This window comes from Helianthus annuus, chromosome 9, assembly GCF_002127325.2.
Source record: "Helianthus annuus cultivar XRQ/B chromosome 9, HanXRQr2.0-SUNRISE, whole genome shotgun sequence".
NCBI classification, from domain to species: domain Eukaryota; kingdom Viridiplantae; phylum Streptophyta; class Magnoliopsida; order Asterales; family Asteraceae; genus Helianthus; species Helianthus annuus.
Window position 1 is genome coordinate 174,794,691 of NC_035441.2, and position 72,089 is coordinate 174,866,779.

Here is a 72,089-nt window from a genome sequence, read left to right on the forward strand (position 1 = left end):
AGAAGCAAAAAGACAACTAATTCTAGCATAAATACAAGAAAAGGAACAAAAGTAGACTGCCCGGACCCTCAACGGCACCTCCCAAGGCAAAGGAGAAGAAACATAGTCTGAACACGCCCCGTGTCCAGCGAACACGGGGGCGTGCCCAGGAAGCAGCAGAAAAGACAAACCAGTAGAAGCTTCCATCGCCCACCACGGGGCCGTGTCCAGCGGGCACGGGGGCGTGGTGAAAGTACAGCAGGCGCATTAATTGTAATTCGCAATTACAATTAATGAGGAGAGAGAGTGTCAGACGGGCACGGGGCCGTGTCCAGCGGACACGGGGCCATGTCCAGCCTTCTGTTCAGCCTATAAATAGAGGAGCTTGGCTTCATTCTCTCTCATCCCTTGGCACACCACCTCTCTCACACCTCATCCACCACCCACCACCACCATAACACCATCATCCACCACCATCATCCATTGTCCATCGTAGAGTGTGTGAGTCGTCTCGGGATCCAAGATTGATCGTAAGAGTTCTTGACAATCAAGGCCATGTTTGCCTAAGTCTCTTACATCACTTGGTGAAGACAAGTGTTTAGTATAATACTTTTTATTTTTAATCTTTTGCACTTTTTATTTGGTTTTGTATTAATGACTTTAATAACTAGTTACTTATGTTGAAGGTGATCTTTCCTTATCGTTTGTCCGTGGTGTCTTGGCATTATTTTACTGTCTATATAAAATAAAAGATTTTCACCATTCATATCTCCACGGTCTATATGGAGGTATGTTGGCTACATGGTCGGGGGTTAAGGGAACGGTTTGGTAAGGGTCTTGCCCTTGTTCAGCGTTTAGAGGTCCTGCTTGGGACTTGGGTCAAATTTAGTAGGATCTCCTTCAATGCCCATAGGTATTGGATGGCGGGGATCCAAACTCTTTGACCCCCTCATAAGTTAACTACTATTAATACTATAACCCGGCTATTTAGGACTGTATCCCTGCTGACTCAGACTACTTAGCCGAGGGTAACGTCACCGCCAAAAGTGGGGCCTACCACAATTTGCATTAATAACTTAATTCATTATCTTTCAATAATCCGACCCTTTAGGATTGTATCCTTGCTGACTCAAACTACTGGGTTGAGGGTAACGTCGCCTTCAAAAGAGGGGCCTACTACAATAACTAAGATAATCTCTTAAACAAGTGCAAAAGTGCGAAAATAATCAAAGGTTATACTAATACACGTGTCGGATCCAAGTGATTCATCTTGTCTATCTGTTTTTATTTTATTTTTATTTTCAGCATTTAGTTAGTTTTTATTTTTCTTAGTTTAAAACATTTTTCTAACCTTTTTGATTTGATTAGACGTTGAGGATAAACCGGTACTAAAAGCTCTTGTGTCCTTGGACGACCTCGGTATCTTACCAACACTATACTACGTCCACGATGGGTGCACTTGCCCATATGTGTGTTTAGTGTTAGTGAATATCGTGTTTTATAAATTTAAAACTTGGCTAAAAGTGTAAAAAGGGCTTAAATACTCATCAAAATAATATTACACCTAACGCACATCAAGTTTTTGGCGCCGCTGCCGGGGACACAAGGATTTTAAGAAAGCTTAAAATCGACGGCCTAATCAGTTTTTCAAAAACCTTTTTAAAACGCGCGCATTTTTCTGCATTTTAGTTTAGTTTTGCATTTACAGTAGCCTGAACACGGAGCCGTGCTCACTGAACACGCCCCCGTGCTGCATATTTTTAGTTAAATACCCAGATACAGAGTCTGACCACGGGGTCGTGCTCACTGAACACGCCCCCGTGCTCAACGTGACCAGTAACTTTAATTAAAACGCCCAGATACAGACCCTGAACACGGGGCCGTGTTCACCCAACACGGGGCCGTGTCCAGTTTCTGTTTCCGTCTTATTTTTGTTTTCTGGTCCCGAGACTCAGTTGTGGTCTGTTGAGTGATTCTTATGGATCAATACTCAAGAGGTTACAACTACACCTATGATGAGGATGATTATAGGGGTAATTATTGCACTAATTGTCGTAACGCACACTCGATTCAATATAATAACTCATATCAACCATCCAATTCATACAACCATTATGAGGAGCCCAGGTACGAGCCATCAACTTCATACACATCCTATGAAGACCAAAGGTATGAACCTACTTCCTCATACTCATATTTTGATGAACCAAGGTATGAGCCTTCATAGTCATACTTTGAAGATTCAAGATATGAGCCACCACCTTCATACTCTTATTATGAGGAACCATGGCGTGAACAACCCACCTCATATGAGTACTATGAAGAACAAAGTTTCGACCCTTATCCATCATATACTTATAATGAAGAACAATGGTGTGAACCATCTACTTCATATGAGAATTATGAGGAACCAAGGATCGAACAACCGGATTCAAGCTTTGAGGATCCAAATTCTTTTTCTCTCACCGAAGTAACTAATAGGATATTGGAAAAACTTAAAACTATCGAACGTTATATAAAAGAATCTCGCGCAAGGGAAGAGGAATCCCGCGCAAGAGAAGAGCTAAAAAATGATAATAACGTAGAGGTAGTTGAAAGTGTAGAAATGGAAGAACAAGAAAGTGAAAAACCGACACATGAGTTAAACAACGAAAATGGTGAGTCCGATAATGTTAAAATTCAAGAAGAGTCTAATTTTGAAGAAATTAATCTCTTGTCACCTACTTTCGAAAATCATTGTTTAATAACCTCTCATGCCAAGTTTTTAAAAGAGTTAAACACTAGTGCTAAAATCAAAGACTTAGTAAGTGTTAAGTTAACTAATGATCAAACCTCGCTAATAAAAGAAGATCCTTTTGAAATTAACATTACACCGGTTCCATGTTTCTTTCAAAATTCATTTATTAGTATCACCATTGATAAAGATCTTTGTGTTAACATAATGCCTAACTACATTTTTGAAAAATTAAGTGTTAGTGATTTTACTCCACTTCAAATACCCATTTTTCTATCCGATCGGAAAGTAATGAAATCAATCGGTGTAGTTGAAGATGTTTTGGTTCAAACAAATCAAATGGTAATCCCAACCGACTTCGTCATCCTAGATGACGCCCCCTTAGTCTTGGGAAAACCTTTTGTACAAACTCATAAAGCTTTGAAAAACCGGAAATTCAACAATCTACCTCTTCAATTAGGGGCATTCAAAAGGGGCATAGATCTTGAGCGTTCAATGAAATATCCTTTTGGTAACAATGACCCCCTAATTGAAGATGAAGCTGAACCACCCGATACAACCAACGAAGAAGACCACTTTGTCGAGGAAGAGATAGCCATAGAACAAACCTTTAAGATTCTTGATCTAGATGAGCCACAAAATAAGGTGTCTTCCAAAGACCCACCCGTTGAGCTCAAAGAACTTCCTAAAGGTTTGGAATATGCTTTTCTAGGCAAGGATGGTAGTTTACCTGTAATTATTTCATCTAAATTAAGTAACATAGAGAAAGAAAAATTAATTAGCCTACTTAAAAAACACAAAAACGCGATCGCTTGGAAGCTTGTAGATATTAAAGGAATAAGCCCTTCCATGTGCACGCACAAAATTTTAATGAATGTTGACTACAAAACGGTGATTCAACCACAACGAAGACTGAACCCCAATGTTCAAGAAGTGGTTAAGAATGAAGTCATCAAACTACTCGACGCCGGACTAATCTACCCTATCTTCGATAGCCCGTGGGTAAGTCCCGTTCAAGTAGTCCCAAAGAAAGGAGGTATGACGGTAATAACTAACGAGAAAAATGAATTAATACCAACGAGAACCGTCACAGGATGGAGAGTTTGTATAGATTATAGGCGATTAAATGAAGCGACAAGGAAAGACCACTTTCCTTTGCCCTTCATTGATCAAATGTTAGAAAGATTATCCGGTCATAAATTTTATTGTTTCTTAGATGGTTTTTCAGGTTACTTTCAGATACCGATAGCACCAGAAGACCAAGAGAAAACAACTTTCACATGTCCCTACGGAACTTTTGCATATCGACGCATGCCATTCGGTCTATGTAATGCGCCTGCAACATTCCAACGTTGTATGGTCGCCATTTTCCATGATATGATCGAAAAGACAATGGAAGTTTTCATGGATGACTTTTCCATCTTTGGAGACTCATATGACCAATGCCTCGATAATCTTGAACGAATGCTATCCCGATGTGAGGAAACTAACCTCGCCCTTAACTGGGAAAAATGCCATTTCATGGTAACAGAGGGAATAGTACTCGGTCACAAAATCTCAAGCGAAGGAATGGAAGTTGATCGAGCAAAAATAGAGACTATTTCTCGATTACCTCCTCCATCCTCCGTGCGAGCAATCAGAAGTTTCCTAGGACATGCCGGATTTTATAGAAGGTTTATCAAAGACTTTTCAAAAATTTCAAGGCCTCTAACAAAATTACTTGAAAAAGATGCACCCTTCATCTTTGACAAGGAATGCAATCAAGCATTTCTAACCCTCAAGGAAATGCTAGTCAATGCACCTATCATGATAGCGCCAGATTGGAAATTTCCTTTTGAAATCATGTGTGATGCAAGTGACTTTGCTGTTGGAGCAGTCTTGGGACAAAGAAAAGAAAAGCATTTCCACCCAATTTATTATGCTAGTAAAACTCTTAATGACGCACAAGAAAATTATACAACTACAGAAAAAGAATTACTAGCAGTGGTATTTGCTTTTGATAAATTTCGTTCTTATCTTGTTCTTTCTAAAACAGTAGTCTATACAGACCATGCAGCCATCAGGTACCTCTTCAAGAAGCAAGACGCAAAACCCCGTTTGATCAGATGGATTCTACTCCTCCAAGAATTCGACATCGAAATCAAGGACAAAAGAGGAGCAGAAAACACTGCTGCAGATCATCTCTCGCGCTTAGAAGACCCAGCTTTGGAGACAACCAGAGACGAGCAAATCAACGAGAAATTTCCCACGGAATCCTTGGAAATGATGGAAAGTAGACAAGAACCATGGTATGCCGACTACGCTAATTTCTTAGCTAGCGGTATAGTCACCAAAGGATGGCCACATCATCAAAGAAAGAAATTCTTTGCTGATGTAAAGCATTACTTTTGGGAAGACCCCTATCTTTTCAAAATGTGTGCCGACCAGCTCATCCGAAGGTGTGTCCATGGTAATGAAGCACGAAGAATTCTCCGTCATTGTCATGAAGGTCCATACGGAGGACATCATGGTGCCACAAGTACCGCACGAAAGGTATTTGATTCAGGATTTTACTGGCCGACCATTTACAAGGATGCACAAAACCTTGTAAAGACATATGATGCCTGCCAGAGATCAGGTAATATTTCTTCCAAAAACGAAATGCCTCAAAATGGCATTCTCGTCTGTGAAATCTTTGATGTGTGGGGACTCGATTTCATGGGACCTTTCCCACCTTCAAAGGGAAACAAATATATACTTGTGGCAGTCGATTACTTGTCTAAATGGGCGGAGGCCGAGGCTCTTCCAACAAATGATGGAAGAGTAGTGGTAAAATTTTTGAAAAAACTGTTTTCTCGCTTCGGGACACCAAAGGCTTTAATAAGTGATAGAGGTACCCATTTTTGCAATCATCAACTCGAAAAAATATTAACAAGGTATGGGGTCTATCACCGGGTCTCAACAGCATATCACCCTCAAACAAATGGGCAAGCCGAAGTGACTAATCGAGGTTTAAAACGAATACTTGAAAAAACCGTAGGAATAAATAAAAAAAAAGAATGGGCCGATAAATTAGACGACGCTTTATGGGCTTTTCAAACTGCTTATAAAACCACTATAGGCACAACCCCATATAAACTCGTCTATGGAAAAAGTTGTCATTTGCCAGTAGAAATAGCTCACAAAGCCTACTGGGCAATAAAAAACGTAAACTTAGATTTGGAAAATGCCGGTAAAAATCGATTTTGTCAAATAAATGAATTAGACGAGCTAAGGAATTATGCATATTCTAACTCCGAAATTTATAAAGAAAGAATGAAAAATTTACATGATAAATATATTAAATCTAATGAATTTCGGGTTGGAGATCAAGTTCTATTGTTTAATTCACGACTTCGATTATTTCCTGGTAAGCTAAAATCTAGGTGGTCAGGACCTTTTTCAGTCACCCATGTTTTTCCGCACGGTGCAGTAGAAATTAAAACTCGAAATGGGACACCATTTAAAGTCAATGGCCAACGGCTGAAACTCTACCGAGGATCCATTGAGGATGAGGAAGAGGAGATCTTACTTCAAACGGTTAACGAATAAACTCATACCAGACATGTTACAGGTAAGTGTACGTTTAAAAGCCGGTAAATCTTCTAACCATTTTTTTTCGGAAATAAGGGGCATGCACACGAGCACATATAAAAAAATTAAAAAAAAAAAAAAAAAACTTTGCCCGGCACGGGGCCGTGTCCGCTGAACACGGGGCCGTGTCGAGGCGACTGTCGGGATAAAACCCTCTTTTCCTATCAGTTACACCATTCCACACGCCCCGTTTAGCCGAAAACTCTCTGGTTTGAGGCGATTTTCTGCAGTTTTTCAACGTCACCACCGAATCTAACAACGTAAAGGTATGATTCTATCCTCCTTAGTAGTTAGATTAGTTACTTGCATGTAGTTAAAACATAAAAAATTGAGAAAAATCTAGGGTTCTTCATGTTCATCCGGATCGAACTCAAAATTTTTGATGAAATGTGTTAGTAGTAGTTTAGATTAGAGTAGTAGAAAGTAAATAAGCATGTATTGTTGAAAGATTTGTCCGATTTCCAACTAAAACCCCAAACCCTTGTTCTTGAACCGAAAAACACGAAATTGAAAGGGTAAACGGTTTGTTTTGGGAAAAATGACACTTAGGGTTTCATTTTCGGGGGAAACCGCTACTATTGGGCTAAAAATTTTCAGGTTTTCGAAACCGGGACGAAAAATGGAATTTTTGGGTTACAGACGCCTGGACACGGGGCCGTGTCCGCTGAACACGGGGCCGTGTCCAGCCCACTGTTTGCAGTTTCACTCTGATTTTCCTTGTTTCGTACTAACTTTTGATGTATTCTTTTCAGATGTCGAAATTCACGAGGTTTAACGCAAATGAACTGGACACTAGGGCACGATACGAGGTTCTACAAACAAGACCGGAAGAGTACCCAAGGCGGGCGTGTACTGATTTGCTAACCATGGTGAATCAACTTGACCGCTTCAACAACATTGTGAGGGGTCCACTGCATGTCGCATTGACCACCCGACTACGGTCGGTACATCAATGCACGATGGAGTTCTACAGCACTTTCATTTTCAACTCGAGACGCGAACCGTTTGACCATGAGGCGGTCGAATTTCGATGTGGAGGGACCACGTTTAGAACTTCCATGGCACAGTTTGGAGCCATCATTGGGTTATATAGTGAAGAGGAAGCGGGGAATGAAGAGAATACTGGGGGATTACGAGACTTGGATGCAACTGAACGCCAAGCCGCATGGGCTCAAATAGGTGAAGGAATCTACAACCCGAGCAGCACCAAAAGCACCAAACTGAGGGACCCATTATACCGCTACATCCACAGGCTCCTCACGTACTCGCTGAACCAACGCCACGACAGTAGTGGCGTTGTTGGGTTGAAAGATTTGGTCGTCCTTCACTGCATCCACAACCAGAAGCCTCTCGATGTTCCGTACCTCCTACTGCGAAACATGCACCTAAACCGCCTTGCTCATGCTCCTACACCGATCTTCTTCGGAGGATGGGTGTACCGTCTTTTCAAGCACTTCACGAATATCCCAAGGTCCTTCGAAAGGAGTCCATGGTCGGGACGGGTCGATTACCACATTTGCCGAGCCATGAACTTGCTTTATGAAGCGGAGGATGGGACGGTGAGCTTTCAGAGGACGCAAGGCTATGCATGGAACCCGCAGGAGGCTCTAGTTCTTCATGCACCACCTCCCCATTTTCAGTACTGTAACACCCGTTCTTATAATTCAAGGTTTAACGTATATTTTACGAAAACAATCATGTAATTAAGATTACATTTACATTGGAAATATGGGTTTATTAAAACTTTTCGCAAATCAAAAGTTATTTGACATAACGTAATCAGATTCGTCATTTAAAATTTATGACGAGGCCAAGTGCGGAAGCGTGTGTCTTTATCGTGTCCGGTTCTTCACTGAGCTTGATCGTCTTCCGGCATCCATAAGTACCTACATTTCAATAACATAAAATGCTTTAGTCATACAGGACTTAATACGTGTCTAAACGAGTCCGAGAAACATATGATAACAAAACAAAATTTCCAACCTGACCTCCACCGTAAATTACGGTGGCACCGTAATTTACGGTGGCCACTGTTTTTACATGCCCCTACCGTAAACCAGTAGGGGGCCACCGTAAGGCTTTTCATCTCCACCGTAAATTACGGTGGCTCCGTAATTTACGGTGGACCCTGCATCCAGTTTTCCAAATATAAATGCATACACGCTCATCGCATCCCATAAACATTCTATAATAAGTTTAGAATACGATTCGGGACTCCTTTTAGGTTACGGGACTGTTTTGGACAATTCTGCACATTTTACTGAACTGGCAGCTGATGCACGGCCATGCACCCAACCGCACGGCCATGCACCCAGCCGCACGCCCATGCGCCCAACCGCACGGCCATGCAGTTCCTACAACGTTGGGGGCACTGGCAGTGCACAAGCCAGTGCATTGATTTACTCGGAAACGCACGACCGTGCGGCCAAGCGCACGACCATGCACGGCGCCCAGATCAGCTAACATTTATAAATGCTAAAACTCGCATAACTTGCTCGTTTTGCATCCGTTTTACCCGATTCTTTTTCCTATGCGATCGTAATTTAATTCTCCATCACATGGAGTAAAAATCCAATATTTGGACTACCAAAATTTGGGACCTTTAAGTCTTCGGCTTATTACCCTTTATACCAAATTTTGACCCGGTTACGCATTTTATCAAATAAACGTATTTATTTGATTCCTATACTTCATACACTTCATCAATAATTGTGATATACCATATTGGGTTCTAATCATAGGTTTATTATACAAATTAAACCCATTTTCACTAGCATGCTTATTTTGACCCGTTAAGGATATTTTAAGCACCTTTAAGCTAAATTTCGCTTTCATTCTAATCTAGCGTTGTAACCTATATCTCTTACCTAGTACTCTTCCATCACAACTAAATGTGTGTTGGATTTAAAGTAGATATCTATGTGTTCCGAATTTATACCTCTTGAAATATCATTTTACGGCAAAGACTCATATGGAGTCTTTTGGCCCAAGATATTCTTCTTTCCCTACCCGTACTCGTTCCAAACTTTTGTTTAATCATAAGAATCTTTTCCAAACAACCTCTATGAGTTGTTTGTTCAATTTAGCCTACAAGGGCGTTTTGGTCGATTTTGATCCTTCTTTTACAATGAAGGGCTTTCACCAATTATTCGACCAAATTAGTACTTTTACATACATCATAAATGAGCGTACCTGGCTCGGGTCAACAAATAGACCCGATCTTGATACCTTGCTTTATATTCGCTAATTAAAAACAATGCGAATATCCATTGGATATCTATTCCTGTAAGCATATAACTTGACAAAAGAATCATTAGTCTATATAGTCAAAAGGTGTTGTCTACACCTTTTGACCCGTTTGGCCGAATTGACCATTTATCTTTGCGAAATGATATTTATTATCATCTACTCTACATGACTTTTCCCGTTTTAACACCGTACGGAAATTTTAAATATAAACCGTGTATTTCTTTTGTCATATTATGACCAATTTATCGATTTACTTCTTTTTAACCATTATTATGGTTTCTATCATCTTTGATTTTTCTTGTTCCGTTCGACTACACGACGGAACATCATATTTCAATTGTTTAGGTATTTCATTCATAATTTATATGATAATAAAACATTCCACAAGTTAAGACTAGTGTAAGCTATACTTACTTTGCATCCGAATTACGCTTTTCCGCCATTCTTGCTTCGTTTGACCCGCTTCCTTTCCAAGCCTCCACCTAGCTTGTCAAGCGTCAAACTATCATCATAATTCGTAAGACGGTTATATTAGTCATCATTAATTATGACTATTCCATCTTACATATTTTCTATCACAATTACCATTCGATCTTATTAATGGTCGGTTTGACTATTTAAAAGTCAAATCACCAATTAACACATATGATTGCATTATCAAGTTCTCAAGACTCAATTAGGCACATTATCAACACTTAGTTCTCATTTAGGCATTTTAACAAACACCTAATGTGCATGATTTTACACATTTACTAACTAGTTCCTAACTAGTTATTTTTACCATGATTAACATCAAAATTCACCATTATCACTTATGATAAATTACTCAAACTTGCAAATTGTTCAAGTATCTTATCCCTACTAGCAACTATGATGTTTTTAAACATGTGTACATCATCATCTTCACTATATAATGAAAACCCACTTGTCTAAAAGTGGTAAATCACCAAATTACTCAAATCCTAGCAAATTTTACTTCCAATTTCTACTTAGGGTTTGTTCCTAAGCAATCATACTTCATTAATTTGGCCATAGCCTCTATGATTCTTGCATAATTCACATCATGCAAATTTAACAAATTTTCACAACTTCATAAATGTTAGAAATTCGACATACCTTACGATCCCCTTGACTTGGTGATCGTTTCTATGTATTCAAATCCGAGTTTGGCCTTCAATTGATCCTCCAATTTGAAGATTATGTTGAAGAGCTAGGGTTTGCTCCATGGGAGCCTTCCTGGTCGTACGCACACACACACACACTCTTAGTGTGTGTGTTGTGTTTTATTATTTGTTTTAATTAAAACAAGTTTCTCCACTTGGCAACTTTAGTCCCCCATGATTTATTTGGTTTACTTTTAACTAGATCACTACCTAATTGTTCTTAACATTATCCCCACTAATTAACTAAGTTAGATATTCCAAGTTAACTTAGTGGGTTCGGGGAACTTATGACTAGGCTTATTTTAAGTCCCGTTAACTCAGGGCTCTTATAAACTCAATTCCTTGAAACTTTGATTAGCTTGTATTTAATATTTAGGATTTCTTATTTAAATCCAAATATTTACCGAGTTATTTTTACTACTAACTGTACTTTACCCGTCTTTTAGTATTAACGGAGTTTGATTACCAAACCCGTTTTCGGGGTGTTACAAGTACCCACCCCAAGGCGATCCGGGTCAATCCTCCTCTCAAGGAGGCGGTTTTCCTAACTTTCAAAGTTTACATGATCTTTTGCAGGAAAACCTTATGTGCACCAGGAACACCTACAATCTCGCCAACAACACATACCACCGGGTTGGAGCTATCGAGCGCAACGTTAACGTTATACAAGATGATATCGGTAGCATCCGGGAGTACATGGCAAGGCACGGGGGTGGAGGTGATGGTAGTGATGAAGACATGGAGTAGGAGGCTTGAAGGAACAAGGGGCTAGTTGGTGATGAGCCCACAGGTTTAAGTGCCCTTCTATCTATCAAACAATTCATGGCCTGCGTGCCATTTGTCGAACAATTTACTTTCTCTAACTATTTTTTATCTTTGTTTTATTTTTACTTTATGTTTGGATGATGCTTGACGATGGTAATTTAGGATGGTTTGTGCTTGTTTGGTTGGTATTTAGTGTTTAAACAGGTGCAATGCGAGGGTTAGAGTGCTAAACATTAGCACTTGCAGCCCTATGATGGAGAAACCGGGAGACAAAACCTATTTTTCAGGCTAACAGACTGTCCACACGGGGACGTGTCCAGCCGACACGCCCCCGTGTTCATCTCCCAGATCTGCTGTTTGGCTACTGACCTGCAATTTTTTGCCAGACACGAGGCCGTGTCCAGCCGACACGCCCCCGTGTTCATCTTCTGTAAGTTTTCGTTACTGCCAGTTCACCACGGGGCCGTGTCCAATGGACACGGGGCCGTGTCCAGACTGCCAGTGACATAAACCTTTGTTTTTAAACGCACTTTTACACAACCAAAAACTTTATTTTTGGACACATTGAGGACAATGTGTAATTTAAGTGTGGGGGGGATGCTAAAACCTTGAAATTTTGCAAAATCCTAAACACAAGCCTTACACAAAACTCTATTGGAACCGCTAAACACCCCAGATTTTTTCAAAAACTTTTTCATTTTTTTTATTTACTTGTCTTAGTTTAAGTTGGGAATAACAAGTTCTAAAAAGGTTATATTTTTACAAGTTTACAACCGATAGCGTCGTGATAAAAAGAACCAACATAAGAAAATTATGAAACGGCATGACAAGCTTAGTTAAAAATTCGATTATATATACTTGATCACATTAAAAACCCATTCCCACAAAAGTGAGTTTTGAGCCTTTATTGAGCATAAAAATACACATATTTAGATTAAATGCTCATTTTTCGTTTCTTGTGTGAATAGCCGCTTGGTTCTTACAAATCTAGAACTTGCCACGACGATACATTCCCGGTCCTTACCAACTTAAACCCAAGTAAGTAAATGATGGAGGCATTAGGACTAGCCATTTTTCTTTCAAAACCATTATTTTTCATTTTTTTTATCACCTACCCAAAATCCCCCTAGATAGCCCCTTTGAGCCTAAACCTTTCATTTCATTACCCCAAAACCCTTTTTACCCACCAAAAACTTTTTTTTATTTTTCACCCTTTATTTTAGTAACAAGCTCGCTTTTTCGTAAACTCACCTTTTTATGTGATGAAAAAAAAAATGTGATGATGAAGTCAAAAACAAACAAAAGCTATATAAAAGCTTGTTTGGAGAAATACTTCAAAAATAAAAAGTCACTAAAAACAAGGTATTCCACGAAAACCGACGCTTGTTACGATTTTCGCCCTTTTTACTAACCACTAACCAACCACCCACCTTTAACCCAAGCCTAACCCTTCACCCCAAAAGTCCTCTTGATATTTACAAAGGTAAAAAGTTAAAAAGGAGGAGGATTGATTGCTTGGCAAGCCTATGGAAGGCGTAAGTTCCATGCCGCTCTCGAGTGATTCACTAAAATATACACCTTCGGCCGAGTGTTGAGTGATCTCCCGTGAGGTATGTGAACTTGTATATAAATGGAATTTTAATAAGGCATGCTATGCCCAAATAAGTAATTTACCTTATGAAACGTTCAAAATAAATCATAACGAATAGGATTGTAAATAAATAAAAATAAAACTTATAAAGACCTTGGATTCCCGACACTCTAGGACAAGCTAAAACATTCTCTTCTACCTATTCCATTTGGGAGTGTAAGCCACATTTAAAGAGTTTTGCTTGAGGACAAGCAAAAGTTCAAGTGTGGGGGTATTTGATGTGTGTAAAATGCAACATATAAATCACATCAATTAAGGCATAAAAGTAACCCTTTTTAAGTACTAATGTTGGAAAAAGAGTGTTTTGTCTTCCTTTTGCATTTTCAGGATTAAATGAGCTCAAAATCACAAAAGAAGCAAAAAGACAACTAATTCTAGCATAAATACAAGAAAAGGAACAAAAGTAGACTGCCCGGACCCTCAACGGCACCTCCCAAGGCAAAGGAGAAGAAACAGAGTCTGAACACGCCCCGTGTCCAGCGAACACGGGGGCGTGCCCAGGAAGCAGCAGAAAAGACAAACCAGTAGAAGCTTCCATCTCCCACCACGGGGCCGTGTCCAGCGGGCACGGGGGCGTGGTGAAAGTACAGCAGGCGCATTAATTGTAATTCGCAATTACAATTAATGAGGAGAGAGAGTGTCAGACGGGCACGGGGCCGTGTCCAGCGGATGAGGTATTCGAAACGTTGAAATGTACAAAAGCGGGATTGACGACTAAAGAATGGAACAGGAGGCTTGCTGCTTTTGGCCCTAACAAGCTAGAAGAGAAGCATGTAGATACAAAACTATTGATTACTTTAGTTTTATAATAATATGATTATTTTTTTATACTGAAGCTCAAATTCTATTGATATCGTTTAAACAGGAAAGTAAGCTTCTCAAGTTCTTAGGGTTCATGTGGAATATATTGTCATGGGTCATGGAAGCCGCTGCAATCATGGCTATCGTCTTGGCCAATGGAGGGGTATCTCTCTTTCTCAAATCGAAAATAATTTGAATATAAGTATATCATACGGATCCAAATAAACTCATTGTGAACCGACTAGATCTTCGTTTTAGAGTTTACATGGGTTGAATAAATAAAGTTGTTAAAACCATTAGTTTCTATGAAGATTTTATATGTTGGATGTCTGGTGAAATAAAAAAAATAATAAAGATTTAACAACTACAAATAACAAATAATAAAGAACAAAGAAGAAATTTATATTTCAAAGTAAACATGATTGAAATCTTAAGATTTAGTAAATTTTAATAAATTATTTATAGTTTAGATATTTAATTGTTTAAATTATATATCTGAAATCATTATCACTTAATTGTTTTTCTCCCCCATTAGTTTCATCGAGGAAAACAACGCAGGTAACACTGCAGCGGCTTTAATGGCGGGTATTGCTCCCAAAACTAAGGTCATAAGGGATGGGAAATGGGATGAACAAGGCGCGACTATTTTAGTACCCGACGATGTGATTAGTGTCAAATTGGGAGATATTATTCCAGCCGATGCGCGCGCCTTCTTGAAGCAGATCCACATAAGATTGATCAATTAAATATTTAAATAACAATTATTAAACGTAATAATATTATCTTACATGAATGATTTAGATTTTTAGGGTTTTGTGTGTTTTTAGTTTTAGTTGGATTTTTTATTTAGGGCTTTAGCTTTATTCGAGATTCTTGATTTCTATGTTTATATTGTTTGATTTATGATATTATGGTGTTTCATCAAAGTCTTCTAGTAATTTGTTATTAGATTAAGAATTTGATTTTGATATTCATTTGTGACTGAATTTGATATTGTTTATGTAGGATTTCATCGAGACACTCGACGTCGGTGAAACAACCACTGCCAATTCGAAAGGTCGCAGCTTTATCTAATTCGTTAACGAAAACCCGGGCGATGATTTTCGTTTGCGACTAGGGCTCCAACAGGTACAAATAATTCGTTTGTAGAATTAGTGACTTAACTGCCGGTGGGAATGGTGGTTTCAACGTTTTTTTATTACGATGTTCTTTTATATTTTTTTGGTTTTATTTGATTAGTTGGGTTTCTGTTAATGAATTTAGATGTCCATAAGTCCATTGATAAGGAAGTGGGGTATATGAAGTACAAGATTTTGATTATATTATTCTTTCTTTCTTTCGTAATTGTAGAAACATTTTTGTTAATTTCTTACTTGATTGGAGGTATGCTTATGGGTTTAGGGCTCCAACTGCAAGTTCAGTTTTGGCAATAGTATTCACACATATGCAGTTCTTGAAAATCAGAAATTCACTTTTGTTTTGTTTTTTTTTAGTTGTGAGTTGCACGATTTTGATTTAATTTAAAATAAGAAGGGTGTTCAATTGGGTAGGTGGATGATTATCATTTAATTTAAACTGATTTTAATTTTTTAAATTAGATAACATGTGTGTTTTTATAATAGGTATGTCATGAAGAAGATTAGATTGAGCAAGCAAACAGAGATGTTTAAGAAGACATCACATCAAGAGGATCATGTGCGGTCGCTGCAAAAACCGAGTGCTTATGTTCAGATTGTGATAATTGAGGTAATTTTTATTTGATTTACGATACCCACAAAATCTATATCATAAAGGCCAGTCAAAACCAAAACCAAAACCAAAATGAAGTTGCGTTTTCTAAATAAAATCAAAGTTTTAGGATATGTTATTGCATGCTTGATATGTTCTCTTGATTTTAATCATGTTACTTTTGTGTTGGGTTTGCTTTAGTAATGAAATAAATTTATTAGTGCTTTCAGGAAGTCTTTTCCTTTGCTTCTCTGCCAGTTGTTGGAAGCACAGGGTTTTTTATCAAGTGAAAACAAAATGTGAATTTCTACACACAATTTGACATTTCAGGTATGTTGCAGTTGGAAACGAACCGTTTCTAAAAGCATATAACGCAACTTACCTGCAAATCACATTACCGGCTTTAAAAAATGTCCAAAATGCCCTTAACCAGGTTGGGTTAGGGTTCGAGATCAAAAGTCTAGGCTTGAATCGGAACCAAAGCAACTGAGGATAGCAACCTCAAATCTCAACAGTACAACAAAATACAAAGTGAGGTCTAAATTTTGATTTGTTATATTCGATTTTGTTGTCTCCTCATTAGTTTGCATACAAAGATGGGGCTACGAATCCAGTCATGGTGAATTCTCGGGTCACATGACAGGTCAAAATTATCTCAGAAAGTGGCTGCCAACCAGGTGTTTGATTAATTGCTTCCCGTTTTATATGTATTATTTCATATATAGTGTTTTGAAGTTGAAGTTGATTTTGTGTTTATTTCAAATTCAGGGTCTAAGCTGCTCTTAAATGAGTCAAAATTGTCTAACAAAGGGGCTGCCTATCAGGTATTTGATCAATTTCTTCCCATTTTATATGTATTATTTCATGTATTGTGTTTTGAAGTTGAATTTCGTTTACAGTCAATTGTGACTTGAATTGTAGTAACTAATTTAAACTATGTGAGTTGTTTTGTTTAGGAACAGAAGTAAAAGGCTACTAATCATATAGCAAAACCGATGATGGAGAAAGTATGAAAGAAATTCAACTTCAATAGCATTTCATTGTGTTTTTTTTAATACCATTTTGAGAATTGTTGGATCCTATATTATAACCATCAACTTACATATCTTGGTATGACATGAACTAATATTGTGTTTTTTTTATTCATCTCCTCAATTATTGTTTTTACATATGCAGTTTCGGTTTGGTCTTTTGCGCACTTTATTTCCTCCAGGTATGTTTTTAACTTTTTTTTGGAGCTTAGTGTTTAGTTAGTCTTTTTTTTTGTGTTGTAGCTTTATAATTTGAATTAGGTTTGTCATTATTAGTGATTGTTAGTTTTATGGTTCATGTAGTCTGTAGATGGTATGGCATAGGTTTTTTTTCAAGGATTATAGGCTTTATTTTACTTTATATTTGACCACATGAATCTTCTTCAAAGTGATTCGTGTAGAAAAAGAGGTCGTCCTGCCTACTCTACTTTAGGTTAATGTGCAAGCTCGGGTTCCTCACCGGGGAATAACACCAATTGTTTAGAATCATTATCGTCTAAACGTTTGTTCCTTCTTGAAAAAAATAAATGTCCAGTTGATGCTTATCCTAATCCCCTATCTTGTGTTAATGAGGTTGTACAAACTTCTAGCGTTTGTAGTTCGTCTATTTCTACGTGCATTGAGCATCATTCACAGTTTTCTATATTCTTTTCTTTGTACATTGATGTTGGTGATTGTCGTTTTGTCTGCGAGTTTTGCGGGGCACTTTTTTAGTTTGACGAACGTTTAAAATCTTTCTCGGCTAGCCGTGGCATTAGGTATACGGGTTGTTGTAACAATGGTTGTGTAGTTCTTCCAAGGCCATCAGATCCTCCAGATTGCATAAAGGAGCTTTTTGAATCATATGAGTTTCATAAAAACATTCGTGCATATAACTCAATGTTTGCGATGGCATCCTTTGGGGCCACCGTATATGAGTCTGTTAATCTTACACCTGACCCTTATATGTTAAAATAAGTGGTCAAATTTGTCATCACATCGGTTCTTTTTGTCCACCATCTAACTGTCGTACATGCTTTCTTCAAATGTATATCTATGATACTGAATACGAGCTTCAAAATAGGCTTGGATGTTTTGGTGACCATGGTTCGTCTTCTCTGGATGAGGAAGTTGTGCTTCTGTTGATGCGTACAGTTGATGAAATTAATGCATTAGTTAAATTGTTTCGTACCGCTCGTGACATTTGTTGTTCGTCTAACGTTCCAAATTTTGTATAACGTCTCCGAGATACGTTATTATACACCGGTTGTAGGAACTATAGGGGGTATTGTGTGTCAATTTGATGACAGATCATCATATTACGATATAGTTATTCGTATGAAAGATGGCATACCTCAAAGGGTTAGTAAACTGCATCATCAATACATGTCCTTACAGTACCCCCTATTGTTTTTGTTTGGTGAACATGGTTGGTCTCCTTCACTGCCTTTAGCCGGTGACGAAAGTCGTAGCGACAGACGATTAACTACGGGTATGTTTTACAGTTATCACCTTCATGATCTATTCAATACACATACTCATTTGCTTAGAGGTGGACGTCTTTTCCAACAATTTTTGGTTAACGCGTATGTGTGTATCGAGCAAAATAGATTAGAGTACATACAATCGCATCAAGATCTGTTTAGGGGTGAATATTTGCAGGGGATTCATGATGCGATAACGCGTGGTGACATGATTGGTCATGATATCGGTAAACACACCATTTTGTCTTCCTCATTTACCGGAGGACCTCGGTATATGTATAAACATTACCGAGATGCGTTAGCCATTTGTCGTGTTCATGGTAATCCACAACACTTCATAACGTTCACGTGTAATGCTGAGTGGCCAGAGATGGAATGGAAATGAGAAACTGATTGAAACTTGCTAAATGGTTATTTTTCTTATCATACGGAGGTATTAGTTGGTGTGTTTAGTTTCATGAAGGAAATTTAATACATTATATGCTTTGTATTATATCCTGTTGGGGTTCAAAATTAATTTTTGAGCATATCTAATGGCCAGATTGTTTTGTTAGGAATAAAACAAAAGGTATGTGATATATGTTGATGAACTGCTTTTCGGGAAAGGGAAACGGCATAACCAAACAATTTAGGGATTTAATGTTGAAGACCGAGTGATCAAGAAAGGTGAAGTTAAGATCAAACAACGCCTTTGAACTTAGGGAGTGATATGTAAGACAAGATTTGATATAATCTTAGAGATGCATTAGTCGGAATTTTTTTTTGCGAATGGTGATATTTAATTAAAGAACAACTAGCAAAGATACAAACCAGTTACAGAATATAGTCATCCAAAACGTGTTTTATTAGTTGTAACTTATGCTTTGTTGATATTCTTATATTTTGTTTCTTTTCTCACAGTGTATTGCTTTTTGATGCACTAGCGTTTGTGTAGGGATAATGTATGTTGCTTGCTTTATGTGTTGTACTATTTTGCTACTCTTTTAAAATAAATTTCATAAGACTATATATCTGCTTTGTTTACATATATATTTTCCTTATAAGTCAACTTTGATAGTTGATGTAGGTAATTAAATGCATTGTGACATTTGATTTCATTCTTTACGTTAACCATAAGTCGTAACCGAATTCTTAGTGTTGTTTTCGTCAATATTATTTGTTTTGTTCTGTGAAGTTCACGAAAATTAGCACTATATTTCAATATATTACTAATAATTTTTTTTGCATATATTTTGTTTAGTTGGATGGCATGATATAATTCAAGTCGAACATATTTCGTTAGGTGATGATTGTTTATTCAATTGGTCAAAAACGAATTCGAGGTTATTGGTTACGAGGCTTCAACAAGCAGAAGTATTACAGTAATAGGCTTTCAATTTATATTTCAAAACAGAAAAACGTATTTCCTTCGTTTACTTATCTTTTTTGGTTATTTTATATCTATTGTACATTGGTTTGTTGTATATTCATCGTGAACTTCGGATTTCCATGATAAGTACATGCGTACAGTTTCTTTATAATCAGTATAAAGGTAATTTTTTTTCTAAAGATAAAAAAAAGATATCATTTTTCAACACCGCGAAATTCGCGGGTATTATCACTAGTTGTTTTATAATCTCTCTTTCATTATCTAAAAATTCTCAATGTCAATGTATAACATGCTACACAATTTACTAGCAAATTGTGCCAAAAAGAAGAACTCGTATGTTGCACTCTTTGTAATATAATATGCCTTGACATGCAGCAATACAATGTCCATGTATCTTCAAGCAAACATCTTGCTAGGGTACAACTATTTGAAACATCTTTCATTTTATATTTATTTATTACATAATTTACCTTTTCATTCATATTTTGACGCGACAGTTAGACAAAGCTAATTTTTCTTTCATCGATCTTCATTGTGATTTGTGCAACATTTTTTATACAAGTTCTATGCAACTTAACGCTTATTTGAGAGGGAAGAAGCATGCAAAGATGATGTTGCAAGGGGCAGGGGATGATAACATGGAAGATGAAAGTTGATGAATACAATTTGGCACCTACTTATAGTCCACGCTTCACCGTATCAAAATACTTGGGTGACGAAATCAATAATCTTGCTACCATTACACTTCCTTCAACATGTCCTTCTACTGATGTTCTTCTTGACGAAACTAGCGAGTATTTAGCTCATATGAATGACGACGAATAGGACATGGTACACGAGCCACTATGGGGACCACGTTTTTCGCCGACACAATCTAAAACGTCGACGTCGTCGGTAATTATTTTCACGTGTAGACAAACTTTGTATTTGTGCTTTTTTTCCTTACTCTTAATGCGTGTGTAACAACTTTAGGTGATTGTTGATATGGAACATGAGTGCCACAGCCCTCGACCCCGCCCTGGATGAAGTTGGAAGCTGCGAAGCAGCCAAGTGGTACCGGTAGTTTATTTTAGAAAGTATTGTAGCAGAAATTTCATCAGGACCGTGAGTTAGGAAAATATCAGAGTTTAGAAACACCAGATTTTTTTTTATTAAACAGATGGGGATAAACCCATGTTTTTCAAAGGTAGCTTTTATATGGGGTAAACCCGAATACTTAAAACAACTTTTATTAATTTAATTTTTTGATAAAATAAGCCACTTCTGTAAGCCTTTTGGTGCCGTATTCAACTCTTATTCCAATCTACTGTAATTACCTTAAACACGTTTTAGAAACATTTGATCAGCAGGAAATACTGGCGAGTACATTCAATTTGTACAAAAGACACATTGTTATAATATACAGTATTAAGAGCGATTACAATGTTTATATCAACCAATTACCCCAAATCGGTATTTATTACTCGACCGGATCTGTGACTATGGTCATATCACCCATTGGCTAACCCATTGTCCAATGGTGAAGATTATCAAGTAGTGTATACAAAACCCCACATACCGGTAGTAATTAAAGATTACAAAAGACTTAATCACTGTAGTTATAACTTTGAAAACATGTAGGGTTTTGAAAGCAATTGGATAAAATAGAATGACTCACATTATAAGCATGCAGTCTTGATTTAACAAGCTTCTTGATTATACGCCTTCTGATAACTAAGCATTTACTTTATAGTTCCGAATCTTCTGATGATTAAATATCTTGTTTGATAGTAAGTTTATGGATCGGAGTTTGCTGATAGTTAAACAGAGTGGAATACGTATTAGTGTAAAACCATATCAAACCTAACGATGGTCACGAGATCAGAACCTTAACGAAATTCATAAAGTATAGTCTTATTTAGACAGCACTTTAGCATTCGTTAGTTGGTTCCCAAATCGATCGGAAAGAATATCGTATTGGTGATTATTGGTTAGAACACCAACGTATAGAGAGAAGAATAGAAGAAATGAGCAAAGAAAATGAATTCTAAGCTTCCTATTTATAGGTAAGGAGTATGAAATTTCTAGAAAGTTTCCTTTGTATTTTCTAGGAAATTACATATACATTTTCTAGGAAGTTACCTATACATTTTCTAGGAAGCTTCCTACCCACATATATATCATTTTATACCTTTCTTGCACCTTCCTCATATATATCTATTTTCATGTATATCTATTTAGGTGTTTAATTTACTTAGTTAATTAATCTTACTTAGCTGGTTTATTAATCTTACTTAGCTTAATTAATCTTACTTAGCGGATAAGTTTACTTATTAAGTTTCTTAATCGCTAAGTTTTACTTAACTATTAAGTTTACTTAATTGCTATGCATTCTAGTTAAACAGCTCCCTGAGTATGAGTTCTAATTCTAGATACAATGGAACTCGTATTAGTGTATCAACCCAATTCTACTTTAACGATAATCACGAAATCAAAACCTTCACGATGAATGACAAAGTATAGCCGTATACGGGCAACACTTAAACATTCATTGGATCGGTTTCAATTGGTCGGATAAAGTTTTGTACCAGTGATTAGAGTTATTACCCTAATAACGAGCAGAGTTTCGGGGTTTTTGGGTATAATATCGAGCTACTATTTTGCTATAATAGAGGCCGAGAGAAAGAAAAGAATTGAACGAGAATGAAATGTGCAGAGCTCGTTCTATTTATAGCTGAAACAGAAGTCTCTCGCGCCCCGCGAGAGTTTCTTCTTCCTTCGCGGCCCGCGAGGAACCGTAGGGCAGTTTAGGGTATGCTGAGTCATGGTGTGGTCTTGACACGTGTGACGACACGTGTCCCTCAATGTGTCCAGATAGAAACAAGTCTCTCGCGCCCCGCGAGAGATCTTTCTTCGTTGGTCGCGGCCCGCGACAGAATAAAATTTCATTTTTATTTGATTTTTCAAACAGAATTTCATAGTACGTGTTTGGGGTTACGATTACGTATTATTGTGGGACTTATTTGAGGGTTGTTACAATGAGGTTGATTATGACATTTCTAAGTCTCCCCAAACAAACGATGCCAAAAATACACCAAACTTGTCAAATGCGGACCAGACAACAAGTCAGCAAGAAGAAAATACGTTATCGGTAATTGTTTTTACACGTAAACAAGCTTTGTGTATATACTTTATATTCCTTACACTCACACTTGTATAACAACTTTAGGTGGTTGATAATGTGGAACATGAGGTCGACATTGACATTTCTAAATGTCCCCGAGTAGATGATGCTACATATACACCAAATTCATCAGATGTCCACAATGCAGCAAGTCAGTAAGAATCGGTAATTGTTTTTACATGTAAAGAAACTTTATATCTATACTTTGTATTTCTTACTCTCATACTTATATAACAACTTTCAGGTGGTTGTTGATGTGAACCATGAGGTTGCCTTAGTAGACGATGCCAAAAATACACCAAGTTTGACAAATGGGCACCATGCATCAAGTCAACAAGTCGAAAAGAAGTCACCTTTGAGGTTAAAGAGGATGATCCAAAATCCGAAAAAATTGAGGCAGTAAACCATGTTTGATTGTTATAACACTTTTCCACAGTATTGCATATCATTTACATTTGCATTAAAATGATACCATTTCATGTTTTATCACTCTATCACTTTTATTTTATATTGTTTTGTGGTTGTGCACTGTTCGCGTTCGTTTTCCTTTTATAAATTAAAAATGGTGCGTTTGTTTATAATGTTGTTTAGACTTGTGTCCACTTAATGTGAGTGTTTGGGATTGCTTATTTTGAGTTGAGTTAGTTACTGTTTTCGTCCCTGTGGTTTGTCAAAAATCATTATTTCAGTCCATTAGTTTAAAAATTGCCATTTCAGTCCCTGTGGTTTCACTTTCGTAACCATTTCAGTCCACCTCGTAACCATTTCAATCCCTGTACTAACAGAACAAATGGATTGAAATGGTTACGAAAGTGAAACCACAGGGACTGAAATGGTTACGAAAGTGAGACCACAGGGACTAAAATCGCAATTTTTAAACTAATGGACTGAAATATTGACTTTTGACAAACCACAAGGACGAAAACAATAATTAACTCTTTTGAGTTCATTTTAAGTTTTTGACTTCTTAAAAGTTAATAGGTAATTTTTGTAGTGTTTGGATAATGTTGAGAATGAATTTTTGTGGTTTGAAAAGAAGAAAAGGAAAAAGTTTGATGGTTGTAGGGCTGTAAACGAGCCGAGCCGAGCTAGTCCTAGCTCGAGCTCGCCTCGAACTCGATTCGAGCTGGCTCGGCTCGAGCTCGAATTTCAAATCGAGCTGAGCTTTGAGGCTCGAGCTCGACTCGATTAGAATTCGAGCTAGCTCGGCTCGGCTCGATCTAGCTCGAACTAACAAAAAACCGCAAAATTTACTACTTAAAAATGAATTTCTTCATAGACTAAGGGCCATAATTGCCATTTAATTTAACCATATGGCTAAATATGCAAGTATAAATAGTTAATTCACTTTCTACATTATCTTTACATTCTTTTATAGGGGAAATACTCCCTTAGTTTTTGTTTTCTAAACAATGTGGGACAAAAATATGAAGGATGTAAACTGTCACACCCCAACCAATGGCGGAAACATCGGGATGAGACGAAGTGTGAAGATTGCTAGAGACTTCATAACACTATTTGTGTCAATATTTAATAAACCGATTTCATTTCATAATTAAATTGTCAACAATACAAGGAAATTCAAATAACAAGTTCAAAAGAAATACATAACAACATAATCAAAATTGATACAACATTTAAACCTAAACGTCTATATGTGTATCTAGGCATCATTGCTACTTCATTTCATAGCATCATCATCATCAACCTGTAACATGTTAAAATAAAATTCAATGCAAAAGCAAAGGCGAGTACACATGGTTTAAATAGTATAGCATAAGTATAAAGCATTTTACTCGAATCCACATGGCAATTTGTAAGCAAGGTAATTAGCATGCATATCATTACGTCTAAACCCAAAGTGTCCACTAGTATTTAGCATCCCTCGCCACAAAAGTGACGAGACCGTATTGTATAATGACCTAACAATCCCCCGTCGGGTGGTGTGCTACTCTTATAGCGCTATAATTGTTAAGCGAGGGTATAACATAGTAATGGCATAAAGCATGTATTATCTAGCATAACAAGTAGCATGTATAACGGATTGAGTTCATAAAGCATGTTTATGTGTGTGTAAGTGTAATTTTGTATGGTAACATGTTACAACCCAAAAGTGGTTTAAAATGTAAATGGGTCGAGTGTACTCACGGTTTTGCAAGCTTTCCCACTTGAATCCGTGAAGAGTTGATTTGATGGAGGGAACACCAAGTTATCCTACAAGAGGAAAGTCAAGGTGTATGAGTAATTTGGAAGAAAGATGGGATATTCGGACTTAAGATTCAAAGAATGAAAAAGTAAATATTATGAAAATATTCACTATGGTATTAGCACTTGTCTTGACACTATAGTAATCCCTAAGGATTTGTATGTGATTTCATAGGTTCAAGACCTATTAGAATCGTGACAAGGAACTACACACATAGTGATAAACTTATTAGCTTGATAAGGGATTTATATAATCACTACCAAGGGTTCGGTTTTAAGGTTTATCATAGTTATAATATACATAATAATATACTTAGTCATGTAGGAGGCGGGAGGTTGGACCTTCCACTTTGGTACCTCTTGGTGTCATATAAGTCAAGTAGGAGGTGGGAGGTGAAACCCTCCACTTTGGTACCTCGAATGATTTATTAACATGTGGTCATGTAGGAGGTAGGAAGACGAATCTTCTCTTTAGGAACCTCATAGATATGTACAAGAAATAATACAACTAACTAAGCAAAACATCAAGTGGTGTGTGGACATGTATGTAGGTTAGCCTAGGCTAGCCAAGTAGTCACACCATCTTCAAGTTCAAGACTTGACACCACTTGTGAGCTAAGAACTCGATTAAAACAGAAAGTTTAGAGTGTTTAGACACTCCTATTAAGTGTAAAACAACCTTGGTTTGGCTTTACTAATCATACAAGAGACTAGAAGCATAAGAACACAAGTTTGTTTGAAGTAAACAAGAGTTTAGAAAGTTTTTAAAACACAACAGAAAGTTTATGGACACTTTTAGGGTATTTCCAAGTCTGATTTCTCCAAGGAGAGATCAAGGAATCAAGCCCAAAGATTATCCAAGCATTTAGAAAGAAGAATCAAGTGATTTGGTTGAGTTTTGAGCAAGTTATGCTCACTTTTGTAAGGAGGTATGAATCTGTCCGAATTTCTGATTTGCAAGAGCTTTGAGAGTGAGATTTGAGTTTGTAAAGTGGTAAGGAGGCTGAGATTAAGTTGTATTTATAGGGGGAAGAATTAGGGTTAAGTTGAGGGAGTAATTAATACAAGTAGTTAGGTGGTTAAATAATAAAAAAAAAAATAAACAATCAAGACAGCCGCATGTTGTTTGATCGAGTCCGTCTTTAACAGCCATCAACACTTTCTTTTACTTTGGAGTGACATAATAGTTTAGATATCTACATATTATATTGAGTTATATGCTGAACACATAATCTATTATTAAATATCATAAGGTTGGTGTTTGAATGAATAATAAAATAAAAGAAAGTAATTTCAATAGCCATGATGACTGACCGAATGGCTGTTAATAGCCCTAAATATTGTCATCATTTTTTTTAACATTAATCTTTAAGTATATATATTAATTATTGATGAACAATTAATTAATGAAAAAAAGTGAATGTGTAGTAATTGCAACAACAACAATTCAGCCACCAAAGTGGCGACCCCATCAGCCATCTATTTTAATTCATTTTTTTTTACATATTAGATGCATATAATATTAGTGATATATGTTAAGTATTTATGAAGTGTTAACGTTCATACCACATAAAACAATGTCTAACATATATATATATATATATATATATATATATATATATATATATATATATATATATATATATATATAAAAGACATGAAATTTAATGCTAAACAAGTATATAAACATGTTGTAAGAATAAAAAGAATGTTGCAAGGATTTAAACAAGTATATGAATTGTGTAACGAAGTATCAAATAATTATAAGTCTCGTATTTGTTAATCAAGTGGCTTGTATGTGTGTAAAATTTATGAATTATGAATCATGTACCAAACGAGTGCACGTATCAATGTATGAACATGTATAAACAATATATAAAAGATTCATTTCATTACGATCGAAGTCTCGGATTTACAATGGTTTGAAACGAAATACGATAACAAGAATTACAAGTTTCCAAAAAAAGAAATACAAGACGAGCTTTCTAATTAAGGAAAGTTACGAAAAAAAAGCGGAGCGTTACATAAACCTTATCGAGCCAGCTCACGAGCTCACGAGCCGAGCTAGACCAAGCTCGAGCTCGGCTCGTTAACAACCGAGCCAATTTCGAGCCGAGCTTTCTTCGAGCTTTTTTCGAGCGAGTTTCGAGCGAGCTGCGAGCCACGAGTTTTTTAAACACCCCTAGATGGTTGTAATTACTTTTTCAAAAAGGAGATGGGAAAGGAGAAAGAATCTTAAACACCTTCAATATACTTATCTTTGTTTGTTACGTTGTTAGCGTAATCCGTCCACCAGACGGGTATTAAACTAGTTAGTATTGTTCACTCTTCTCCCTTCCATTCTTAGTAAACATATATGCAATCTCTTCATCTCCATTTGTATGGTAGACTTCTTTGAATAACCAAACTCCATTTATACAAGGATTTGTGAGTAACAAGTTCAGGAATTACTTCCATCAACACAACAACAGATCATCGATTTATATTACCGTTAGATCATCAATAGATAATTCATTGACGAATCACCAACACTAATATCACTGACATATATTACATACATACATACGAATGATAATATTACTGACGGAATTGATTTATTCTAATTAACAACAAAACTATTTATTTTTGTAATTTTTGTTTTGTCTTTATCAAGTTGGTGAACGCAAACATCATTTTCTACTGATTTGACATTTATTCCAAAAGATATAAAATATATTTATTATATAAATGGTTGAGTCTAAGATTGAAACCCGTTGAATGGTCATGCCACATTGCCACTAAATGTCTGCGTTTGATGTGTTTTCACAAACATGAAACAGTCTTTTACACCTAACGTTGATGAACTCGATCAAAAGTCAAACTTGTCACTTTTAAGTTGATTCTCAATTCAATATCCACTACACATGCAGGCTGGATCAAAACATAAAGCCTAAAACATGACGCTCAATTCAAGTTGACACGTGCAGTTCAAGCCCCCCACTGACTAGTGACGTATCTGTGGGGTATGGCGGGGCGTGGGTGCACCGCTTGGGTTGACAGGTTATTAAAAAAAAATACAAAAAAATTAAAAAATTCACACAACATTTATAAAAAAAAAACCTAAAATTTTATTAAATTTTTAAAAATTACATAATCCAAAAATTACAAAATAAAAAAACCTAGAGCGTTAGGTAAATTTCAAAAAGGGCGAGCTTGTCGAACGCCTTTCGCTCCTTACCTCGAAACTCAATGTTCGCCACCACCACCCGGTCCTCGTGGCTTAACTCGCCGCTCGGAACGGCTTTGTAGTAGGCCTTGAAACGATCGAGCTTGGGCCGTAGCTCGCGCCATTTATGTTGGCACGCGTTGAGGTTGTGCCGGTCGTGTCCGACGTTATGTCGGTAGCTTGCGAATGCTTCCAGCCAATATCGTGTTTGGCCGGGTTGCCGGCCCTTCATAGCGTCAACGACGCTTGTGACGAGAGCCAATTCTTCTTCGTGGGTCCAAGAGGCCATCTTCTTCAGGTTGGGGTAGCGGGTTGGTGGGATCAAGTGGGTTATGGTTGGGGTAGCCGGTGGGGTAGCGATGGACAGCGACGGTTTGGGATGGGGTAGCCGGTGGGGTTTGGGGTTACACTTATAGGGAATGTTGGGGGTTGGGGTGACCGCTTGGCTTGGCCAAACGGTTGGAATTTAAAATTCAAACCCGCTATGACATGGCGGTGGACAGCGAATAGGAGGCCGCCACATCGTATCTCAAGCCCGCCCCACGCCCGGCTTCAAACCCAAGCCCCAAGGGGCCACGCCACAACCCAAGCCCGCCCGGGGTGGTGGCTTGGGCGTTTTCCCCCAACCCACGCCCCAACCCAAGCCCCATACCCCATAGTCTAATGCCCTCACTGTTGGACGATAATGTCCCATAATGCTCAAAGCAATCATTACCCATTTTTTTCTTTGAATTTAAAACTAATAATATTTTATTAATTAAATAAAATTATATGGGTGTTGTGGGACGAAAATGGGCCTTGGAAACGTTATCGGGCCGCACGAAAGAAAGACTAATTACGGACTAATGGGCCTTGGGCATAACTCATCTAAGAACCCTAGCTATTTAACCCACTTTTCCCCTTCTCCTTCATTTTGAAACCCCATCAAACACACAAAAAAAAAAAAAAAAAAAAAAAAAAAAAAAAAAAAACCTTATCAATCATCTCTTAACTCTCTGCTCTCTCTAAATAAGATCCGGTCATCGGAGTTGGAGACCCAGCCAACTTCCGACGCCGTTTTCCGGCAGCACACTCACCCGCAAGACACCTCCATGCACCATTCTTCACCCACATAAAGGAAAAAAGTTATTAGATTCTGATTGGCCAAAACATTTGAACACCGGCGTGGAAAAAAGGACACCTTGTGCAATTTTTTTTTTATTTTGAAAAAAAAAAAACGTCCAGGGGCGGGTGTGCAGCGTTTTGGGGTTTTTTTTTGGGAAAAAACGCCCAAAACCCCATACTACGAGTAGTCTAACTTATATTTGTTGAAAAACCAACAATTATTTTAGATTTGATCTTGTCAATTCTAATCATCCTTGATTTTGTTATAGAAACGTATACAATTCCATAACATGCTCAAATTCGATTATCTCACACCCCCTTCCTAAATATACTCCTAAATCTACACCAATGTTCATCATGTGATTAGAACCTACAACCACTTAAGTGTAACACATTTACTACGCACTTTGATACCGCCAAATTACGAGCCCTTAGATCGAACAAATTAACTCTATAAGATTGTGATTACCAAGAGGAAATGCTGAATCCTAAATTTCGCTTATGATGAATGATGACGTGTGTGAATATATATAAGTTATTATGAGATTATATAAAAATGTAAGTTTTTTTAAATATATCTATCTACTATAATAAAAGAAACCAAGTTTTGTACACGTGTCATTCATAGAAGGTATCCTCAAATCTATACTTATCTAAATAAATAAATAATAAATTAATATTGAACATTTATTTAATATGTGAATAAAAATCCCTTGTGGAGGAATGATCTTCGACAATGGTTAAATCGATAATACTAAAAATAATAAAAAAAAATCACAAACAATACTAAAAATCAATTTATTCACAATGTTTTATTGTTAGTTTATTTATTCTTTTTTTTTTTGTATTTGACTGATTTAAAGGTTTTCAGTTGCATTAGGTGAAACAAATTTATTTATAGATTGAGATACTTTATAGTAATATTATGCAAATTTTATAATCTATGAATTTATATATGACTAACTAGGTTAGAACCCCGTGTATTACACGAGTTTAATAAATATATATTGAGATTTCGTTAACAAATTTTACTACAACAGAATAATCTATTTATACCAATCTAAATATATATCTATACTATACTATATAATAAAACATTAATGTGACCTATCATTCATTGTAACCCTTTATTTTATGTTTTCTAGCCTCACTTCCAAACTTAGCATATATTAATTAAATAAATAAATGAATAATGAGCTAATATTAAATTTCATCATAGTTTAAATTTCGAATACCATTCTTCTATTTTTCTAATAAAACATTATTCTAAAATTTAAATTGTTAATTTAAGATATCTATACTATGTGATAAAAGAAACCAATGTGAGAACACATGTCATTCATTGAAGCCATCTATTTTTTATAAATAATTAATATTAATTAAAAGATAATTATAAAATTAAATTTAAACAATTCGTATAGGAGATAATCTAATATTTTAAAATATTTATGAGATTTCAAAATTATTTATCCTGAAATTAACAAAAGATGAACGCTAAATTAATATAATGTAAATGATTTATTTATTTTATTAAACTAAAGTAGTTAAGGGTAAAAAAAATATTAATCAATGTTTATTGGTTCTATACTTTTATTTAAAGATATAACTTTTTATTGTTTGGTACATAAAATTACATGTGTTCAACCCGTATAACACATGAGGTTCTTAAAAATGTAATTTTTTTCTTTATTTAATATATAAAATTAAATTTACTCAACCCGTACAATACACAAGGTTCATAAAAATACAATATTTTTTATTATTTAATATATAAAATTACATTTATTCAACTCATGTAATAAACGAGATTTTTAAATATATATTGTTTTATTATTTGATATAATAAAATTACATTTATTCAACCAGTGACTCATGAGCCTCGACTGCAGTCGAGGGTACGTCTCCCTTCCCTAAAAAAGGATCGACCGTTTTTTACTTATTACAGAAGAGAGAGAGCACCTTACAGAAGAGAGATAGCACATCGACCGTTAATAAACGAGATTTTTAAATATATATATATAGAGAGAGGGGCCAGTTAACGTACAATACGGCTTAACGTACATCACGTACGACAGATAATTACGCACGTTCATTTGAAAATCACGCACGTTATACACATAATCACGCACGTTGTCGTACGTGATGTACGTTAAGCCATAATGTATTTTACACTTTTCCTATATATATATATATATATATTATTTGGTATATAAAATTACATTTGTTCAACCCGTGTAATACACGGGGTTCTAACCTAGTATATATATATATCACACGATCAATATTGTGTAACTTCAAATTTTTGAATTTGTCCACCATTTTTATAGGGTGTTAGTAAAATTTAATTAGCTTTACAAACTTGCCAATCACCTTTTAGTTTAGTTGGTATCAACTTTTGTTGCTTTAGCGAAGTTCCGTTTCATTGACCAAATTCAATAATTTAGGAATAGTTAAGTAACCCGATGTTTGACAATTTCACCATCTTTGTTCGTCGTTCCTTTTCACTAAACATGTAGCTTGAAAGGTGACATTTTGTATGTGCCAAACCATTATTGGCCTTAGACTCTATTATTATGGTTTGTATATTACTTGATCAATACAATATCAATGATACAATATATAAGCATCGATGCCCTAACTAACCTCCTATCTATATGGAGAGAATATAAGCTTCCTATTATACTATACAATAATATGGTAACAATATAATGGCTAATACTCCCCCTTAGTTTGAGCGGGAGTGTAAACAAACGGTCAGACTAGAACGGAAGCTTTCAAACAGTTGTCTCCTGAGACCCTTCGTAAAGATATCGGCATACTGATAGAAGGAGGGTACATGGAGAACTAGACGGACCTTTTCTCGAACGAAGTGGATATCGAGTTCCACATGTTTTGTCCGTTGATGTTGAACAGGATTGTCAGACAAATAGACAGCTGAGATATTGTCACAATAAACAATAGTGGCACGAGAAACAGGAACCTGTAATTCCAATAATAAATTACGCAGCCAGCTAGTTTCGGCTACAGCGTTGGCCACTCCGCGATACTCAGCCTCAGCACTAGATCGAGAAACAGTAGGTTGTCGTTTAGACGACCATGAAATTAAATTGTTGCCGAGGAACACACAATACCCGGACGTGGATCGTCTGGAGTCAGGGCAGCCAGCCCAGTCAGCGTCTGAGTATGCAATGAGGGAGGACGTTGAAGAAGCCGTGAGCCGCAATCCGTAATCTAGAGTGCCCTTGATGTACCTCAGAATCCGTTTCAAGAAGGCAAAATGCGGTTCACGTGGTGTGTGCATGAATAAACAGACCTGTTGGACGGCATAGGATATGTCGGGCCTGGTGAATGTGAGATACTGAAGTGCCCCTGCTAGACTTCGATAAAGAGAACCATCAGATAATAAGTTTCCATCTGCAGCGCTGAGTTTAGAAGCTATGTCGACAGGTGTGGTACACGGTTTACAATCCGTCATATTGGCACGATGTAAAATGTCGCGGGCATACTGTGACTGAGATAAAAATAACCCTTGAGCATCACGCTTTACCGAGATGCCTAGAAAATGATGTAAGGTGCCCAAATCTGTCATGGCGAACTCTCGAGAGAGTAGCTGAATAATGTTTGTAAGCAAGGTATCCGAAGAAGCCGTCAAAATGATATCATCCACGTATAATAACAAATAAGCCATATGAGGACCCTGTCGAAAGACAAATAAGGAGCTGTCACATACACTCCCTTTAAACCCGTGTGAAATAATGAAGCTGGAAAATCGTTGAAACCAGGCCCGTGGGGCTTGTTTAAGTCCGTATAAGGACTTACGTAAGCGACACACATAATTGGGTTTGGAGGTATCACTGAACCCCGGTGGTTGGTGCATATAAACCGTCTCCTGAAGATTCCCGTGCAAAAAAGGCATTTTTAACATCAAGTTGATTGATCGACCATTTGTTATTAATAGCAATAGATAACACAGTGCGGATAGTGGCAGGTTTGACGACCGGGCTGAATGTATCTTGACAATCGATGCCGACCGTTTGAGATTTACCATTCACAACTAATCTCGCTTTGTACCGATCCAGACTCCCATCCTGTTTAAATTTGTGGCGAAATAGCCACATGCATCGAATAATGGGATGCTCGGTTGGACGCGGAACCAATTCCCAAGTATCATTATCAATTAATGCTTTATATTCAGTATGCATAGCCCTTTGCCAATCTGGGTCAAAGTAAGTGCTTTGTGGGGTGAGGTGGGTATCGGGGATATGGTTTCAGATGTAGGTATGGATAGGTTGTATTTGGGATTTGGTTTGAGTATACCAGCTTTGCCCCTAGTAGTCATCGGATGGGAATTGTAAGGAACAGGTGAAGATGAGGGTTGTGGAAAGTGGGGCGGTGATGGTGGGGCCGAGGGTGTAACACCCCGTGTTTTCGAATGTCAAAGTCAAAGTCAAAGTCCAAGTCAACTTTGACTTTCTTTGACTGTAGATAGTCGATTTCGTGTCTTAGTTGTATTATGTGGAGTAAGTGTTGTAATCAGCAAGAATCGAAGTAATCGAATGTGTTATAATGCGAACCGATCTACGACTGTAAATGATAGGAAGTAACAATGCGATAAAGTTAATCTAATCAGAAATCAAACCGATCTAACAATCAATCGAACTCGAGACTCGAATTATGCGAATTTGGTATTATTAAACGTGTGTGTGTGCCTTACGTGTTACTTGTGCGTGCTACTTTATGTTTGGTGTGGTATTCAAGCAAATCAATCGAAAATCGAATCGAAACTCGAAAAGCAATCAAAGTCAATCGAAACCGACATCGAAATGTGACTTATAGAAGATTGTATGCTAGATATAGTGGTTGGGATTAAAAGTAATTTGACTAGGAACTCTATCGTATCCGTATCATCGTCCATCAAAATCGAAACGTCGAAAATCGTCGCAAAATACCCGAAGTACGTGGCGGATCGAACAGGAAGCGTCCTGATCGAACAGGCCAGCCGATCGGCTAGCACTTTGCCAGCCGATCGAGCAGCCCACTCGATCGGAGTTCCCAGCCGATCGGCTGCCACTTTCCTCTTTTGGAAGCCTATAAATAGGGCTGTCATTGTCATACTTTCCACTTTTGGAAAGCTCTGACCGAACCAGCCATCTTCTTCATCTTTTTCTCAGATTTCTCTCAATCCCGGTAAGTTTTCACTCTAATTCTTGTACGTTCTTAATCATTACTTGATTCTACACCTTTCTATCTTTCAAAACTTGGATTCTAACCGCGAAATCATCAAGATCTAAGTGTTCTTGGGTGATGTCATCATGGTGTTCTTGAAGAACATCATGTTTTGGCCTCATTCCACTATGATTAGCTTAGATCTAACCGATTTCCACATAAACAAGTTAAGATCCATCATAGATCTAAACATTTCATAATGTAAAGGATTGAAAGAAGGATTTCCAACTTTCTTTCAACTCTTTTACACTCAATGCCTTCAAAACCGGTAGAAACGGAGCTTGAACCGGCTAACCAATCATTCAAATGGTTGGGAGGGTTCGAGATTCGGGTCTATAAACAAGGTTCACCGATAACGGTTAAACTCTAAACCGGCATTCCAAACCGTCAACCGGCCGGACTTGGGTGGTTCCTGTTCGAGCCAAGGGAACAGGTGGGAATGAAGGTTATCATAGTTCAACACGTTGTCAAGGTACCTTGAAAGAATAACAAATAAACAGACAACCAGGTGTTAGATGAAAGGCCGACCAGGTAAGAAATGCTGGCCGAACGGCTAGGCTGTTAAACAGCCCAGCTGATCGGATACGCCAGCCGATCGACCGGGCCAGCCAATCGGCTAGCACATGGCCCCACACTTCCAACCCTTCGAAGTATAGTGTTGACGAAGTAATGTTCAACCAAATAGGTCGCTCGATTGGTAAACATTACTGTTCGGATCATGAGATACTATGCTTCAACACTTAGCTATTTTCACAACTTGTTCGTAGTAGAGAATGCCAGCCGATCGAACAGACTGTTCGATCGAGTGACATTCAGTTGGGGACTAACTTTGAAGCTCCTAGCCGATCGAGTGAGCTAGCCGATCGAGTGAGCTAGCCGATCGAACGAACCGTTCGATCGAACGAATTGAAAAGGTAGGAACACTTCAGTGTTCTCAAATACTGCAACAAAAACTTCAAAAGTTCAAATCCCCTAACACAAACACACTAGAGGAAGAAACAATCCACTCGAATGGTTCAGCCGATCGAGCCAACCGGCCGATCGAACAGGACTGTCCGATCGGGTATACCAGCCGATCGAACATGCCGTCCGATCGAACCTGCCGTTCGATCGACCAGCCCATTCGATCCATCCATACTTGTTTACCTTCCCGCGTTACTTATCGTTATGCTATCGAACTATTCAGGCTAATCTTACTCTCAGGGCTCCCTTCAATCCACAATCAATCACTGTGAGTATACTCGATCCCTTTTTGCTTTAGCACTTTTGGGTGTTACATACGTTACTTATCAAATCACAATCAAACACAAACTATTTGAACGCTGACCGAATTGCATGTGCTATTGACTAAATGAATGCTGTTTATTATGTTTACACGTGGAGTGCTATCTACCTGCCTTAGCAACATAGTACTATAGTTTGGACTCAGCACCCGTTCATACGGGGGTTGTTAAGGACAAATACTTGCATGGATTACGGTGGTAATCATGTATTGCGAACCGTCTCGGACGGTCAACCCGCAGTCGTTGGTACCGATGGTCCCATGTCGATAATTAACATGCATCGTTTTCCTCTGTGTACGTGCCTGGTTATGCGTAAACTATTCGAACTCTATATGCTATTATCAAACTTGTGTGCTCACCTTTACATTTTATGTATTGACTTTATTTTAACGTATGTGACAGGTAATTAGAGTGCTTACTTGCTAGGAAAGCGAGGCAATAATAAAGCTTTAGAGCCCATCTAGCAGTTGTAGGTCGTAGCCTACCTAGGGGTCTCTAGAAGTGGATAAACTATAGCCATGGAGCCGTTGGAGTTGTTCGATCAAGCATCTATGGCATTAGTTGTCTGTAGATCTTGTTCGGACGAGTCTTAATGACTCAGGGCCGTACTTTTAAACATTTGGTTTGTAATAAATTAAATCTGAGTTGTCGAAATAGTACTATTTGTTTAGTTGTATTCTATGATAACTTGTTTATTTACTTGGGATACGGTATGGGACGTATCACTTAACTGAATTTGTAATAATAGTTGTTGTGAAAACTTCTGGACAATCTGTTTCGCTCAGTGCCGCGCCCCAATGATTCCGCCATCGGTTGGGGTGTGACAGGGGGTAATGTGGGCAGTGATGTGGTGGGGTCGTGATGTGGTGTTGGGCCGGTTTGTGGAACGTGGGGCGATGATGATGGTCCGGTTTATGGGAGTGGTCTGAAAGGTGGGGTTGGGCTGGTTTGTGCGTTTGGGCCGGTCGGTGTGGTTGTGGCGGGTTGTAGGTGTGGGCCGAAAGGTGAGGGGGTTTGTTGAGGTGATGTAGTATGGTTTGGAGTGGTGGGTTGTGAGATGGTTGTGGCAGTAGGGAATTGATACGAGTGGTGGTAGATTGGTGTGTCATCCAGAAATGTGTAGGATGCGGGTGGGTTAGATGTGGAGAAAGGGAAGGTTTCTTCATCGAAGGTCACGTGTCTAGAAATGTGGACTTTACCGGTAGTGGGATCAAGACAACGATAACCTCGAAAATTAGGTGGATAACCGAGAAATATTCACCGATTGAACGAGGATTTAGTTTATTTGTTTCAGTGGCAGAGAAGTTTGGGTAGCATGCGGATCCGAACACCCGTAGGTGATCATATGTGGGATGACAAAGGTATAGAGCAAAGGTGGGGGTGTTATAGTTTAGGCGGGTAGTGGGAAGAATGTTGTGAAGATAAGCCGCTATATGCAAGGCTTCAACCCAAAAGGTCGGGGGGATATGGGCGTGGGTGAGAAGCGCACGGATGATGTCGTTAAGACGACGTATCATACGTTCGGACCGCCCGTTTTGGGGTGAAGTTTGCGGACATGAGAAACGAAATGCAAGACCGTTGGTGGATGCAAAATTGTGAAATGCATTGTTATCGAATTCTCCGCCTAAATCACATTGAAAGGATTTGATATTTTTGTGAAATTGAGTTTGAATATATTTATGAAACTTGACAAAAGTGGGAAAGGTTTCTGATTTGAATTTTAGGGGGTAAACCCAAACATAATTTGAAAAATTGTCAACCAAGACCATATAGTATTTGTATGAAGCATTACTAAGAACAGGTGAGGTCCACAAATCGCAGTGAACAATATCAAAAGGTGCATAAGTAAAAGAATTAGAACTAACAAACGAAAGCCGTTTACTATTGGATATATGGCAAGAGTCACAAAAAGCAAATGATTGTTCATTACATGGAATATTAAAACGACTAGAAAGAAATTTTAAAACTTGTGTGCTAGGATGTCCAAGACGGTCATGCCACTTATTGGTTGCAGCTGCGAAAAGAACTTGACGAGGTGGGGTGAAAGGGTAAAGATCACCGGTGCTATCATGGCGCGAAAGAGGTTGTCCAGTCTTGAGATCCTTCAATGTAAAACCATATGGGTCAAATTCAATGGAAACAAGGTTATCACGAGTAAATTTCCGGACAGAGATTAGGTCTTTGACAACCGTGGGTGCATAAAGTATGTTGTTTAGGTGGTAAGTGGTGTTAGGTGTTTTATGGTAGCCCTTACCCGATCCCAAAATTGGCAAAGATTGACCATTACCGACTAAAATATTTGCATTAACTGACTTAGAAGATGGGAAATTGATTTTACCTTGATCCGAAGTGATGTGCGAAGAAGCCCCGGTATCCATGTTCCACTGTGGCATACGTTGGTTGAGGATGAGGGTTGATAAGGCAGTGCCGAGTTCGGTGGGTTGTAGTGGATCGATAGGGGTTGTTACCGGGTAACCGGGTTGCGGTGAGTATGGATACGAGGGTAGTGGGGCTGCCAGGCCGTAGCCAGGGGGTGGGGTGGTTGGGTTCGGCTGCTGTGGGGGTGGAGTGGGGTTGTTGGGTCAGGTCCAGTTGGAGGTCCATGGTGATTGGGCTGGATGAGGGCAAGGAGGTGGAGCGGCCCACCAAGGATATGGGTTGTAGGCTTGATTGTAGGTTGGAGGTTGGGGGTTGGATTGGCTAGTGGGTTGGTTCGGGATTTGGTAGTAGGAGTAGCGACCCCGGCCACGTCCTCGGTATGAGTTGCGGCCGCGGCCCCTGCCCCTAGTTTGGTTACGAGGCTGGTAAGTGTCAAAGGTTTGGGCTGGGTGATATGGTTGGGGGGTGGTGGGTTGGAAGCAGTATGGTTTGGGTTATTATTGGTAGTGTTTTGAGGGGTGCCATGGGAAGCAGTAAGGGCCGAATGGGCTTGTTGACGAGCAGCCTGCCGTCGTTGCTCACGATCAATCATCTCTCTAGCATCATCCCATGACTTATCAACCTGAGTGATGAAAAAGGCGACGGTGTCATACTCCTGAGGAAGACCCGTAACCATCTGAAGAACCAACTGAGACTCACTAACCGGGTGACCGACATCATTAAGTTGTTCCGCGAGATCTTTCATCCGTTGAAAATACTCATTCATAGATGAGCATGAGGCCATAGTAGTGGTTGTAAAAGCATGTTCGAGGGTTGCGGCTCGAGAGTTCTTGTTATTAAGAAAAATGGTTTTGATCCGATCCCACGCTTGTTGAGCCGTTGAACCTGTTTCAAGGACACGAGCGAGATAGGAATCTGAAAGAGTTCCATATATCCATTGAAGGACAATGGAGTCAATCTTGGACCACGCCTCGTAAGACGGATCGATTTTGGCTGGGGGCTCGGTGCCATCGATATGGTCTAACACATCATACCCGTGGGCATGAAGTCTGAAAAGTTTCACCCATGCGGAGTAGGTAACTTTTTCGCCATCAAGGATGCGAACTTTGTTTTGAATGTTTGTTACGGAATAAACTGGGTGAAGGGTTTTGGAGGCGGAATCGGTGGTGGTTGTTTTAGTGGTGGTATCGGTGTTTTTGGGTTGGTCGTCCATGGGAACGATCGGAAAAAAAATTGAACGAAGGGAAGGGAAGAGCTACAGTAACGAAGGGGAGAGCTATTCTAGCTCTGATACCATATTATGGTTTGTATATTCCTTGATCAATACAATATCAATGATACAATATATAAGCATCGATGCCCTAACTAACCTCCTATCTATATGGAGAGAATATAAGCTTCCTATTATACTATACAATAATATGGTAACAATATAATGGCTAATATCTATGACATGTAAGCTAAAGAAAAAGCTGAATGAACAATGGTAGAGATCAAATAATTGTTCAAATGAATAAATAGAATTTGGCTCGCACTTTTTTTTGTTTTGCTAATCTATAATGTCATTTCTAGTATGAATAGGTGTAAAAGAACCAGATCACTTATATATTAACACCATGTGAAAAAAAGTTTGCGACATTAAACTAGACTTCCAATAACAAAATAGAACATATACCTTTTTTTATTATATTACTCCCTCAATAAATAATCTTAGATTTTTAAAACAAAATATCTTATATCAAATCCAATACGATATGCCGTTGTTACCTTAATATTCATATTTCATATGGTGAATGCATAATCTTTCTTTTTCCTCTCAAATAAAAGCCTCATTGGTGCTAAGCATGAGGGAAGGCTAGACATTTAGTAATTTCTTTTGTGACCAGGATAAAATATCCACTGAAGCGACTAATTCCATGCATTTTGTATGTCTGATTGCAGAATTTGCATAAAATTTGTGTTATCAAAAGGATTTGATTATTGAACTATTAAAAATTCTAAGGCTGGGAGACTTTTTCTCTGAGAAATACCAATCGTCGCCGGATCCCTAATAGCCGCCGGTTGGCTCGACGATGATGAACGACGTGGAATAGAGTGCGAGGTAGCTCGGTTCTCCTTGTGGGTGTCATCCTTGAGTTTACCTTTCTCACTATTCTGGGTGGTTTCTGAATCCATTCGCCGCACGGGTCTGTTGGGTTCCCGCCGGTACTTCTCATGGAGGTTGTTGATGAAGGTGAGCCTTGGAGGGGGTATAAGGATAAAGGGTCTGGAAAAGGGAAAGGTTTCAATCACAGGATCGTCAAGTTCTTTGTCTCTAACATTCCTAAGGGCTGTAGGCCTTGGGATCTTGCCAACGCATTCAGAGCCTTTGGTGATATATCGGGAGCGTTCATTGCTAAGAAGAAGGACAAAATGGGAAGGACGTTCGGTTTCGTCAGTTTCAAGGGGGTTCTGGATGCGGTCGAGTTGGAAGGAAGGATGAATAATATGAAGTTGGGAGGGAACAAGCTTGTTGTTAACGTCGCCAAATTTGCTAAGGAGAATGTCGGTTCATTCAATGACGGGGTCTGCTTTGGCAAAGAGAGTTCGTTTCATCTTAATGGTTGGAAGACAGACGGCCCAGCTCGGAAGCCGGAAGGCCCTGCCCGGAAGCAGGCTTCGGTGTTTAATGCCTCGTCTAGTGGTAAGTCGTTCGTTGATATCCTTCTTAACAAGTCCAGCCCATGTCAGGAAGATGATGTAGTGGAGGTTGATTCATCGGTTTTCACCCTCTCGGAGAAGTTTGGGAGATCGTTAGTGGGTCGAACGGTGGATTTCTCTATTCTAAGGTCTATCAACGTATTACTTCAGGAAGCAGGTTTTAAGGACATTGTGATTCAGTACTTCGGCGGTCTAACGGTTCTTCTTTCGTTTTCTGAGGATATGGCTGCCAAGTGTTTTGCAGAGGACAGTGGTACCTGGGCTCGTTGGTTCTCGTCTATCGATCCTTGGGTGGGTCAGTCCATGCCGTTTGAGCGCTTAGCTTGGATTAATATTTTTGGTGTCCCCCCACACCTTTTATCACCGGGCGTTTTTGATCTGATAGGGGGTAGGTATGGGAGAGTTGTGCATGGGTCTAAGTTTCACGAGGATGATGGGGACCTAACCTTCGACTGTCTTGGTGTGTTGACGGACAATGGGAACCTGATCTCGGGGGCGTTGAAACTGAGATGGCAGGACAAATTGTTCAGGGTCTGGGTTACTGAGGAACCTAGTGCGTGGGTTCCGGATTGCTTGGGCAACATCGATGATGTGGACGACATGTCGTCGGAATTTGAAGTTGGTAGCCGGGAGGATGTTCTGTCGCCGTTTGAAAAATCCTCGTGTAAGGAAGACGAAGAGGTGGAGGAGAATAACGTTACGCCAGATGCTTCTCATGCGGACCAAGGATTGACGGCGCAAGGGTCGGTGGGGGTAGTTCCAATGCATGGGGAAAATTGCAACATTAAAGATACTCCTGTTGGTATGGCTTTTGAAGTCCAAGGGAATATTCCACCTCTTTCTACTCCTTCCAGGCCTTCTTTTAACGATCATTGGGCTAATATTGTGGGCCATCCATCTTCTAGGCCCAGAAAAAGAATGAGGAGTGGGGCTTCTGTCTATTTTGAGGATATTGTGGACAGTTCGGTTGGGCCCAATGGGGTTGCTAGTAGCCCATCTAAAGATAAAGGGGATTTTAACTTAAATGTCCAACCCGAGGCTTCGTTTGATAATCAGCCTGTTTGGAGAAGGAACTTAGTGGGATGCGATGCCAATCCTGTGGATTCTTCAGTCGGTGTTGATTCGCAAAATATTGATGATATGGATATTAATAACACAGTGGAATTCGGGCGTTTGGTGGGTGTAGAGCTGGAAGGTCACGAGGGTAGGGTGGAGCAAGCTATTAGGGAAGAGAAAGGTATTAATGGGGTTCGCCGATGAATTTCCTATCGATTAACATCAGGGGTTTTGGTGTGGATAGAAAAGCTAGTTGGATCAAGGATATTCGAGTCAAAGAAAGGGTTTCGTTTGTGGCTTTTCAGGAAACAAATAAGGCGGATATTCCGGACGTTGATATCGATCGATACTGGGGTCGTTCTGGTTGGGCGAAGGAAGCTGTGAACCCTACCGGCAGGTCCGGCGGCCTTCTCTGTGTCTGGGATCCAGGTTTGTTTTGTCTCTCCTCGGTGGTTAAAGATCCGAATTTTCTTTTGCTGGTTGGGAGGGTTAAAGGGTGTTCGATGGAGGTGTGTATTCTTAATATATATGCTCCCCAAAAATCTGCTGACAAACGGGCTCTGTGGCAACGGTTATTGGTGGAGAAAGCGGGCAGGAATGGGTTGTGGGTCCTGCTAGGGGATTTTAATGTCGTTCGTAGAGCGGAGGAGCGTAAAAACTCTAGGTTTAAAGCCCGGTGTGCAAGGGATTTTAACCAGTTTATTCATGATGCGGACTTGTGCGACTTTGATTTAAAAGGAAGCAGGTTTACTTTTATGGTGGAAAGTGAGAATGGGAGGAAGTTTAGTAAGATTGACCGAATTTTAGTCTGTAAAAATTTTCAAAACTTATGGCCTGAGGCGTTTGTTAGAGCCCTTCCGCGTGCCCATTCTGATCACAACCCTCTTCTTTTGGTGATCAAGGACTTGAATTTTGGGGCGAAACCCTTCCGTTTCTTTAGCTCTTGGCTCGAGAGGCCGGATTTTGCATTCGTGGTCGAATCGGCTATCGCGAATTTTTCTGCGGAGGGTCCCCCGGACCTGATTTTATCTCTCAAGCTTCGGTTTCTTCGGTCAAAAATTAAGGAGTGGAGAGATGGCCTTCGGCGGAAGGAAGGGGAGGAGGAGGAAGAGGCTAAAATGGAGTTAGAAAAGCTCGACGAGGAGATGGAACTTAGAGCACTTACGGAGGAAGAAGAATGGGTTCGCCTTGAATGTAAGAAAAAATTGCTTGAGGTTGAAAGTTTTAAGGCCAAGGATATGAAACAGAGGTCTAGAGCTAGGTGGGCCACGGATGGTGATGATAATACAAAGTTTTTTCATGGGCTTGTCAATAAACGAAAGGCGTCCAATGCTATTCCTGGCCTGCTCGATAACGAGGTTTGGGTCTCTAAGCCTAGGTTGGTCAAAAAGCTGGTTTATAATTTTTTCAGGAAGAAATTTAAGGAAGACCAGCCGGTTCGGCCGGAGCTAGTGTGTTCTTTTGATAACCTTCTATCTGACGAGGACGCCTCTTTTCTGATTTCGGAATTCTCGAAAGAAGAAATCAAGAAGGCGTGTTTCGATTGTGGTAGCGAGCGGGCTCCGGGGCCGGACGGTTTCAATATGAAGTTTTTCAAAAGGTTCTGGGACTTATTTGAAGAGGATTTCGGCAACATCTTCAAGCATTTTTTCGAGACAGGTTCTTTTTCTCGAGGTGTCTCGTCCTCATTCATTGCGCTCATTCCAAAAATTAAAGACCCGGGTGAATTAGGTGATTTCCGTCCCATCAATCTAGTGGGTATCATCAATAAAGTGGTTTCGAAAGTGTTGGCGAATAGGCTGAAAATGGTTATCGGATCGGTGATTTCAGAAACCCAGTCAGCTTTTCTTAAGGAAAGGCTCATTATGGACGGTCCTCTCATTCTCAATGAAGTTTTAGCTTGGGCTAGGAAGAATGGTATCGAGTTGTTCCTTTTTAAAATCGACTTTGCTAAAGCTTATGATAACGTCAACTGGCATTTTCTCTCATCTATTATGCAACAACTTGGGTTCCCCCCTAAATGGTGTCTTTGGATTCATGGCATCCTTTCTTCGGCTCGGTCCTCGGTTCTAGTTAATGGCTCGCCGACCTTCGAGTTTTCGTGTGGTAAAGGCATGCGTCAAGGTGATCCGATCTCGCCTTTTCTGTTTTTATTAGTTATGGAAGCCTTCTCTAGCATGGTTAAGAAAGCTTGCGGGGTTGGGGCGTTAAGGGGAGTGTCGCTTCCGAAGGAGGGGCCGGTCTTATCGCATCTCCTCTATGCTGACGATTGTGTGTTGATCGGAGAATGGGCCAGGAATAATATTAAAAAGGTGACTTTGTTGTTAAGGTGGTTTTATATTTGCTCGGGTTTAAAGATCAATATGAAAAAATCTAGCCTCTTTGGTGTGGGGGTGGCTCCCTCCGATATCGAAGAGATGGCGGATCTTCTTAATTGCTCGGTTGGGTCTATGCCGTTTTTACACTTGGGGATTTTGGTGGGTGCAAAAATGAGTAGAGTTGCGAATTGGAATTTTATTTTCGACATATTTGAATCGCGCCTTGCTTTATGGAAGGCTTCTCTGTTATCTATTGGCGGCCGTGTCACCCTCATCAAATCGGTTCTCGAGTGTCTGCCTAATTACTATTTCTCTCTCTTCAAAGCTCCGATTTCGGTTGTTAATAAATTACAGGGCATCATAAAGAGATTTCTTTGGGGTGGGGGGAGCTCGGTTAGCAAGCTTCACTGGGTTGCCTGGGCTCGGACCTCGGCTCCGATCGATATGGGTGGAATTGGTCTCTCAAACCTTAAGGAAATCAATATTGCTTTGCTTAGTAAATGGATTTGGCGTTACCGCAATGAAAGCAATGCCCTGTGGAGAAAGGTGGTGGATTCGATCCATTTCTCAAATAGAAGCTGGTCCTCGATCCCGTTAAACAATAAAATTGGAGGAGTGTGGAAAGGTATTGTCCAAAATGTCATAAAAACCAAAGTGGAAGGTGTCTCGTTGCTTCAAAATTTTAAAGGCCTGGCTGGAAACGGACGTCGGATTAGGTTCTGGCTCGAACCTTGGGTCTGCAACGTGCCTCTTAAGGATCGGTTTCCGCTGTTATTTCGGTTGGAATCCAAAAAAAACTGCTGGGTTTTCTCCCGTTATAACAGTGATTTGCAAGCCTTTTCGAGTAGTTGGGGGTGGTCTAGAAGTCCGGAATCGGCTGAAGAGTGGTTCGAATGGAACGAGTTTATCAATTTAATGGATTCGATAAAACTTTCTGACTCGGAGGATAAATGGGAATGGGTCGGCGGCTCGGATAAAGGATTTTCTGTGGGAGCGGTTAAATGTTTTCTTCGTAGCGGCATCGATTTCAGTAATAACTATGTTTTCAAGTGGTCGAAGTGGGTTCCTAAGAAAGTTAACATTCTGGCCTGGCGCGCGCAAATGGGTCGGATAGCTACCTTAGACGCCCTTACCAAACGGAACTGTTTTAATGGCGACAATACTTGTGTCATGTGCGGAGATGGTAACGAGACTGCAGAACATCTGTTCTGTTCTTGTGCGGTAGCTTCGGAGGTTTGGTTTCTTATAAGTCGTTGGCTCAAGATTAGTCCGATCTTTGCCTTTTCTCTTACCGAGATGCTTGATATTCATGAATTTTCTGGCTTGGGATCTAAGGCGAAGGACATTTTTAAAGGTATTATCATGGTTGGTTGGTGGTGTATTTGGAGAGCGAGGAACGAAACTAGATTTTCCAATAGGCATTTTTCGGCCATAAGCATTGCTGAAGATATTAAGTCCCTAGGTTTCTTATGGTATAGTAACAGATCTAAAAGTAAAGATGTATCTTGGGCGAATTGGGTTTCTTTCTCTCTGATGTAATTGGGTGTTGTTGTTGTTGTTTGGCGGCCCTTGCTTTCGAGGGTTGGCCGTTGTGAATAAATGTTAATTTTCAAAAAAAAAAAAAAAAGGATTTGATTATTTATAGAACATGTGTACATGTAGATGGGCCATGAATGCTCCGACCGTCCTCTAGTATCTAGACACACGCATGAAATCATTTATTATAACCTATATGGTAAGTGAAAATCTTACTTTTAAGCGTTTGGTGTCCTCAAGTAAGTTAAGAAGTTGTCTATTTATCGTATCAACTAATAAAAGATTTACCTGACCTCTATTCCTAGCAATATTTCACATATAGCAAAGCTATGATAGGGTTGGGAGGAGGTGGGATGCAGTCAAACATACACACATTCTAAGGAATAGTGATGTTGGTTCTAGAAAGACCCCGACTTTAAAATAAACAACAAGCAAACAAACACTACTGAAAAAATAAGGCTACCAATAACCAAAAAAAGGTTCATCATATAACAACAATCACAATTTGTTTGAATGTGATGCTCTCTATCCTTAAATTATTTTTGGCATCGTTGTTTAACGAAATTTTATACAATGAATGAACGTCTTGTGTATAAACTGTGACAAATCATTTATCAAATTGCTTCATGCTGATACGCTTATTGAGTATTTGAGAAACTAAGAAATAATGTTCAAATACTAATATGATTATTTAGCTATCTGATATATGCAAGAGAAAACAAGTTTTTGACTAATTAGTTTTCTGGTGATGTTGAAAAAAAGTTTTTGACTAATTAGTTTTCGACAAAATGAAGTGTCGCTGAATTCTGATTAAGCAAACAAACCAATTTGTTATGTCGCTAAATGTTGGTTGTATACCAATTGCTAAGCTCTAACTTGATACAAATTTAAACGTCGACGACTTACTACTATCACGAACGGCCAAAAGGGTTTGTGTGAGGGGGGTTTTTATAGTGTTACAAATGGGGTCTAGTCGAGGTTATATATAAACATCTTCCTGACTTTTTGAATGGATGTCTTTCTATAGAGTCACAATGGTTTATCGACAATCACTAACCAATCATGCCCGAACCCAGTTCCATACCTGTAACCCACCAATCGAGTATGAAAAATACCCGATTTATACAACTCTACGTGTAGGCAGGGATGTTCGTTATTCAGTTAGCAATCAAATAAACCGAATTCTGAACTGAACCATAACCAGAAACCGAACCGAATAACTTATTCGGTCTTTTGTTCGGGTTGTAACCCAAATGAATAACTTATTATTCAGTAGTGACCAAAACTGACTTCAACAGCCAAAAAAAACCCTAGACGATCGATCGTCTTCAAATCTTCAATTTGTTCAGAATCAAACCGATTAAGAGCTTCAGAATGTTCGATAAACCTATTAATATCTTATCTGCCGCTTTTAGAACAACTGTAACTCTGTAAGTGTCTCTATTCATAATCTACCAAAGGAATTTCAATTGACAATATTAAGGCTCTCATGTATCTATTTGATTTTGTTTTGCCTTGCGTTGTGTTGAGGTTACATTGGTATAATTTAACTAGGCCTGGCAAAAGTAACCCGTTAAGCTGAGTTTGGGTTCATTTGGGTCATAATAATAAAATTTTGGGTTGTTTTGGGTTTAGTAATATTTTTAATGGGTTAAAATGGGTCAAATGAGTAAAATGAATAAGTTGGAACGGGTCAATACGGGTCAAATGAAAAATTAGAGCGGGTGAAACAGGGCTGAACAACAAATTAAGCGGGTCTTTGAATTCGCCTCTACGCTCTGTTCCCGACTTAACTTAACGAGTGATAAGAAAAGAAAGTAAAAGTGAGAAATGAAAGGATTAGAAAGGAAAAAAAATTGTCTTTCCTACCATTTCCTCCCAAATCGAAAGGAAAGCAAAACTAAAGAATTTAGCCTAATTTTTCTTTCCTTTCCTTTCTTAAATGAAACTCGGGAACACAACATATTTTATTTTTCTTTCTTTTATTTCCTTAAATGAAACTCTGGAACACAAAATATTTTTACTTTCCTTTTGTTTCTTTTCCTTTCCTTCCACTAATGAACTCTGGAACACAGTGTAAAGGATCAAGGAATGAAGGATGATGCCTGAAAGTCTAAAATCGTCTCTTCTCTATCTAGATTCTAGCATCTAAAATCGTCCATTCATCTCAGAAATCATCTCACCCGTAGTCAATTAATCATCTTCTACAATCTACATCATGTCAACCCTAGAGGTAAACATCGTATGTTGCATTATGTGTGTCGATTGTTGTAAATTATGTGTGAATATGTGTTGATTTCTCTGAATTTGTGGAGAAATTAGACCTAATTTGTTTGTTTAGTGGTTAACTTTTTAGTTTTGAGTTGTTTATATTGATGAGTTGCTTGTAGTTAGGGTTTGATGATTAAATTTCTGCAATTGTAGCGTCGATTGTTGTAAATTTTGTGTTAATACGATGTTATTTCTGTTGATTTCAGTTAATTTGTGAAGAAATTTGACCTAATTAGTTTGTTTAGTGGTTGATTTTTCAGTTTGATTTGTTTGTACAGATAAGCTTCTTGTAGCTAGGTTTTGATGATTGAAAATCTGCTGTTGTAGCGTCGATTGATGTAAATTCTGTGTCGACCCATGAAACAGTTATGTCCGATTTAACAAACAAGTACGGGTGTGGCGTCTTTAACGCTGTTTTTGGTCGAAGGTCAAGACGATCAGCGTCCACAGGTTCGCTACCTGTGGACATTGATGTGGCCGACTTCGTTAAAACTACAAGCAGCCAGAAGTCTGATTTAACAAAAGTTTTATCTATTATTTATCTGACCCATTTGAGCTTTCTCTTTTAGCTACTTTTATTACTTGACCCGTTTGAGCTTTCTCTTTTAGCTACTTTTATTACTTGACCTGTTTGAGCGTTCTCTTTTAGCTACTTTTTTTATTTGACGCATTTGAGGTAAAGCCAACCCAAATCGACTAATTCATAAGCTAATGGGTCAAAATATTACCTCTACATACCATGGTCACCTAAACTCCTTATATCTTTACAATAGATCACACTTTGTCCAGCATACTGTGTATATTACAATTTTCTCGACTTCAAAGAAGTTTAAAAAAACTAATATTTTTCTTATTATATTAAAGAAGAGTATGTGCAGCTAAAAGAACTATGCACATGTATGTTCCCTCTTGTCGGAAGTTGCATACTTATGCATACAATTTTCTCTGACCCGAACCTGTTTTGACCCGAACCCATTTCGACCCGAACCCGTTTTGACCCGAACCAAAACAACCCTGTTTTTAATTGACCCGTTTTGACCCGAACCCATTCTGACCCGAACCCGTTTTGACCCATGACCCGACCCGACCCGTTTGCCAGGTCTAAATTTAACCAGTTTAGTTGCCAATAATTATTTTAGGTAAAATAGATATGTTTATAATAGTTGCAGGACAGATTGATTAAATCAAGTTATGGTTTATCATGTTACATATTATGATAAACTCAGTTAATCCAGTTGAAATCGGTTAATTTGGTTTTTCACTGAAACCGAACCGGATTTTTATTCAGTTTATTCGGTTCGGTTAAGCTTTTATCTTATTCGGTTAGGTTTTGGGTTACAACTGAGTGAAATCAGTTAATTATGTTGTTTGTTTGGTTAAACATTTATCTTATTTGGTTCGGTTTTGGGTTACTACGAATAAAAATCAAAACCGAGTAAACTGAACTGATGAACACCACTACATACAGGTAACCAGCTGAGCTAATAGGCCAATTGTGAGCTGAATTGGTACTTTTTGATTTTCAGATAAAATCTCTAGATGCAACAATGGTTTGTGTCTAATAGTGAGAGAGAACAGATGAACAGGTGTTTTCTGGGATTTTACAATGCTTCATGGACGACGAAGAACAGCATTATTCCACAAAGTCCTTTTCCGATGGCTACACGTTCGAAACAAAACCACAATTACTCAACCCCACACTTCACCAACAAAGTTGGATACTTTTCTCCTTGTTGCTTCCATAGTGAAATCCCTCTCTGAGCCCGGTGGCACTCGTAACCTTAACAATGTTGAATCGAGTCTTATTTCACTCTCCGATTCACTGGTTCTTGAAATCCTGAAAAGAAACTCTCTTGATGTATCTAAAAAGATTGATTTTTTCAAGTGGTGTTCTCTCAGGCATAGCTACAAACACTCGGCGGGCACTTATTCCCAGATGCTTAAAACCCTGTGTATAAACCCTGTGATTCATAAAGATTATATTTTTCACCTTCTTTCCTCCATGAACTTAGAAGGCGTAGTTCTTGATTCATCAACATTCAAATTCCTCCTTGATTCTTTCATAAAGTCCGGTAATTTTGATTCTGCACTTGAAATATTGGATCATGTGGAGAATATTTTAGATAAGTTAAATCCTGATGTTTACAACTCTGTTCTTATTGCCCTTGTTCATAGTAATCACTTAAACATGGCCTTGTTTACATGGTTTAAGCTTTTGGATTCGGTTACGCGTGAAGACGTTGGTTCTATCGATCTCGCGGCGTGTAGCGAGTTGCTTGTTGCACTAAGAAAGGCCGGCATGAGATCCGAGTTCAGAAATGTTTTTAACAAGTGTAGAGAAAAGATTAATAATTTTCCGGTTGATGTGTGGGGGTATAATGTATGTATTCACGCGTTCGGTAATTGGGGCGAATTGGAAACTTCATTGAATCTTTTCAAAGAGATGAAGGAAAAGGGTGATCCTTTAGCTCCTGATTTGTGCACTTATAACAGTCTGATTCAATCGCTTTGCTTCAATGGGAAGGTGAATGATGCGCTTATCGTTTGGGAAGAGTTAAAAAGCTCGGGTCATGAGCCGGATGAATTCACGTATCGTATAATCATACAAGGCTGCTGTAAATGCTATAGAATAAACGACGCCACCAAAATCTTTAGTGAAATGCAGCATAACGGGTTTCGCCCGGATACTATCGTGTATAATTCTGTTCTTGACGGGTTTCTGAAATCGAGAAAACTTACGGAAGCGTGCCAGCTGTTTGAGAAAATGGTTGACGATGGGGTGCGGGCTTCTTCCTGCACATACAATATACTGATCGATGGGTTGTTTAAAAACCGAAGAGCCCAAGCTGCGTACGCGTTGTTTGGAGATTTAAAAAAGAAAGGTCGGTTTGTGGACGGAATCACGTACTCCATTGTTATATTTCATATATGCAAAGAGGGAATGATCGAAGAAGCGTTGGAATTGGTGGAAGAAATGGAATCCAGAGGGTTTGTTGTCGATTTAGTTACGATAACTCATCTCTTGGTAGCTATTAACACTGAAAGTCGAACGGATTTAACCGACAGACTCTTGAGGCATATAAAAAATGGTAATCTGATGCCGTCGGTTCTTGAATGGAAAGATAACATGGAGGCGTTGTTGAAAGATCCAAAGAACCAGAAAAAAGATTTCACCCCTATGTTTCAAAAAGGTGATTTTAGAGAGATAATGTCGTTAATTACTTCACGTGAGTCGTGTTCTTCAAGTAAAGAAGCCATCGACCCATGGTCATCATCACCGTACATGGATCATTTGGCCGATGAGGCGAAATTGCAGCGCCAGCTACTGGTTTCATCGAGGGGAAAACGTGTTCAAGAAAAAGGTGTAGATTCATTTGATATTAATATGGTGAATACGTACTTATCTTTATATCTAACTAAAGGAAAGCTAAGTTTAGCATGCAAACTGTTCGATATTTTTAACGATTTGGGTGTTGATCCTGTGAATTACACTTACAATTCGCTAATGAGCTCGTTGGTGAAGAAAGGGTATTTAAATGAGGCGTATGGAGTTCTTTCGGAAATGGGAGAGAAGGTTAGGTCTGCTGACGTGGCAACGTACAATGTGATATTTCAAGCGTTGGGAAAGATGGGTCGGGCTGATCTGGCGGGTGCGGTTTTGAGGAAATTAACGGAGGGCGGTTTTCTCGATATGGTGATGTATAATACGCTGATTAGTGTATTGGGAAAGGGTGGGCGGTTTGATGAGGTAGATAGGGTTCTTGAGCAGATGAAGAAAAGTGGGATAAACCCTGATGTTGTTACGTATAATACGCTAATTGAAGTTAATAGCAAAGCGGGTAGATTGAAGGAAGCTCAACGGTTTTTGAAGATGATGGTGGATGCCGGTTGTGCTCCAAATCATGTCACTGATACGACCCTTGAGTTCTTGGAGAAAGAAATTAAAAAGGCGAAACAGAAACGAAAGTGAATTTTTTTTGAATTAGATTCTGGTAGATTTGCATGAGTCTAAACATGTTTAGAGGTCCTTGTTTGATAAGAATGTAGGTCAACAGTCAACGGCAAAGAGTCGAGTCTGATACTTTTTAGAAATGAAACTTCACTTGAAGAAGATGAGTATAAAAAATCCATATTATGTGAGATTTTTCTATGCTTTTTGCCAGATAGGAGTACCGGTGTTGGGTGTATCAAAATTGTACTGCGAGTTAATAGGTTTCAGGTTAGCTTTTTTACTTTCTTTGTTTCATTATGTTCTTATTGTTCTTGCATCATTCATTTATTCACGTAAACCAAATGCATAATGCGCATTGATGTTCATTATTTGTTTCGTTGGCTGAATTACTATACTGTAGTTCATCTCTATGATTGGTTTAATCATCTTCAAGTGATGCATGTTTGTCTAAAAGTAGTTTACATGGGCTTTCAAAATATGGAATGCTACTTTATACAAATTTCAAGCGTTATTTCCTTTGTTACCTGTTTGTCTAAATAAACTACAATTTTTCTTTAATATTGACTAATTGATAGATCAGTGTTACGTATGACCTGCAAATCTGTGGAAAGTGTTAGGTTTGAGCTCTTATTGTGTTCTGCTGAGAAAATGTCTACTAGAGTCATTAATAATATTCATTCTGGTAAATTCTACTTTGATAGCATTTTTGTATCCTAACTAGGGGTGCAAACGAGCCGAGCTGAGCCCGAGCTTGACCAGGCTCGAGCTCGAGCTCGGCTCGATTTGAGCTTTGTTTTCAAGGCTCGAGCTCGGCTCGTTTGTATTTTCTCAAGATCAAGCTCGGCTCGGGCTCGGCTCGTTTATTATCTATTAATTAATATATTAAATAAAAATAATATAAATAATAGACTTTTAGGCTCGCGAGCTCGATAAGTGAAGCTCGGGCTCAGGCTCGTTTACTAAATAAGCTTATTTTTAGGTTCGAGATCGGCTTGTAAACAAGTTTGAATAAGCTCGGCTTGTTTACACTAAGGCTCGATAAGGCTTGACGAGCCTAACGAGCTTCACATGCGAGGCTCGAGCTCGGGCTCGATAAACAAACGAGCTTTATTTTAGGCTCAAGCTCGGCTCGGGCTCGATAAGGCTCGGCTCGTTTGCACCCCTAATCCTAACAGATATCACTGAAATGGTTATTGTGAAAGGATTGACAGATCCACATGTTCTCCCTGCACCATAGCGATCAATAAAAGGAAACGACATGTTATTCCACCTTCTGCCCCGTCGATCCACACAAAGAGGTGGCACAACTGTGATAATCAACAAAGCATTCCCACCTGGAATCACCACAGAAGCCACGGTGTCAACACTCGTGTTACCGCCAGTCACACCAAAGGCAAAAAGGAAGATGCACCCCCTCCCCAGGTAAACATTATGCAAGTATTGGGAATGTTAGATCCCTTGGTTTTAAAAATACTAAAAGCATTGACATTACATATGGTTAAACTTCCGATTAAGGCAACATTCAATAAAATTAATTGAAACTTAGATCATGAATTATATAAATCGGCCATATCAAATTATTAAACTTTTATGTGTTTCTTTGATTTAATTTCATTTTATTTTATAGGGATTTTTACATATTCCCCCCTCCTAAGAAGCTTTATTACATATTTCCCCAACCCGTAAATTTAATTACATATTTCCCCTTCCTAAAGAAGCCTTATTACATATTTCCACAATCTCTAAATTTTTATTACATATTTTCCCAATCTCTAAATTTAATTACATATTTCACCTTCCTAAACCATATATATTACATATTTATCCATTTCATTAAAAATACTCTTATATAATTACTATTTTACCCCTAATGAGTTTATTAAATAAATAACTACAATATATTTCCTAGCTTCCTGCAATAATTATAAATTTAAAAGTAACAACTTGAATAATATTTTTAAATCTTTGTATTAGAATATGTGTGTCGTTATTAAAAAAAAATAGAGAGAGTACGTCACCATTCATGTGATCCAAAGTTTGAGAGGGTTCTGTAATACAAAAATAATTTGTTGAAAATATAACATGCTATCGAATCCTTGTTCTTTAGAAATAAAAGTTGAATTCTTTAGATTTAAAAGTTGAAATTATTGATGCATCAAATCGACTGCCGACGTGACGTGTGGTTTTAAAATTATTATTATCATCCAAATAAACAAACAATAATTTAATGTTATATTCTTTTTTGAGATTTTCACAATAGTTTATTTTGAAGACTCGCTTGTTCAAAAATCACATATCCTCAAAGATTTTGTTACAAAGATTTAAAAATATTATTCAAGTTGTTCTGAAAATATCAAGGTGTCGCATTGGCGTCTCTTATTGGATATTTTAGTGTAATTTGAGATTGTGTGTGACATACAAATAAGAGTGCACGCTTATTTGAATGTCATCGGGACTAACGGGGGATCCAAGGGGGCCGCGCCCCCTTGGCGGGGGTTCGGGGGCAGCACCCCCCCGAGAAGCGGGGTCCAAGGGGCAGAGCCCCTAGCTGGACAAAAGTCCTTTATCGAAAATGCATTAGAAATTAAATTTCGGGCTAAATATGCACTTTTGAAACATGAGGGACTAAAGGTGTTTTGTTCAAAATGAAAACTGCAAGCAGTTGTGGAAAACTGCAAATACGCTCTCTCAAACAATTTTGAAAAACCCTAAACGAATTTACAGTTCGTAAGAAATCCCTAAAAAATTCTCTCAACCAAATTCTCATACAGAAATCTAGAATCAATTCTGATTTTATCCGATCAAAGATTGGTAGCCACTCCAATTGTTTGATCTGAAAGTGAATACACGACTTCAGATTTATCCAAGAATTTCGAATTTCCCCAACATCTCTCTCCTAAGTGGTGAAGGTTCTAGTCTCATTGGAGACATAAGCTTTAGTAGTGTTTGCCATTCAAAAAATATATTTTCTCTCAAGCTAATAGACTGTGTTTATCTCATTGTCTACGTTAATGAAATTGAGCATTTAAACAACAATGCAAAAGCAATTATAACCAGAAAGTTAACATTGAAATCTGCTTTAAAAAAAGACCTGCTCAAATAAGAGAGATAGAAACAAGCTTTTTCACCCAAATTTGCTTTGTAATTCGTATAACATTTGTACTAAAAGCTTTGGAAGATATAGAAAGAAAGAATATTAAGTGTATATATGTATGTTGGACAATAAATTTGCAGGTAATGGCCCCATGCTCACATGTTGTCTTTGTTTCTCGTGTTTCTCCTGAGGCGGTCTATACCTCAATCAAATCTGATCCTCAATGATCAGCTTTAATTATCATAGCCCATGATCATATATTATTGTTTAAAAATTCGTTAGCCTGGTTATATCCATCTATTTTATTTTTTTATTCTTGTTTTATTAGTTTGTTAGGTCTTGATAGTTATATTGTATTGCACTATCTTTATATATAAAGAAACATCGATGAGTTAAAAAAACACTCTTAGCACCAAAATATATCATGTATTTTTTTAGAGTTAAATGCCATTTTAGTCCCTGTGGTTTGGGCCATTTTGCTAGTTTAGTCTAAATGTTTCATTTTTAACCTGTGGGTCCAAAAAGGTTTCACAGTTGCCATTTAGGTCCACTGGGTTAACTTCATCCATTTTTTCGGTTAACGAGAAGGCCAATTCGGTCATTTTATATGGCTGAATTGCCCTTTTAGTTAACAGAATTACAAACAAAATGACCAAATTGGCCTTCTCGTTAACAGAAAAAATGGATGAAGTTAACCAAGTGGACTAAAATGGCAACTGTGAAACCTTTTTGAACCCACAGGTTAAAAATGAAACCTTTGGACTAAACTGGCAAAATGGCCCAAACCACAGGGATGAAAATGGCATTTAACTCTTTTTTTTTAATTTCTCTTATGGTATTAGATCCTAAGATTTGTAGACATGAGATAGGAATACACAAACATGCCCATGACACCATTCGAGATAAGATTTGTAACATTTGTTAAGTAGATAAGATTTATGTAATTATTTTTATTATAACTAACATATTCTATTTAATAGTATATATGTGTGTGTGACACATGAAGTACATATGAAGGAAAGATAAAAAAAAATATAAAAGCGGTTATTCCCGTAAACTTAGACGTTGTGTGGCACATGACTGACTACTAACTGATCATCAGTCCTTCACTCACTTTGATCAAATTTCAATTTTCCACGCCATGTTAGCATGGCAGGCATTATGAGGTGGAAGAAAAACGGAAGAAACCGTCTCCAGAATACCATAATCTAATCGATAATATATTATTATAACTTATAAAGTATCCTGGTTGGTATAAAGAGAACATAAATTAATAATCTTTTAATGTGTTATGTCTGTAACCACTCTAGACAGACGGTTAATACTATATTCAGTAATGGATATAGACGTGCACTGTGGGGTTCTAGAGTAAACACTAGTGTATAGTGAATAAATCCTGACTATTGATTTACATCATCAAATCGTAAAATACACTAGTGTATTTTCATCATCAAATCCTGGCCATTGATTTACACTTGTGTATTGATAATCAAGGGATAGGATTAGTTCACTAGTGTTTACAATTAAAGGGGTTGTTCACTAATGAATCTAACCCTACATGTGTATTCTTATTACGAAATAACTTATAAAAAGAAAAATACAACAATCATATATTTATATTTATATATGTAATGTATATAGCGGTACGTGTTAAACTCTCTAACTATTATTATTTGTGTCAAGTATCATGTAAAAGTGCATTATGTGTTTTTTTCATTTAAACTTTGGTTGTATAATGGTTAATCAACATGTTTAACAAAAACATATCTTTTAATTAGTTATTAACAGTTAGTTTGTTAACGGATTGAAAAACATAGCTTTTAAGGTATGTTAAGACGTTAATCCAGGTTTTCTAATCTAATTCGGGAGGTGGCAAATAGGAGCCGAAGTACTTACTAATTGGATAAAATTTATGAAGGGTGGGAGAGCTCAAGAGAGGAAATCGGGTTGGAGCCTGGAGGGGCTCGGGAGAGCTAAAACACCGTCCCGCGGTTTTGGTACCGGATAAGGTATTAAGCTTCCCGTCGGGGCTGCAGGAAGCATTCCATGTGGCCTCATATCGGGTTTCTTAACACCGAGTAACCGACCATGCTCATCACTTTTAGGTTCAGTTCCTAAACCGGATACTGTTTTGTTTGTTAAATAGACATGCATGCTACTCATTTCTATAACTCTATTATAAACCATCATCCCTCTATTAATTACCAACTTTCATCCTCCCTCACAATTCACTATTTAGTTTTACCTTGTTTTCATTGGTTTAATTGTGATATGCTTTCTTTTAATTATTGGTTTAATTGTGGTACAACACCACCCATTTTAACCCTCTCAATTTATTTGTTTAAGAATAACACCCTACTCACTTCTTAACTCTCTCAATTTAGTTGTTTAAGAATTTATCACTTTATTATTATTATTATTATTATTATTATTATTATTATTATTATCATTATTATTATTATTATTATTTTAATATTACATGTATAATGATTATTATTTAGTTTGGCATTAGACTTGAAAACATTTATTTTTGTAGTTCAAACAAAATTTAAATTCTTTATCATTCAAAGTCTCAATTTAGCGAGTTAACACTTCGTAATGCGTATGCATGGTTCAACATATTGACGTCTATATCTTTCTAAAACTACTTGAATAGTCCCCAAGTTTTCAAGTTTTGTTCTCGGATAGTTCCTGGGTCTAACTTCAGTTACTTTTCTCTGTTAAAATGATGTGAAATGACAAAAATACCCTTACCTTAAAAGGCCAAACCATAGGGACTATCCGGGCGTCGTCTTCATTTTTATTTATAAAACCCCACCACCACACCTCATCTTCAACCTCCACCCACCATCACCCTCCTCCGCCGGAAAAATAAGTCGTCGCCGCCCCGCAGACGGCGGCGCTGCTGATTTAACAACACTGTGAACTGTTTATCAAATCACAACATAAAAATAAGTCACCCACCATCTCTCTTTCTTTCTCTTAGTAATTAAGAATCCAAATTACCTGTGAAATATTGTAAGATCAAAATTAAGATAAATTAAAGCATAATCAAGATATCACTGATAACAAATACGATGATCAGAAACATTCGAAGTAAAATTATAGGTCGAATCAAAATCAAATACATCCACGTAGCAAAAACTGAAACAAAATAAATGCATTTCACGTAACAAAATCGAATTAGTTTGCAATTCAGAGAACGGGATTGATAAACAGTTTAGGAACTGAAAATTGTATAAATCGGAATCGGTTGACAGAAAGTGTTTTAATTGATCAACAACAAACTGTCGCCACCGCCGAAACCACCAACACCACCGTCAACAGCTGCTCCACAATCAATTGAAGCTAAAAATCATAAGGTTGATGAAGATGACAAGTCTGTGGAAGAACAGAGGCTTGAGAAAGAAGTGCACCAAATTTCACATCAACTGCACCAAATTAGGTCAAAATCGAAGCAATAATGATGAAATTTACAGCCGAATTTGCGTGAAAACTTACCAGAACGAACAAGCTTCATCAAACGAGCAAATAAACAGAAATTAATGCGATAATAACTGAATCGGTTAGGGTTTCGACCACGCAATCAGTATCCATTCGATTAGTGTTGTTAAATTCGCGTGTGATTTGATAAACAGTTCACAGATTGATCTTTTAAGAATGAAGAAATAGGTGAAACAGAGGTGACGAAGATGAACAACAAGAACACTGGATTTTTCACCATTCTTCAGTTTCTGATGATGAACAACAACTCCCTGCCGTCGCGACCAGGTGGCCGGAGATCACCCGTCTCGATCTCGCCTCTCTCTCCCTCGGTTCTCTCTCTCTCTCTCGGTCGAATCTCACTCTCTCTCTTGGTTATGCAGGTTATGTGTGTATATTGTGAGATAAAACTAATGGGGGCTAGGGTTTTGAAGAAGATGAAGAAGATTCCCGGATAGTCTTTGTGGTTTGGCCTTTTAAGGAAAGGGTATTTTTGTCATTTCACATCATTTTAACAGAGAAAACAAACTGAAGTTAGACCTAGGGACTATCCGAGAACAAAACGTGAAAACTTGGGGACTATTCAAGTAGTTTTAGAAAGATAGGGACTATAGGTGAAAAAAGGTGAAACCACAGGGACTATCCGGGCATTTTTCTCTAAGATAAAATAGTTATTTTACAGCCAGGATATTTGGTAGTCATATATGATTATCTTTTAATTAAGTTACAACAAATTACTTATTTATCTAATTGTTATGCAAGCTACGATATAACTAATAAGATGAAGGTTGTACCGGCTAAAAGAATATAAGATTATAAAAATAAAAATTCCATTGTGCGGTGGCGAAATTTGCATGAATGGAAAACAGTATCTTCACTAAAACATAGGTAAAGGATTCATTTAAAAACATGACAAAGAATTTATTTATTAGTTATACTAGGTTATAACCCCGTGTATTACACGGGTTAAATAAATGAATTTTATATACCAAATAATAAAACATTATCTTTTTAAAAGCCTCCTTTATTGCACGGGTTGAAGAAGTGTAATTTTATAGATTAAATAATAAAACACTAGTACAAATTTGATCAAAAGATGCGGTTAAATTGGCTATGAGATGCGGTTTTAGACCCGCATCTTATGGCAAGGCATCTTTTAGCCATATGCCAAAAGATGCGGTTACAAGAGATGCGGTTCTAGAACCGCATCTTTTGATATATTAACAAAAAAACTCATTTTCCTAATATACTCAAGAGATGGGGTTTTAGAACCGCATCTATTGGTGTTTAGAGTAAAATAATATATATATATATATATATTGTTAATAAATTCCCATAATTAATAAATTGTGTAAAAATTAAAATAAAATATACAAAACAGAACAAAATTAAATTAGAACCAATATAATATGACTCAAGATTACAAAATACAAAGGTTTCAAAGTAACACAATATTACAAAAGTTTTCCAATAACACAATAATACATATAACTCTAAAGATGAAAGTGATATACAATAACTTCCTGAACCGAACCGACAGACGTCTTCATACTTTCAACCCAAACCAATGTCTTTAATCCATACTTGCAACCGGAATCGTAGAAGAGAAAAAGTTCATTCAACTAACCAAAAAAGTGTTGAGATTGTAGATGGCCCTATGAAAATCAAATTCCAGTTGTGTAGCAACACGAACCGGGCCATGCCATACCAGAAGCCGCCGTCTCTAACCTATCAGCCATATTCATAGACAAACTATCAAAAACCAACTCGAAATCAAAGCATATCAATTTTTACTCCGTTGAAGTGGCCAACTTTCTTAATTTTTACAATTGAATACGTTATCACATATTCACACCCTATTGAGAACAATGGAATTGAGTGTTCTATTTTTTCATAACTCACCATAACACTATGAGAAAAAAATAGTTAGTGTAGGAGTAGCACCATGTCCCCACCATCATCCTCCAAGTTTATAATATATATATACTGCATTTCCATGGAGGAAGACTTCTATTCTGTACTATTTGGCTTATCCATCAACCTTTCATCATAGCCAAATTCACAAGTATCACGTACAAATTCATCAATCATATTCAAATCTATATATAGATGAACAACAGTTTTAGTATTCATATTTAACACCTGAACTATTGAAACGTTAAAAGAAATGGACTAAAAAAGTGAATAGTCAGCCCAACCGACCATGACCCGTAAGCCATACTAAAAAAGTTACATGTTTAACACCCACTCGAACCACTCATTTTGACATTTCCAGTAAGAGAAAAGAGGATTCAAAGCATATGAATGTAAGATAACCAGTAATATGACGATTGTGTGAACTTTTATTTTTATATATATGGCCATAGGATACGAGAAGAAAAAGTGAACAAACCAATTCAGAAGATACATGTTCTACGATGAGGTCATACATAGGCCGAGGGGCACGTATATGGCAAGTATGTGAATATAAGAAGTGCATAGAAATAAGAAATCACATGTGCAGTAACAAAAATAACATGTTGAAATCTAACCCAAAATGGAAATGAAGCATGGCAGTTCAATTGTTGATTGCATATATGATTAAAGTAAAAAGAACAGACCTTCCGTTAGAGAGCTTCATTTTCACAACTTCAAACAAACAACCAAAGTACTATGATGTGAGCTCTTTTCATAAACCTACAAATACCATATAACAGGCCAACAAATTAACACACAATTTGACATGTAATTAGGAAAAATAACTACTTTCAGATGATCAAACGAAAGTTTTGCATAAGAAGGCTCTTTATCAAACTTCAAATTAACAACATATTCCAAAAGATTTCTAAATGGGGCAGGACAAGATCCAGAAAGTGTTTTGAGAGAGGAGTTGCCATCTTCTTCTTGCACACAAGACACCTTTTATTTCGTCCCTACAACAGTTAAATCACTTCATTAGAAAACATCTTTTTAACGGGTGATAAATATGTCCACCTTAACCGACTAAACAGTAAACACTAAATCATCTATTTGATAGATTTTTATAGAACAGGTATCAACGGGACCTGTAATTTCTACCTGCATATTAGATCACAAATCAGAAATCAATTTCGAGTTTAGCACTAAGAATTACTTACGAATGTTCAACCCTAACCACCGTTCACTCGTTGTTCGGTTACAAAAACATCAGCGACTATCAGCACTGACCCACACAACAAACAGAGATCGCAGTGGGTAGTTAACCTCCATCTCGACCTTGCCGACGCTTCCACATTTAAAAGCCTTCCATGAGGGGGAAACGAGAATGAGTGTGTGATGGAAACAAAGATTTTGGGGGGAAGACTGAATTTTTGAGAGAAACATGGGGTATTTGAGTATTTGGGAACTTTTGGAGGGATAATGAAATTGTTGAGGCGGGATATGAAAATCAAAAGTTTTTTTTTTTGTTTAATTAAAAAATGTAAGAATAATAAAATGTTTATTATAAAAATAAAACAAAAACTTATATAACAATAGAGTTAAATACAATTTGCGTCTCTGATCATTCTGCTCAGGAGTATGTCGAGTTCTCAAAATCCTTTTTTTACTCTTGTGCAAGGGCGGATCTTAGTAGAGCCGTGGCAGGGCCACGGCCCTGGCAAGTTTTTCGGCCGTAGTGCTAATTTTTCGCATTTCAATCGAAATTTTGTATATATACTATGTTCGGCCCTGGCAAGTTTTTCGGCCGTAGTGCTAATTTTAGTGCCTGTGTCTTTCGGCCCAGGCAGGTTCAACGGGCAAGATCCGCCACTGCTCTTGAGTCCCAGAGTAATAAAAAGTGCTTGCATCTGAGTCACCCCTCACTAGCCGAGTTCACTTTTAAGGTTAAATGACCAGTTTGCCTTTCAATAGGAACCCTGTGGTATTATATATGTTGCAATTGAGTCCCCGACGAGCCTGTTGATTTTACCCGCCTATTTTAAATAATTCCAACTTTTATTGAGTCCCTAAGGTGTTTAGTGATTACTTAACCAATGTTGATTGTTATTAACCTTATATGATCATCCTTGATAGTTAGTTACCAATATTAAACCTTAATGTTAACCATTAAGTAACTTTGACCCTAATTGACTATTATTAACCCTTTGGGACAAGTATTAACTCTGATTAAGTACCATTGGCCACCAATAGGGTGGTGGTCCATTGCCAAACGCAAAGCCTTTAAACACTTTATGAGAGGAGGAGGTTTTGGATTCAAGTCTCATAAACAGTAGGGAATAAAAAAATTGTCGTTAAAAAAAGTACCATTAAAACCATTGGTTAGAAATCGAACGAGTTAACCAACACTGACCCTAAGTGGCCCATTAACCATCCTAGTGGACCATTGATCACCCTAAACGCCCTTCGTTGACAATAATGGAACATGAACAACCTTAGTTGAGCACCACTGTCCCTAATTTGGTTATCCTAAGAAAAATATCTGTTTATTATTATTAATTATCAACTAGTGAATTAGCCCGCGCTACGCGCGAGTGTTTGTATCGATACGCGTAACGATGTTCGGTCGTAACCTAATTGATACTGATATGGTTTAGATTGTATCATGTTAGTTCATCACCGATACCAACACTTAACATTTAACTGGAAGCGTTTTGGATTTTGGGAAGGAAAGTCAAGTATAAATGTCGTCACCGTTAATCTCCTGTTTCTCAGTTATGTTGTAAATTAATATAAGCATAGAATACTATATATGAAAACCTTTTTTTTATATTTTGTTATCTACTATCATGAATAACAAAATCAATCATATTAGTATATACTTATCTTTATAAATAGTTTTTATTTATTAATCATAGAATTTACATAATACTATTTTTTATTATTAGTTTTTATTTATTACTGTTATATCAAGAGATGCGGTTCTAGGACCGCATCTTTTGGCTCTTGAGCTTTTTTAAAACACCCTTAAGATGCGGTTACATAAAAACCGCATCTTTTGTATAATGCTTTTTTTTTCAAAACAAACAAATCTTTTATAAAACATCTATAAGATGCGGTTAGAGAGGGGAACCGCATCTTTTGAAAACACTCATAGCATCTTTTGCTCAATTATGTACTAGTGAAATAAGTTATATCTATAAGAACCATATGTATTGTACGGGTTGAATAAATGTAATATTATATACCACATAATAAAAAAATATATCTTTAAAATCATTGTATTACACGGGTTGAATAAATGTAATATTGTTTATCAAATAATAAAAAAAGTTATATTTTTAAAAACCCCCATGTATTACATGGGTTGAAATATGATTTTATATACCAAATAATAAAAAAATATTTAAAAAAACTAATGGATTTTTTTATATTTAAAGTAGGATAAGATTGAATATTAATCTGAACTAACGGATTTTTTTATATTTAAAGTATGATAAGATTGAATATTAATCTTTATTTATTTAGTTAATATAAGATTGAAAAATCATATGATTGAATAGGTGGGAAGTTGTATGATGACAAATCGGTTAACCGTACTGAATGATAAAGATACTCACTCCGTCCCATTAAAAGTGTTCTATTTTGAATTTTCAAAGTCTTTATTTATAAACTTTGACCTTAAATAATTTTGTTTGTGTTAGATAATACTTGATGAAAGTTATATGATTTGAGTGTGTTTTACAAGTGTTTTTATCGGGTTAATTTTATCAAGTTTTATATAACACAAAAAATATATAATTAAAGTCAAAGTTTATAAATAAAGACTTTGAAAATTCAAAATAAGACACATTTAATAGTGATTGTTGAACAAATTAATTAATCGAACTTAACAGAAACATTTGTGATGTTAGGTGGATTTTTTTTAATTATTTGAAAGTTAATATCAACTTTGGAATTCGTATGAATTCATTATTTAATATATAAAATTAAATTTACTCAACCCGTACAATACAAGGGTTCTCAAAGATATAACTTTTTTTTATTATTTAATATATAAAATTACATTTGTTCAACCCGTGTAATACACGGGGTTTCTAACCTAGTTAAATGCTAAAGTGAAGGGGCGATCATGGTTTTTTTTAACGAAGAACGTTATTCTTATTCTGTTTTAGATATCAGTTCTAAATTACTTTAGGTTTGAAGCTAGGACCTCTCTACATGCTTAGACTTAGCCTCACAGTAGCAATCATGGCTTACTAAATTCTACTTCTAATGCTAAAAAAAGAGGTTGTTTTAGACTTTACATTAAGCCAATTTTTTAAGGTTTTGACGCTGGTTTTGATTTGTAGTGTCATAACATGTAATTTTATTGAATAAATAAATATTACAATCTGAGGCTCTATGTCTTATATAGTGCTTTGAAAACCAAATAATTCATACGATGACATAATCTAGTAATAAAATAAATTTTAAAATAGTTACATCTTTTAAAAAAATAAATTAAATATTATTATTATTATTATTAGTATTATTAATAATTTTAATCAATTAAATGAGAGAATGACAAGTGTCCCAAAACAGGTTTCTTTTATTATATAGTATAGATACGAAACTAATATAAACCAAATTTTTTATGTTATTATACACATAATTATATACTCAATTGATCACTACTTTTTTTATGAAACGCATACTTCAATAAAAACTATCAAACCCAAACCGGGTGGCCACACAACAAACAAAAACTACATAATAACAAATTTACACCAACTATCACATGACAAATTCTTCGACTTAGTCCTGTTTTTAAACCAAAGATAACATACCGACTTGACTTCGCTCACAATCTCCTCTATTCTTGCCAGTTTGTAATTAAATTTCAGCCCGTTCCTGGCTCGCCAAAGACTCCAGCAGCTGATCCTAATAATCCCCATGTGAGCCTCGGCTGCTTTACCTTCCAGCCCACAGTTGTTATGAAAATCCAGCAGATCCTGGAACGAAAACACGAAAATATTAGTAACCTTACACCATTTACTGATTTGTAGCCAAAGGGCTGAAGCAACAAAGCAAGAGATGAACAAGTGTTCCGCGGTTTCGTCACCGAACTCACACAGAGGGCAACTTGTGTCGAGAATATTAATACCTCTTTTAATGAGTTCCAGCGCCGTTGGGATCCTGTTCAAATTGATCACTACTTAGGTGATCCGAATCAATCAAGACCAAATTTTATTGTATTATATTACATTGTTAATAATTAATAACTTTAAGAAAATACAATGCCTTGTCAACCTAAAATGCACTTAAACCAAAGTTTAACAAACAAAGACGACAATCATCTCCGGATACCCGTGCATGAAAAACAAAATCACATCTTTCGAAATAGTTAGACTAAACCAAACCCAACCCATGTGAATTTGAAATCTGAAAAAATTGACTTTTCAAGTCAAATATTGTAGTTTTTTTTGGGGAAACTTGCTTACACATTACCCTATCCTTCCATTGTTACTTCCAATGTTAGCCTACCATCTTCACCTTTCCAGCATTGTCTGGTTTACTTTAACATCCAAGAATAATAACATACAATTGTTATCATAACAATCTTTACATTATGTTCATCAAATCAAATGGTCCCCAATATTATACAACTTTGATATTTTAGTTGTACTAAAAGTTGTATATACCTATGAACTTTGTCTTGATACTTCTTTCACAACTAAGCAAAGACCCCACTACAACCTGCTGGCGATTTCATGTTGCTACACCTGCACAGACCAAAGCTCACTTCCCACAACGTGTTTACCTTCTCCTAAACAATATAAAAAAAAAATACAAAAATAACTTGTAATATGATTTTACTGAAATGCCCCTCTCAACCATCTATTTATTCCCACCTCAACTCCCTCTACATTCCACCCCCCTCTTCTTTTTCATCAACCATTTGTGTAGCAAAAATGACTCCATTTGGGCTTCTTTTAGCTGTGGCTATTCTCTCAATGGCCTCTTTGGTTCAAGCCAACAATGGTGGTTGGGTTGATGCTCATGCTACCTTCTATGGAGGTGGTGATGCTTCTGGCACTATGGGTAAAAAACCAAATCCAACACATAATTAAATTACCATAATTATTATTTTACTTGTAATATTTTTAACATTAGCCGGTCTCGACCCTACCAATAGTTTTGCTATTTGTACTCAGTCAAGATTTATAAATAAATAAACAAGCTAAGATAAAATTGTTTTTATTGTAGGTGGGGCTTGTGGGTATGGGAACTTATACAGTCAAGGGTATGGTACAAACACAGCAGCACTAAGTACAGCACTATTCAACAATGGAATGAGCTGTGGAGCTTGCTTTGAAATCAAGTGTGCAGGTGAACCAAAATGGTGTCACCCTGGTTCTATAGTAGTCACTGCAACCAACTTCTGCCCACCAAACAATGCATTACCCAACAATGATGGAGGCTGGTGCAACCCTCCCCAACACCATTTTGACCTCTCTCAGCCTGTGTTTCAGCAAATGGCTCAATACAGAGCTGGAATTGTTCCTGTTCATTACAGAAGGTATGTTTTATGTTTTAAACTCATGCAAAAGGCACAAGATTGGTACTTTATGAATCTTTAAAATTAAGTCTTGACATATTCTTGTGATTAGGGTGCCATGTATGAAGAAAGGTGGGATCAGGTTTACGGTGAATGGACACTCATATTTCAACTTGGTGCTGATAACAAACGTAGGAGGAGCAGGGGATGTAACAAGGGTTGCAATCAAAGGTTCAAAGACCAGATGGGTACCCATGTCGAGAAACTGGGGTCAGAACTGGCAGAGCAACGCAAATCTTGACGGTCAGGCGTTGTCTTTCAAGGTGACCACGAGTGATGGACGTACTGTCGTCTGCAACAACGCGGTGCCCGCCAGTTGGTCGTTTGGACAGACGTTTACCGGCGGACAGTTCACTTAGGCATTTTGTCCAACACCTGGTGTGCATGAAAAGAGCTCGTATTAGAGAGGCTCTTTTGTGAGCTTAGGTGGTGGTTTATGTTTTTCTTGTTGTTGTGTGTGTGGTTTAGACTATGGATTTGGGTTGCCGTGAAGTGTTTTCCACCGGTTTTGAGAGGGTGGTTTTATTTTTCACATGGTAGTTAGTGTTGAAAACAGCTTTTTTTAGCAGGTTTGGGAGTGAGTGAGTCGCACTCGCACCGCTTGTTTTTGTTTGTCTGTGAGTTGTTTCTGTCTTCCATAATAAATGATGTGATGTGGGCAGTCTGTTGTTATATTTTAATGTGAAATCTCACTCCGTTTCTGTCGCACAAAACGGACACGTATCTTGACTTATTGTCTACTTATTGCATGCTATTAATATATACTTATTGTACAAACATTAATACATGATGTACAACTCAAATATTGTACAAACATTAATACATGATGTACAACTCAAATATTGACCGGCGGCATGTGTGTTTGTTTGTTTTTTTATCATAGCAAAAACACCCTTTTAATCTTACCATATTACACGCCTAACTGAAACTTAACGGGTGGTTCGGTTAAACCACAACCGATTAACTGAAAACTATTCATGTCTATTTCGAATGAAATGAATTATTCGTATGCAATAGAAGTTGATGATATTATAGCCTAGTGGCATCGGGTGAGATACGGCTTAGGGACAAGTAGGTACTGGGTTCGATTCCCACAAGAAAGTTTTTTCTAAATTTATTAGGTTTCTTCTTGAATTGGTGTGTAGGCATTATTGTCTAGTGAAGATGAATATCATCGGGTGATCCAAATTTTGCCGTTCAAAAAAAGCTCCAAGACTTTGTTGTGAATCACATATACAAACACTTTATGTCACACACGTATGATGTGTGTACTTGCTCATTCTGTGAGAGTGGATAACTTCAGTCAATGAGATGAGTGTAAAAAAGAAAGAGTTTGTGCGTTGATAAGTTGTCTTTACACAATAACTAACATTATATTAGTGCGTTGGTAATTCAAACTTCAAAGCAACCAGATTTGAGGAAAGCACCAAACTTGGCCCACGTCAAATTGAGGTTTTCAGTTAGCCTTATAAATTAAGAAGCCCAAGGTTATATACACTAGTGAGTACTGAGTAGTGATTCCAACTTAGATTTTTAGCCCATAGGCTGAAAGCTAACAATTGGCCCAATTCAATTCAAGCAGTTAAAAGATTTTCATTTATTTTCTCCAAACCCAACTAAAGCCCAATACCAGTTAACCGAAACCGATTAATTTAGAGAATCTCATAAACAAAATTGTTCGGTTTTGGTTTTAGTGGAGGCTTATAACTGAATCGATCTGTACACACCCCTATTTGTTAACATCAGTCGAGTCGGTGGTTTTAATTAGGAATATTGGATTTTGATAATCTCAACTAGTCGCCGTTGGCTGCCAACAGTCTCAACTTAAAAAATAGTCACTGACAGTCCCAACTATTGACATATTGGCCACCATTGGACCCTGACTAACAGAACCCTGACGCCGTTAGTCTCCGCTCACTGGAAAACCGTTTTTGGCCAGAAAAAGATTTCTAAAGGTCCGATCTAAGGATACAAAGAGGTTTGGGACGAAAATGTTGAGTTTTCCTGCTAAAAAGTTGAGTTTTCCGGCGAAAAAGAAGTTTTCCGTTGACGTAAAGAATTGGGGCTTTTACTAGAAAAAAGGTTCCTAAAGATCCGTAATAAGGTTACAAAAATGTTTGGGACGAAAATGTTGAGTTTTCTGGCCAAATATGAGTTTTCCGGGCAAAAACGGTTTTCCGGCGACTAGAGACTAACGGCGTTAGGAATCTGTTAGTCAGGGTCCATTGGTGGTCAATATGTCAATAGTTGGGACTGCCAGTGGTTATTTTTGAAGTTGAGACTGTTGGCAGCCAACGATAAATAGTTGGGATTATTATTATCTAATATTTCTTTTAATTAACATTGTACTTGGTCTGTAATGTACCGTAAATGATACTACGTATTATTTTGTGGATTACATAAATAGTTTAGAAGAAAAAATAAATTCGTTAGCCATCACATCTGTAGTTAAAACCATAAAGTGTAACCAATTAAAAAAAAACATTTATGGTTCAGTTAACCTAACTAAATTTCTTTTATAAAAAAAAAACTGGTCTACTAAAAAAAAGACAGATGGAATGTCTTTTTGCAAAAAAGACTTGGCACCTTTTTTCTCCATAGAAACTTTTGCCCTAACACACCATCTCACCGAGTCAACATGGGAGATTAGACAAGTGGAAAGAAAAGTAACTACAAGACCGATCACCACCAAAGTTTTTCTAGTTATGAATGCTGAAAAATAATAGTGTTGTAAGAATTGTTAGGCGATAGTTGGCCGGTGAGGTATCGATTAACGATAATCGAAATTAATCGGTTTAAGATTTTATACGTAATTTTCAGTTTTATATGTATATACACACATTTTTATATGTAACTAGTAAAATTATCCGCACGTTGAAACGGGAATTCAAATAGAAAACCCAAACAATAAAGTCAAAAGAAACTTTAAGGTAGTGTTTGACATGAAAGAATGGGAGGTGGAATTGAATGAACTATTGTGAGGGAATGAAAAAAAAGTGTGTTTGGTTGGTCAACGTAATGGAATCACCCATTACATAAGTCATTTTATTCCCTCAAATTTATTCCATCCACTCCCCCTGTTTTTTTTTCATTCCGTTCCCTCTCTCCGCCTACGTCACAAACACCGCCCATCACCTCCACCATTTGCCACCACCACCACCTGCCGTTGTCACCACCCGCCACCAACCTCCGCCGACCACCACCACCGTTCTCCGCCGCCCGCCATCGACTACCATCGCGGCCACCCGCCATCATAAACCACCGCCACCCTCCGTCAACCACTACCGCCACCCTCCGCCAACCACCACCACCATCCTCCGCTGCCACCACCCGCCACCCGTCGCGACCACCATCGACTACCATCGCTGCCACCACCATCGCCGCCACCTGCCACCGCAGACCACCACCAACCCCGACCATCGCCGCCACCACCGCTAACAACCATCACCCACCGACCACTGCCACCCACCACCACTACCACCGACCATCGCCACCCATCGCTGCCACCGCCACTAGCCGCCACCGATCACCGCCACCACCCATCGCCGATTTAATTCATTCCTCTTTTTTTACCTACCAAACAACACAAGGTAATGATTTATTTCTTTTCCTGCATGGTAACCAAACAAGACTATGGAATGTAATGATCCATTTCATTCCCTTGTCTATTCCATTAACTCGTCCATTTCATTCCCTCATCTATTCCATTACGTCATACCAAACAGACTCTAACTGAATTTTAGAGGTTGTTTGATAAAAATTAGTGATTAATTAGAAGCTAGTCACGATTTTTACAATCATGAAAAATACATTGACAATATCTATTTCGAATCCAAATTCTAAAAAAACGAGCAAGTCTATTTTCTTTTCATCACGGTTGGTCCAGTTTCTAATAGCTTTCTACACAGATGTGAGATGTCATATCTGATGCAACTTCAATAAAATAACTATAACAAACTAAATATTAATATACATCTCTTAATTGTGTTGGTTATAACTACTTTTCCCTAACAAATGAAAAAAATTTGATCGGGATAGAAAGTGAAATCAAAATTCGCAATTGCCATAGAACAACATTGAACCATTTATTCATTTTATTCGAACCTAAATTAATTTAATTATTTAAGTATAGGAATATTGGATTTTAAAAATTCAAACTATTTGTTATTAGCCGCTAACAGTTCCAACTTCAAAAATAACTATTGGTAGTCCCAGCTATTAACATTTTGGCCTGCAATGGACCCTGACTAACAGAACTCTAACTTCGTTAGTCTCCGGTTACCAGAAAAACGTTTTTGGCCGGAAAACTAAACCTTTTCGTCCCAAACCTCTTTGTAACCATATTACGGATCTTTAGTAACCTTTTTTCTAGTAAAAGCCCCAATTATTGAAGTCGCCGGAAAACTTCTTTTAGGCCAGAAAACTCAACTTTTTGGCATAAAAACTCAACATTTTCGTCCCAAAACCATTTGTAACCTTAGATCGGACCTTTAAAAACCTTTTTTCTTGCCAAAAACGGTTTTCCGGCGACCGTAGACTAACCGCTTTAGGGTTCTATTAGTCAGGGTCCATTGGTGGCCAATATGTCAATAGTTGGGACTGCCAGTGATTATTTTTTAAGTTGGACTATTGACGACAAACGACGAATAGTTGCAATTATTAAAATCCAATATTAGTATATGCCATTGGGAAAAAGTGATCGAGAGTGTGAGTGAAGAATTTATTTATACCTCGATCTATAATGGAAGATGGAACACCCTTTCAAGTATCTATAAAATTTAATATAAATTGTAATTTTTGACATACTTTATTTGTTAACATACGGAAATCATCAAATATAAAGTTTATTTTGGTTAGAAAAAATAGAAAGTAGTATGATTATGATATATGACAAAATCTATTATGTATATTAAAACAATACATTTTGGTGCCACTTGGCATAATTTTAATCCACTAATTGCCACCTGGCAAGTTAATACTCCTCTCAATATTGTTTTAGGCGCTAAACCTTTTGTTTCTTACACACGCTTCTTTTTTCAATTCTTTGTAACCCTAATAAGCATCTCAGTCTT

At 37.6% G+C, this 72,089-nt stretch overlaps 3 protein-coding genes and 5 long non-coding RNA genes across 57 annotated transcripts in view; 4 read left to right on the top strand and 4 right to left on the bottom strand.

The window, feature by feature from the left end:
* Nucleotides 1-8,054: 8,054 nt before the first annotated feature.
* Nucleotides 8,055-10,729, bottom strand: LOC110910353. Of its 2 annotated transcripts, XR_002576037.1 has the most exons (3): nucleotides 10,691-10,729; nucleotides 9,989-10,056; nucleotides 8,055-8,211 (listed from the first exon to the last, which is right to left on the bottom strand). It is a non-coding gene; the product is annotated as an uncharacterized LOC110910353 (long non-coding RNA). The 2 variants fall into 2 exon arrangements; XR_002576036.2 differs by lacking the exon at nucleotides 10,691-10,729 and having other exon boundaries at nucleotides 9,989-10,080.
* Nucleotides 10,730-14,494: 3,765 nt separating this feature from the next.
* LOC110912490 lies at nucleotides 14,495-19,626 on the top strand. The gene is made up of 9 exons (XR_002577945.2): nucleotides 14,495-14,724; nucleotides 14,960-15,082; nucleotides 15,577-15,700; nucleotides 15,913-16,012; nucleotides 16,116-16,359; nucleotides 16,451-16,506; nucleotides 16,639-16,689; nucleotides 16,859-16,895; nucleotides 19,417-19,626. It is a non-coding gene; the product is annotated as an uncharacterized LOC110912490 (long non-coding RNA).
* Nucleotides 19,627-24,374: 4,748 nt separating this feature from the next.
* LOC118482241 lies at nucleotides 24,375-25,891 on the bottom strand. The gene is made up of 3 exons (XR_004867877.1): nucleotides 25,831-25,891; nucleotides 24,857-24,922; nucleotides 24,375-24,416 (listed from the first exon to the last, which is right to left on the bottom strand). It is a non-coding gene; the product is annotated as an uncharacterized LOC118482241 (long non-coding RNA).
* Nucleotides 25,892-31,947: 6,056 nt separating this feature from the next.
* Nucleotides 31,948-32,910, bottom strand: LOC110914210 (uncharacterized mitochondrial protein AtMg00810-like). Its single transcript, XM_022159018.2, has one exon. It carries the CDS (start codon nucleotides 32,908-32,910, stop codon nucleotides 31,948-31,950), a length of 963 nt encoding a protein of 320 aa, XP_022014710.2.
* A 14,859-nt stretch (nucleotides 32,911-47,769) lies between these two features.
* LOC110876798 (pentatricopeptide repeat-containing protein At4g01570) lies at nucleotides 47,770-53,500 on the top strand. Of its 5 annotated transcripts, none has more exons than XR_004867880.1 (4): nucleotides 47,770-47,953; nucleotides 49,460-52,210; nucleotides 52,519-52,625; nucleotides 53,146-53,500. XR_004867880.1 is itself a non-coding variant. In XM_035977890.1 (2 exons), exon 2 carries the CDS (start codon nucleotides 49,598-49,600, stop codon nucleotides 51,959-51,961), a length of 2,364 nt encoding a protein of 787 aa, XP_035833783.1. In that variant the 5' UTR covers nucleotides 47,770-47,953; nucleotides 49,518-49,597; the 3' UTR covers nucleotides 51,962-52,311. The 5 variants fall into 5 exon arrangements, 1 of the variants encoding a protein (XP_035833783.1); XR_004867878.1 differs by having other exon boundaries at nucleotides 49,518-52,210; XR_004867879.1 differs by having other exon boundaries at nucleotides 49,518-52,210; nucleotides 53,155-53,500.
* Nucleotides 53,501-59,905: 6,405 nt separating this feature from the next.
* On the bottom strand, nucleotides 59,906-61,902 carry LOC110879683. 2 transcript variants are annotated; one of them, XR_002558873.2, is made up of 4 exons: nucleotides 61,637-61,902; nucleotides 61,121-61,432; nucleotides 60,423-60,619; nucleotides 59,906-60,248 (listed from the first exon to the last, which is right to left on the bottom strand). It is a non-coding gene; the product is annotated as an uncharacterized LOC110879683 (long non-coding RNA). The 2 variants fall into 2 exon arrangements; XR_002558872.2 differs by having other exon boundaries at nucleotides 60,423-60,561; nucleotides 61,637-61,888.
* A 4,407-nt stretch (nucleotides 61,903-66,309) lies between these two features.
* LOC110879681 (expansin-A10) lies at nucleotides 66,310-67,691 on the top strand. Its single transcript, XM_022128196.2, has 3 exons — nucleotides 66,310-66,500; nucleotides 66,666-66,978; nucleotides 67,070-67,691. Exons 1-3 carry the CDS (start codon nucleotides 66,371-66,373, stop codon nucleotides 67,374-67,376), a joined length of 750 nt encoding a protein of 249 aa, XP_021983888.1. The 5' UTR covers nucleotides 66,310-66,370; the 3' UTR covers nucleotides 67,377-67,691.
* Nucleotides 67,692-71,808: 4,117 nt separating this feature from the next.
* The window catches only part of LOC110879684, an 8,648-nt gene continuing 8,367 nt past the window's right edge, over nucleotides 71,809-72,089 (top strand). For 16 of the 44 annotated variants that reach the window (XR_004867884.1, XR_004867883.1, XR_004867882.1 and 13 more), the window contains exon 1: nucleotides 71,822-72,089. This exon is cut by the window's right edge and continues 291 nt beyond it. This is a non-coding gene — a long non-coding RNA (uncharacterized LOC110879684). The other 28 variants (XR_004867894.1, XR_004867904.1, XR_004867913.1 and 25 more) reach the window with 7 other exon arrangements.

What these genes read in the sequence shown, in the direction of transcription:
- LOC110914210 (XM_022159018.2), bottom strand. Translation starts at nt 32,910, where the DNA reads ATGGCTTATTTGTTATTATACGTGGATGATATCATTTTGACGGCTTCT.
- LOC110879681 (XM_022128196.2), top strand. Translation starts at nt 66,371, where the DNA reads ATGACTCCATTTGGGCTTCTTTTAGCTGTGGCTATTCTCTCAATGGCC. An exon ending in TGATGCTTCTGGCACTATGG is followed by an intron (nt 66,501 to 66,665) that starts GTAAAAAACCAA and finishes TTTTTATTGTAG; the next exon opens with GTGGGGCTTGTGGGTATGGG. An exon ending in GTTCCTGTTCATTACAGAAG is followed by an intron (nt 66,979 to 67,069) that starts GTATGTTTTATG and finishes TCTTGTGATTAG; the next exon opens with GGTGCCATGTATGAAGAAAG.
- LOC110876798 (XM_035977890.1), top strand. Translation starts at nt 49,598, where the DNA reads ATGCTTCATGGACGACGAAGAACAGCATTATTCCACAAAGTCCTTTTC.